General features: G+C 41.5%; 1 long non-coding RNA gene across 1 annotated transcript; it reads right to left on the reverse strand.

Annotated features, from left to right (window-relative positions):
* Positions 1-2,243: 2,243 nt before the first annotated feature.
* Positions 2,244-40,051, reverse strand: LOC114451078 (uncharacterized). The gene is made up of 3 exons (XR_003672172.1): positions 40,028-40,051; positions 5,589-5,662; positions 2,244-2,347 (listed from the first exon to the last, which is right to left on the reverse strand). It is a non-coding gene; the product is annotated as an uncharacterized LOC114451078 (long non-coding RNA).
* Between the last annotated feature and the right edge of the window lie 32,038 nt (positions 40,052-72,089).

Consider the following 72,089-nt stretch of genomic DNA (forward strand, 5'->3'; position numbering starts at 1 on the left):
GCTTAGGAGAGATTCTCTGAGAAACGTGAGCTGCTATCTGGCATGAAACAGATTTGATCCATTTTCCAGAGCATATCTGTCGCTTTCAGACGGGCGCTTTTCAAAAGAAATATGTCAGCAGTCTGGGGATTATGCTTTTTTGCTAATCACTGTAGGACCCAACCTGCCCGACACTGCTTTGACAATGCAGCACACAGAGCAAATTTTTGTTTTTTTTCTTAATTAGATGCTTATCAGATGTATTAACTTCATGCTCCGCTGAATATCTTGTGTGAATGAAACAAAATTAAGAAGATAGACTAATTTTACATCCTTGTTCAAGTCATGTTGAGCAAATAGACTCATCATCATTCACACAGATTGGCTGTTCTGAAGTGAGCAGGGGAAAGCTGGCACTGCTTCCTCCGGTTAGGGGGATAAGCCATCTATCAAAGCCTCCTGGAGGTGAATATTCCAGTAAACATTTTCTCTCTGAGTCCTGCCTCCTGACACCACTTCCACACATAGAAGTCAAACACAGAAATACTGTACAGTGCAGTAGAGCTTTTCCTCAGCTGTCTTCCATCTTCAAGCTCACAGGCAGGTCTTTTTAGCTAACCGTCTGTTGCAGAGTCTCCTCAAGTGTAAGCACACCACATGTGGGATGAGTGTGATGGATTCCTGGTATCATCATCGTTATTTGTGGCGTGCTTATAACCACAACTCCCCAGCGGCAGTTTATTGCAGGGTGAAGCTTGAGCGAGATATACTTCGAGGCTGGCATGAAGCCACTGGACTTTGTAATAATTCATTGGCCAAAAAGCCCTCCATGTACTCACGCTGCAATATTTATGCCCTCGCTGAATGTATTTCCTCAGCTACATCGCTGCTTGGGTCAGAGATTTTCTCTTCTCAGAAGAGAGTTTCCAGACCACAGTTACAATCTGATTACTGCTCAGAATAATGTCCATGTCTTAAACTACGCCTTTAAATTATAATTATATAGCTCACAATAGTTTGATCTTGTATCCAACCTGCTAGCTCTCTTCTTCTGCAGACCCTCTCATCTAGTCTGATCTCTCTGTAGAGTTTATTTGTTCTTAATTAGTGCTTTCTTTGTCTTCATTTCATATTCCTCTTTGTCTGTCATCTTTGTTTGTGCTGTTGTATTACTAATTTATTTTCCCCTTCCTTAGAGAGGTTTCACATCAAATGCTTTAAGCTGATTTTAAAAAATGTGTCATGATGCAGAGGAGGCTTAATGAGCAACAGAAATGAAACTGTAATAAAACCTTAAATGTGTAAGGTCATCAATAAATAAGTGTAAGTGTGTGTGTGTGTGTGTGGGGGGGGGGGGGGGGGGGCACAAAGTAACACTTTATAACAGAAAACTTTATGTAACATTTAACTTTTTAAGATTTTACAAATGGAATTCATACTGATCCTTCAAGAACACCAGAAATTAGACCTATCCAAAAAGATAGCATTCCCTCTTTGTGACCTCTAGTGGCTGTTGTTGTTTCACGATCAGAGCAGAAGAGGTGACACTTCAGGAACTTGATTCAACCTGCACCTTTATGCATAGGAACCATCTTTGAGAAGGACTTAAATCTGTTTTTATTATGTCACCTTGTGAGTCTGGTAGATGCTACACCACAAAGGGGACAAGGCCAGTTTGTAGGCCGTTTCTCTTACCTACAGCAGTGAAGACTTTAGTATGAGAAATGCAAATCATGTCTGCCAACACAAATGCAGGCATTCAAGGTGAAATAATGAAGCTGTAAATGAACACAATGTGTTTATCAGAAGTTTCACAGATTAGCATCAATTGTTTAAAAAAGAGCAAGGCTTCTTATTACAGGTAGATAATTAGTGTAATTATTGAAGTCAGTCTGGATCCCTTTTTTCTTTTTTTTTTACTTCTACTAGCAAATAGTGATAATTAGATATTTAAAGGCAGTGAACAGCTTATAATCTGTGGAAATGGCCCCTTAAGGGAAATAGGCTTTTTGTCAAAATCACAAGCTTTATGAATTTAGGTTTTTTGAGTTTAAGCATAAAACAAACGTTTTTAATAACTTCACAACTCGAATGATGAGAGAAAGTGTTCTGCTTACTTAACAGTCAGAATTTATATATATATAAATATGCATATATATATATATATATATATATATATATATATATATATATATATATATATATATATATATATATGAAGATGTTTTATCCAACTCACCAAAAAATGAGGCTCCACTGTCGGGTTCATGCAGGTGCCAACATGCTGCCCGCTGCTGCTTTTCTTTGCCTTTTTTTTTTTAAACCTTCGCCGACACACCACTCAAATTATTGCCCCCTTTGCCCCCACCTAAGAGAGGAAGAGAAAGGTCAGATTTGTCTTTAAATATAAAAAATAAAACATGAGTTTCTAGACAAACATTATTGGACAATAAATAAATTTACTATGGCTCAAATATTTTTATTTCAATGTTGCAGAATAATATGGCCAAAGGGAGTCTGTCTACACAGACCAAAGCTACAAAACATGGAGCCATTTGTAAATATTAGATGCACTTATACATGCTTTACTTATTATACAAGTCTGAGCGTGCAGATGAACATATGCAGACGCATGTGATTAAAAACACCCTTGTGTGACTCTTAGGCTCCTAATAATCACCCAAGGTCAGTGTAAAAGACTTCACTTTGCATCTCTGTGCCGTCCCCCTTAGCATTATTAGAAAATACCCTCTGCGTTTTTCAGCTCATGAGGTCGTATTTGCATAGAATTAACCTCTCAAAAGACATATTGAAGACAGGCCTAGTGCCTTTGGAATATCTTGTGTGCATTTGCATAATGTTTGCCTCGTGTGCAGGTGATAAAGCAGCATTATGCTGGATTACGGTCTTTGATGTGCGTTTATGTGTAATGAATGTATACTTAGTTGTGTACCTGAATACGTGCTGGAAACGTGGAATGTGTTTTTAGCTGTTTTGGCATGCCTTCCCTTCGCCAGCAGGGCCACAGAGAACAGCGTGCTGTGCCTGACTGACATGTTACTCATGTGACCTCATGAAGGTACAAATCCCTTCAAGCAGTATAATAAATCATAGGAGCCAGGGCTGGCCCACTGCACATGCTTAGATGCACACACACGTACACACACTGTACTAGCCATAAAAATAATGTATCAAATGGGAGAAGTATGGAAGCACAATTGTGTCAGGTGCCCTGACCTTCTGGAGGTAGCAGGATGCACCAGTAGTCAGTCAGGTCATACCACACACTGCTATGGAAGAGCTACTGTTCACCACCATGCTAAAGCATCCTTGAACATGGCAATTAACCCTTAACCTTCATACATGGAGGGTTATTACCAGCTGACAGAATTGAGATTAAATGGAAATGTAACCCTAGACAATGTGATTGATAAGTCTGTGCTACTTGATATATGATTTTAGACTCAGCGCTGTTATTTAGCAGCACACGTTCCTGCTCTAGCAGCTGTGGAGCATGCAGCTCTGTCTCTTTACATGTGTGGCATCATATCTGGGGGATACCAAACTGCAGTCCCCAGGGCTGTGAAAGGAAGCCAATGCACAAATGTCAAAAACTGCACTTATGTCTTGGCTTCTAGGGGCTGGCTCTAAAAGTGAGTTAATTTGCATAGGCCTCTCATGTTAAAACACCCAACTTTGCAGAAGTTGTTAACAGTCTGGTGCAAAAACTGGCTTTGAAAAAAAAAAAATGACAGGGTTGCATAATTATGGGTTCAACCACTTTTAGGCATAGGCAGATTTCACGGTCACCTTAGATGCACTTGTGCTATGGCTCTGCCTGTATTTGGATTAACCGGGAAGTTAGGCAGACTGCGGCACTGATAACATGGCAACAGGAACTCAAGAGCTATTCAGACACCTAAGAGGACATAGTTATATCATATATGCATAGTTATATGCAGTCTGTGGGAGATTCACATTTCCTTTGTTGACACTGACAGGGTTCTTCTTCACCACATATGAATTCAGCAACCTATTTCTTCTCCATGCAGTGAAAAAAGGCAACCTCCACGAGTTACTCACCACAAACTTATAATTACTATGAGCTGAACTGCTTGTGCAGAGCTGTATAACTCATCTCTTATCTTAGACTCCTTTTTGCTTTGCTATAAAAGAGAGTGTTAATGGGTCATTTTACATTTACTGTAAGCAGTTTTACTAAGTAGACTTTGGAAAGTTTTTTTTTTTTTTGGCTGCCATTGCTATTTCTAAACCAGGTCACCTGCTACTGCTGTGAATCCTGCTTTATATAACACAACTCCATCTGACAGGTGTAGGACACCTATGTACCCACCATTCTCAGTATAAAAAAGCTATGCTTAAACAAGAATCTTTTAGCACTTTCTCCCTAAAAATAAACTGCAAATTAATTTAAATTTAATGCCTTAATGGTTCTCAAACAAGATGTTCAAATGTCCTCCAACGCACCAGGTGATAGTGACATTCTGTTGCTATCATTTACAATACTTCAGGGCACAAAGTACTTAACTGTGTTCTTGTCCTGCCTTCTCACTGTAGCTACATTTGTCATTGAAATCACTCTACCACTACAAATATTGATACAATATACTATTGCGTGTGTAAAAAAGCTTCTACTGTCACAAATGTAACACACTCTGGAATATTTTAGAAGCTACAGTAAGAGTGAGTTAGATGCAGGACACACTTTCCCTGTGAGTGTTTTTGATGGTTTTATTGGAAAGAAAAACATTCTGGTGTTGCCTATGGTCAGGTAGAAAAACATTCTGGTGTTGCCTTCAGCAGAGCTCAGGCAACACAACTCGCCGCAACACAAACGCTCCAATTACAGCCTGCATCTTCAAGTCCTCCGGGGCAAACCGCAGCACTGCTCATTGATCTGAAAACACCACTGTGATAGAGGGGAGCTTCACTTCACTTCCAAAGGACATGAACTCTACTTCTAATTACCCTAACTACAGTGTTATAATGAGGAATTCTGTGGTTTGTTGCAGGATGGTGGCCCCTTTGTGCACTGGTGAGTGCAGATTATAGCTCCTCAAAAGATTCAGTGTGTTTACATTTGGGTCAAAAATGCTAATTTTTCTCATCCCCGTGTGTTTGCATGTGTGCTAAAGCATCTCTAAGTCCTCTATCGGAGAGACGTGTGTGAGTTTCATCTACACAGGATTAATGTGACTTAACGCAGTGGAAGAGCAGCAGCAGTAGAGATCCCTGTACTCCAGAGGGCACCGTTAGCATGCTGTATATGTGTCATGCTACACCAGCATCTTTCCAGCTACAGTGCAGCTTAAAAAAAAAATCTGGCCAACAGAAGTATTATTTTTTATCAAATAATAAAAGTCAGACAGTCACTTTTCTATGACTGTACCATGGATCATGTCTAGACATTTATATACTTGAATCTATACTAACAACATCCACCTGTTTGACCCTTGATTTGATTTCTATTGCTTGACATTATTATTTAATACTTTGACATTTAAACACTGGAGCAAAAAAGGATTTTGGTCACGCATGTCATCAATTGATGCTTAATATGATTGTGGTGCACAAAATCTGTGTCTTACCCGTTTTGGAATAAATTCTGGCGATTGCTGCCTCGGACCAGAGTGATGAAAGAGCAGAACTCCTCAGAATTTCCCTGCAGGTTGAAAAAAAGAGAGAGAGAGAGAGAAAGAGGTCTTGATCATTGCATTGTTTGCAAATACAGACACAAGTCATACACAGCTGACTCTGTGTGGTGCTGAGTTATCAGCATCCTCCTGTTTGGTTTGTAAACAGGCTTCATGTATTTTGAGGGAGTGATTTTCCTGTGTGCATAATGAGAGCTGCTAAAAATAGACTCTTGCACTGACAGTGTCTCCACCTTAACTCTGAGGACAGGATAGCAGGATGTTTACTTATGTATGCTTGTAAGTCATCATTTCTGATTCTGCAGAAAAGTACGAATAAGTACACACACATACACACACACACACGCTCAGTGAGAACCATACATGGAACATTAATAGATTTTGGCAATCGCTGGAAAATAATAGGGTAGTAAGGGACACTGAATAACGCCCATGGTGTACACACTGGTGCTCATGAAACCACATACATATTAACATTACACACCCTGGTATATCATCAAACGTCACAGCAGCACTGATGATTGACAGGCCCTTGCTTATGTTTGTCTTGCATGGAAATGATAATTGGATGTTGGACCTCTCCTATCTGCTGCATCTTCAAAGCACTACAAATGTGAATCTAGCTTGACTTTTTGCATTCGACTTTTTTTTTTTTCTCCACCCACTGCACTTGATATGCAAAAATCATATGTTTACTTTGGAGATCAAAGTTTCTTCCTCCCACCACTTCTTAATTTTTCACCCCCCCATCTAAAAATGGACTCCTTTCATTATGCAAGCCAACAAAGAGCAGCGTCTGCTCATGCACCCCATTTCAAGCATACTGATTAATTAGCTTGTATAATTAGCTTAATGATTTAGAGAAACATGGCCATGGCCACCCAAGAAGCTATGCTAATGGACCCCTGTCTACTACAATTAAAATGCCCATAACTTAACAATGGCGGTTTAGAAGTCCATGGAATGGCTGTGGGGAAAAGTGGAGGTGCAATCGATGTAGCATCACACTCTGATCGCATTGTGAGAAGTCATGTGTTGAATAATACACTAATACAATGAGAGCTAATGAGGTGATCTCATTCCTCACTTTTAATTGTAGACCTTAAATGAAAGTTTGTCACAAGAGGCAAATTTATATTCTCTCTATATCAGGATGCTATTCTATATGATTTCTGCCTGGCAGTTGTTGTGTTAACCTCTTTGCTGTGTGAGCACACACTGTAAAGAGCATGAGTTAGGGTGGGCAGTTGTGGACTTTACAGTTTCCATTAAAGTGTGAGTCAAAGCAGACAGTATCACCGCTCTCCGACAGTAGCATCAGCATTCCTGCCCACACTTCAGCCATAAATCGCCCATTTATGACCTTCCCCTGAACAGTAACCAACAGAGACACCAGCTCCACTCATAAAACCTGCAGAACATTGAGATGGAGGGGAAGATATTGCTTATCTGAAAAACGCCAGTCAAGTGGGACCAGTTAGAAAAAATTTAAATCTTTATTTGTTTCTTTTTTTTTACTTTTATGATTGAAAGTTGGGAAGATCGCAGCCACAGCCGTAAATGACTGGTAATACACTGCACACTTTGCTGCTGACAAAGCAGAGAAATTATAGTGCCATCAAGCCCAGGAAATGGACTGGGTTACTTTAGTGTAAGACCTCTCTAAAAGCAGCCTCAAGCCCGTGGCAAAAGCTAGCAGTAAGACACTATGCTTTAGAAATGTCAACTAAAATACAGCCTGGTGCTGATTATAAAAAAGTAGTTCGGGATAATACTTCACTGACTGTTTTGACAGCCTGATCCCAGCAAAAAAACAACAGTAGTGGTTAAACATTTAAGGCGACCAGAGTTCCTAACAAAGACTCCGCAAAGCACATGAGAATAAAGTGTATGTCACTGATTAGGTTACACTAGGAAGCCTTAAAAGCTCTCTAAATTGTTATACAGAAGGGCGACACAACTTTACAAAAGTGAGGTACAAAGGTGAGGCCAAAACATCTCACTGTAGGGGCAAAAAAGATGCCCTCTTGGAACACGCCCAAACACTCACATACTTTCATATCAAGCACTCACCTCCCCCAACTCCAACCTTTTGGGAAAAATTACTGTACTTGTGGTTGGGTCCATGTCCCATTAACTAAAATGGAGGAGGCAGGGTTTATGACCTATACTGCAGCTAACCACCAGGGGCGATCAATGTGTTCTTGTCTCAATTTTAAGGAGCTGTCATGTCAGCCATATTTAGAGTCTATGGCTGTGTTTGAAATCACTCCCTAATCACTATATATGGCCCTATATAGGCTAGTGCCATTTTATAATGCTGTCCGAACTCTTAGTGAGAAAATATAGACCCACAATGCATCTTTAAATGTAGTGTCCATCCGATGGTCACTACTTTTAGCAATATGTACCGTCATGTATTGCGCAGACCAGCGAAAAGAACGGGAAAGGAAGTTACGTCACATGTCTTATAAATATAATGATGGTTTAAAGAATGTAGCATGACCAGTTGTGGTTGCTTTATTGATGTTTTGCCATTTTTGATGTTTATTGGGCTATAACGGCACAAATTATAACTTCTAACAACAGAGATTGTTTAGCCGGCAGAGAACGGCTCGTTTAATTTGCGACAGCAATGACTTCATTACCGGCGACAGAAAATGACGGAGGTTAGTGTCCGAAATGTCCAAAAATGCTTTCACAATGAGTTCACTATATGGTGCCCTACACTGAACTCTCCATATTGGGAGTAGGGAGTGTGAGTGATTTCGAACACAGCCAAAGATTACCTTAATAAAGGGCCTCAGGTCCCCCTGTTCATTCAGCCATCCTTTCAGCAGTATGTTGAAAGATGATGTAACATCCAAACAATGCCGCCCTTAGGAATCCCTCCATAATGTGACCCACTGCCTGTAAATGTTGCAGTTTTTACTCCTTTGACCAAACAGTTGTATGTGTGGTTTTGGAAGTTAGCCAACTTTGTCCTTCATGACAGACGAGACATGTTTGCTTTTGAAGTAGACCTGTTAATAAATAGGAACTTAATTCAAATTCCAATCATACAGTTGCTGCCTGATAAATAGGTATCTTGTTCTTGATGTTGTAACTATAAAGTTTTGCTCAAAAGCTGTATGAAACGGCTGTAAAACCAACACAATGAGCTGAAAGATGATAACATGCAGGCTCTAATAGATGGCAGCATCAAGGAAATACAGTCAAACAAACATTTAAAAAGAGGATACACTTTAAAATATCCTTAAAATTCAGCAGTGCTGACCTAGTATGGCCCAAAAAAACAGCAAGTCCCCCAACTGTTAAATAATTTATTAGAACAGGAGTGAACAAGTGAAACTCTGGCTCTGGTGTTATTTTTGCTCTCATTCTAAAATGCTTCCATATCCAAACTCTTTCAGCATCTGCAGTAGTTTTCAATCCACTGCATCCCTAAAATCCTCTATAATGGAACAATGTAAAGCAAATGAGTCATTAGGATTCACAGCGCTCCCAAACACACCCTAATTGCCTCACTGACTTGATAACAGTCTGTTTGTGTCTGCATGTTGCCAGCAGGTGCGATGCTCTGCACTTGTGCGAGCTGAACATCAGAGTCCCGAGTTTGACACCATTGTGTCAAAAACTCTGTGCTCAGCTCGTCAGCTCTGGTGCGCTGTGCCCAAACACGCCAGCTAAAAATGAGCATTTGGGAAGCGATCTGCCTTCCCGCTCTCTCTCTCTCTCTCTCTCTCTCTCTCTCCCTCCCTCCCTCCCTCTCTCTCTCACTGTGTACCCACAGCTGCCTCTGTGGCACAGGGTAGTGTCACTGTCGAACATAGAATTAGTTATATGGTGCATCATATGTCTATTCAGAATCTGTGTCATGCAAACTAAAAAAAGATGCACTTCGGGTGAGAGGAGGTTTGATATTTTTTAGACACATTTGCATAGGTTTGCAATTGTCAGGATGATGTTGACTGGAAGCTGTGACACATCCAAAATTACTTACGGAGCAGCAACTTTAACTGACGACTTATGTGTACATTTGGCACAAAATATGGACATGTGTTTGTGCTTTATTGCTAAAACTAGGGACTGGCACCCCTCCTGTTCTTGATGAAACTGCTAATCCTTTAATAAACTCTCATCCTCAATCACTTTTTTGTTCTCTGCACAACTGATTTCTCTCACAAAATGTTGAGGCGACAGCAGTGACGAAGAAGAAAAGGTGAGTACAGACGTCATCATCACACTCTCTCAAAGCCTCCTCCTTATCGGGAGAGTTTTCTATCATGCTGAAAACTTTCCATCACGCTGAAACTGCTCCTCCCCAAAGGCTATCATAATCTGCTCAGCATGCATAATGTTAATCGTTCAAGTATCTCATCAACACAACAGGATAAGCATGCTGTCAGCGCAGGGAGGGGAGTGAGATAGTGTGCGATAGACAGAAAGCGAGAGGAGGAAGAAGGAGAGGGGGCGAGGCGATGAAGAGGGTGAAGGGTGATGAAAGTGAGTATGAAACAGGAAGATGCTGAAAGAGGGAGAACACATTAAGGTTAAAGTGGGAGAATTCCATAAAGAGAAAAGGACAGAGGGGGTTTGGCTGCTGTCAGGAAACTCTATGCCACTATATTGCGTCCCTTTTTTTCCAGTCAGCTTAGGAGAAGATGATAGCATTGATCATCTTCTTAAAAGAGCGCTTTTCCTGTCACCGTATCACCTCACGTCATTAAGATGACTGGTTGAGTTGCCTTAAAAGGTTTCTCTTATGTCTGCAAGCTGTTAAGATCGCCTTCTACGTTTTGGCAGGACTGCTGACAAACCTAAGAAGTGTCCGTCATATTGATTTTCAGCAGTTTTTAGATCAGATTTATTGTATTGAATTGTGCTGCATTCAAGGGCAGTGGGCATATTCGCGTACGTTGATATTCTTTGTAATTGGAAACACATGTTCATCAATCACGGCTGGGTAATTCCATCACTTTCCTTGCTTCTGTGACAGATATTCTATTTCTATTGTCCTGATGCATTGCTCCTTTGATGCCTGCACCCTCAGGTTTCCTCTAAGGAGTTCCCATCTGAAATCTCATGAGCACCAAGAGGAAGAATAAAGTAAACAGATTTTGCTTTCACATTTCCTCCACTATAAATCCAGTTGTCGCTGCATAAATCTTTAGGAAGTTTAGGCCGACCTGTGCCTCTGCTTATTAGCCAACCAGGGATCAATTTATCACCTTTGAGGACAAAGAATGGAGGCGCTGGGGGATTCTTTCTATCCCTTTGATTTATGGAGTCGGAGAAGAGGCAGGGCATTTTTGGGTCATGCAAATTCGAGTGCCTCACTCCTCCTCCCGCCTCCTTCCTCTTTGTGTGGAATTAATTTCATTGGCAGTGAGAGGAAGAGAGTGGAGTCTGTAAGTAAATCAGGGATGAAAACTTTTTTAAGTTAGTGATGATGATGTGGCTGCTTGAATGCAATGATCATACTGTGTATCAACAGGAATTAGACCGGTCCAATAAAAGCTGAAAATCTGAGTTGTTGGATTTATCTGAAAGCAGCCCCCATTGGCGCTCCCCTGCAGTTTTGCGTTGCCACCACTAGTCTGTGCTATTGGTCTAGCAAATTCTCTCTCTTGCTCTTGTGACCCATTTTTTTTTTCCTTTGCTGTGATGTAGCTGCAGGAATGTGGCCACCCCGCCTCACCTGTGCTAAGTGGCTACCTCCTCTTGGCACAGGAAATGCAACACCATGCCCCTGCTACTCATTTGTAATAAAGGTGGGCTTGTGGGAAATGTATTTCTTAAGATGTGGTTGATGGAGGTTTTTGCGTAGTGGTTACAAGGCAGGTTTGAAACATTGCATCACATATTGTTTGGATCCAAGTGTGATTCAGCCTCTTATCATCACACACTATGAATAGCAGGGAGTGAAGAAGGCAGCTTTGTTTTGCGGTGGCAGAATGCAGTTTTAGTGTATTGTAAATAGTGCATGTTTGTTGGAACATCTGACGGAATACTGGCTAAAACACAGAGTGAGGGCTAACACACATCTTCTTGTTACATTGTGTTTGGCAGCTTTATAGATACTCTAATTAGAATTGTACAACACCTTATGTAGCAAATCATCCCTTTCCTTTTTTTGTGTGTGTGTGTGAATGCGTCTTAACTACACGCTCTGTGCCGGCTCCACTTCACAACTCACTCGCCACTGTCTTGGCTCTGATCCACAATCATCCGTCCTCATAACAAATGAGCCCGTACCGGCCAGCAGATTTCTCCAAACACTTACCACTACAGCCACATCTTTGTCATCTTCTCCCTGCCTTTTACTCTCCTGCCTTCACTTCCTTCCTTTTTTTCCCACCTTGTTTAGGGCACACTATAGCCTTTATTCGTGTGGCCGTTTGCTGAGTGGGCAGCAGGGAGCGGAGGAGGGAAGAAAAGAAATAGAAAGACTCAGAAGGAGGGAGGGAGAAACGGAGTTATCTAACTGGATTAAAGGAGAACAACGCACTTAAAATACTCACGACATGAGCCCTCTTGCAAAAAGGAGGGGATGAGTAACAATAGCTGAATCACTCTTGAGGTTCTCCACTCAATATGCTTGCTCTCTCTCTTGCTGTCTCTCTGTGTATATATATATCTTGCCACCTATGGCTCTCTTTGACTGTCCTTCCATCTTCCCCTTTCAGCCTCATTTTCACTTACTGGCCGGGGAATCTGATGGATCTCAGAGGAGCCATGATAATAATGAGCGAGAGACAGAAAGAGAGAGGGGTGGTTTTAATCAACCAATAGAAGGAAGAGAAGGTATCCAGTGCAGACGGACAGACAAGAGCTTCCACCAGCCTATAGTGTTCATTGTTAGATAGAGAGGGAGATGATAATCAGAAGAGAAAGAAGTTTGAACAAAGCAAGAGTGATTGAGTGGTACAAAAGGATAAAAGAAGATTCCCAGCAAGGCCGAAGCAATTCTTAGTTACTTATAGTGGTGTGTGTGTGTGTATTGAGATGTCGACAGCAAACAAGAACAAATACCCTTCCCCTCAACACCACCATATGGGGAATCAGAAAGGTGGAACAACATGACAAATTTCCTCGGGGCGGATCGAACTTCCGGGGAGAGAATAGCACTTCAAACGATCGGCGTGCCTCGCCAGCTCCCCTGCCCGTCTGACTCGCGAAGATAGCAGCTGCCTAGCAGCTCGGCCGCACACACACACACACACGCATATACACACACAGGCAGGTGTGGATTTTTGCATAAGTACACACACTTCTACTCATCTTCTCAAACATCCGATCCCACACCCAGAACACACACATCTTTCACCCTCTCCACACAGCCTTGACAACTTCCTTCTTTTTGAGTATATGTCTTAATGCTATGAACCAACGTGTTTATACTTGCTATAAAAAGCTTCCACTTGGTACATAATATCTGTGGATGAGGTCTCTGGAGTTGCCGCTGCCTCTCTTTTTATATCACATAACAAACATGTGATGGCAGTGGGAGAGAAACTCTTCAGCCTTTGTAAATAGGGCACCATTTGAATATTTCACACACGGCTTGTTGCTTATTGAGCATTCACTCCTTTTGAATCATTTGCTTTCACCAAGTAAATATAAAAATAAAGAAGGTTTCGGGCGTGTCTGCTTCTCAGCGAGAGGTATCGTGTCCTTGATGCTTATGTAAGGGATGAATTTTAATGATAATAAGATCATAGCGGTGTGCACAAAATAATGACGACTTGGACGCCTGGTAAATTGACTGAGAGATTTGGTGCTGACTCTCCAAAGAGAGGACTTAAGGAGCTGCTGGGATTTGAAAGTTGAAAGATAAAGGCTCTGTTACACAGGGGGGGATCTGTGAGTGCCTCAATTTTCAGCTCTGTGCCATGACAAGAATCATTAGTCTGGAGAGAAGAAAAAGTAGAAAAGAAAAAGAACATCCTGATGGAATAACTCTGAGCCATAATCAGTTGTTTACAGAGGCAGAGAAGAGTGGAAGAGAAAGATTTACAGATGATGGAGGGTTAAAAAAAAGAAAAAAAAGCTCAGTGGGCAGACGGCAGGCTGACATATTCTGAAACCTCCCTGCCACACTCCTGATGTGTGACAACCAGGGACAGATGGGAAAAGCAGAGGGAGAAAGACATGTAAAGGCAAAGGAGGGGAGTACATGTAGGAGGAAAAATCCTGCCCTTTTATCAAGACCCTGTTCCAATGAAGCTGCACAGCTCTCAGGTGTATAAGCCTTGCAACTGCTCCCTGAGGCCGCTCCTGTAAATAACAATGTGTTCTTAGTCAACATGTCTTCTCTGATAAAGGATTAAGCTTTAAAGAGTGAGAGCAGTGAAGTAAAGAAAGCAGTGGATTGTTTCAGCCCGAGAGAGGTAAGAGACCAGAATTTCACATCAGAGAAGGTCAAGGACGGCACGCCTGCCTGATTGCAGCTGATCTGAGACCTGTGACAGAGTGAAGCGCGTCACCTTAGACTCAGCAACTGACAGAATACTAAAGAGGGTCCTGTCAGTGGAAGGAAGAAGGAGAGAGAGGATGGACAGCAGAATATTAAAATGTTGGGTGAGAATGGAGCAGGACAGAAGAAGAGAAGAAGAAGAAGGGAAACAGTGTGAATGAATATTAGGGAAGGGGGCTATTCACCTGCTGTTGATATGGATGAAAGAGGGAGGGATGGGAGGGAGGAGACAGTCTTAAAGTGAGGAGAGTGTGCAGAAAAGAGATATGGGCTCTTACTCTCCTCTGGGAGCCTCTGAGGGGGAAAAAAACAAGGAAGACAGGTGAGATAGTGTGAATGGGAGAGAATGGCGAAGGCGAGTAAGGAGAAATGTGGGATGAAAGAAGAGAGCTGAAAGAAAAATTTTTGGACGGAGAGCAGAGATAAAAATAGGAAGGAGGAGACATTCCGAACAAGTCCAAACTATCGCTCCTGAACACACTTATCTCCCAAAGTGCAGACAGTACATTATCGCCACTGGCACTAAAAACAGCCTGAATCATCAATAAATGAAATCCAGGAGCAGGTAAACACGACGCAGTGTTTCAAGCACAGAGGTATCAGCGCTGACAAAGGAGAAACCTATGCAGACCATTTCTCATTATCTGCCTCACGTCAGTTATTAACGCTGTGACCATTCGAACATCTAATTAATGCAGATAGCCAAATGCCAAACCTGATGAAATACCGTGATGAGGGATTAGCTAGAATAACAAACGCTCTGACCGGCATAACTTTGTCTCGCTGATTAGGAGGCAGAGAGAGAGAGAGTGAGAGAGGAGGGGAGAAGCTTTTCTGGATCACTTAAGTCTCTCTTCCTCTCTCTTTCCCCCCCCCTCCTTCACTTTTCTCCTCCTACCTCCACTTCACTGTCCTTAATGAAGACTTTTTCCTTCTGCCATGTGCCCCCATTCTCCCAGCTTCCCTCCCCTCAGTCGCTGAGTGCTGTCCTAATTCCATTCTGATAGATGGAGAGGGGAAGAGGCTCATTAAAAATGGCTTTGCTGATTGTGCTGCTGCTGTTTTTTCAGTCAAGTGTTTTGTGTGTGTGTGTGTCTGGTCAAGTTTTTTTCCTGTCCTTTTAGGTAGGTGATTCAGCATGTGAAATTGTTATTTAGGATATTTTTTACTGCGTTGTTTTGCACATAAATGTTATACTATGTTCGAGAAAAAGGGAGCAGGTGAGAATACAGAGAGGCTCAGGGCTGAAGTCAGACTGCTAATGGTTGTGCTAATGAGACTTGAACAGATAATTTTAAGTGTGTCTTCTTTCAAAGAACAATAGGTGACATGAACCAGAACAGACTTCTCTATAGTAAATTACATTTGTTTCCTGGAGGTATAACCAAACGCCCCTCACACACACACACACACACACTATGGAAAGAATGGCACGGCTGAACAAAGAACAGTGTGTTCCAAGATGGCTAGAGTGTTAACACAAGAGTCATTAGGGACTTTGAGTCAAGTCTGTCGAGAAGGCATCTTAAAGAAAAACCAGCAAAAGGGATTATATTTGTGCAGTGAGCGATATTTACCTATATAGATATATGATGACATAACCTTAAAAAAATCTGGTATTTGGTTGAGAATATGAAGATATGCTGATCATGAGACGGTTAAAGCTGCAGAAGGCCATGTTAGGAAGTAACACCACCCCCCTGTGATGACCATGGTTGGTATAAAACAGATTCATAACATAACATTCCTTGGTCTGCTGCCATACAAAAGTAGTTTAGAAGCACTGAAATATCGACCTCATGTTACATTTCTTAGTGAAGACGAGATACATTTTGATCAATTTTGCTGATTTTTTTCAAGATGGTAATGCTAGCTTCCTTTTCTGCTGTTGGATAGGTCATATTTCTGTAGTATAATAGCATTTTAAAGCCTAGCGTCTGTTTTGTAGACGGTAGTCCTTTCTCTGAATACTGATTTTTTTTTTCTTTTACATTTATTTACATTATACACATATCTTGGATGCTTCCTTTTCTGCCACAATATGCACTCTTAGCTGCTGTAGCCATTATTCACCTTTTAAAAGCTTGTCATTTTCAGTTTCCATGTAAAATGCATTGCTATAGTTTCATTAGGAGGAAAAATCTGTAAAATACAACCACTAAGATTGAGCATTCTGTGAATTAATTGCAATGCAACAGACAAACAATTTCACTCATGTAGCTCCCTCTTAGTAACCAGGCAACCAAAAAGGTGATGCATGGCCCCCTGTGGTTCCTATACCTAAAGAAAGAGTACTTTCTATGCTCAATTCAGTGCAAAGTTCAAAATGCCGCCATTGACGTCATCGGGGAGCTGCACATTTCTCTGAACCATCTGTATTTTGAAATTCGCCAAACCTAATCTCTGCTTTGATTGCTGACATTTTGTAATTGCCGATTTGCAGTGTCACCGTCCATGAGCACAATGACAGGTATGGCTATAACCAACTCTGACACATTTTGAGGAAATGTGAGGAGAGACCTAATTCTAGCTAACAGGCATAAAACACTGAAGTTCGGCTAATCTCTATTTACAGACAGAGCTCTACATTTTATAATAATTCAAATTATCATTACTTTTAGTGCAGTGTTATAGCAGGAGATAGATCCTGGCTGGGAAAAATTAATATAAATCTGAATTAAAGGTTTAAATGTTCAATTTTAGTCTTTGTTGTAACACAAACAATGAAAAGATGTTTTTTTGTTAAAAAAAAAATCTTGTATATAGCATTCAAATTTTGATTTAAGACCAGATAAATACACCACAGTCAGGCTTCTAGCTGCAAACTATAAAGACAAATTGGGCAAAAATTTAAAAATGGCCAAACTGCTGCTGCCACAAAGATCTGACACAGAGATTTTAATGTGTGTTTCCAGTTCTTGCACATGAAAGTAGATCTCTGATGATCTTGACATCTGCTTATAAGTAGTAAGTGTTACTAAACCTAGCAAATGCTCCAAATGAGTGTATGAGGTCATTGAATGGCAGCACATCATTCCTGACTGATTCACACTTTTTCTCCTGTTATGCTGCAATATTCAAAGGTAACCCGTCCTTGCTGTGCACAAAATACAGTTCTGGAGCCTTTGTGATAACTTGAATTATCATATCAAAATATTTATTTGAACCAAAAAAAAAATCCCCAAAATTCCAATGAAATCAAACAAAGCTGAAGCCATTTATTTGTGTATTTATTGGACTCAAATTCACTCTTTTTTTCTTGTTTTCTTTCTTTTTTCTAGCTGGCATATCACTCAATCTTCCATACAGTATATCCCCTTCCACACCTCATTCACAGCTATAATCTGTATAAATAGCTTTCAGCCCCTGTGTCCTCCCACATGAGATCCAACACGCATAATACTCTTACACTTAAGGGCTCTGCAGCACAGACGTAATCTCACACATATCACTTCTGGGGACAGACATCCCTTTATGCAATCAACAGGCCGGGGAGCAGCATGCATCTCTTAAAATATATAAAAGTTTTGCAACCTACACCGCTCCACAAATGCACAGCTGTAACTTACACACGTGCGCCACCACAAGCCGTTTAAAATATTCATAAGCAATGTTTCTGATGTCATATTGTTGCTAAAATTACCATCCTCTTGTTGTAAAAGTGATTCAGCGCACCATTTAAATCCTCGCATCGATACATTTAAGCAAGACACACAGGAATTGTCTCTTCAGTGTCAGCTTGTCTTATTCAAAGTTTGTTTCACTCCCCCCACCCCACCCCTCCAGCACACACAATGCTGCCAATTAGTTAATGGTGGACAGTGAGGCGAGAAGCCAACCTTTTTTGCTTCAAATTTAATTCCTCACATTTAAAATTCAAAGCTGCTTAACAAGCCAGGCGCATATATGATTACAGCCAAGCATGTGACATGTGTGATGGTTAAATGTATGGCAGCTTGCACGTATATCGCTAACACATATGGGCAAATACATTGGATTCACCTGCGTTTGACAGCCAAGGCAGTGTGACTGTCAATGTGAGCAGCAAAAAGCTGCAGCCTATAGCTGTATTTAATTCCATCCTGCTTTGATGCTTTTTGTGGAGTTCACAGGGCCAAAACCCATTCAGAGGCGGAACATTCATTCCTCTTTACATTTTTTTCCACACACATCCACATAGAGAGTAAACACTTTCAGAATCAGTGTTTGCCTGCCTGGCTGCATTCACTGTTGCTGCTTTGTATGGAAGGCTTCATGATGACTGGATGTGGGTGGAGCTGTGTTGGGTTTGCACTTCATAGCCTCTACCACCGTGTCCGGTGCACATATTTATTGATGCCCCTTAACAAAACAGTGATAAATTTGCTGAGTGGGAATGATAGGACTGATAAAGAAGGTATACCACAGCTGGAGTGTGAGCTGTAATTGTAATAGCAAAGGGGGGCAAGAAGTGGTGCACATCGGTAGGGATGGATGGCAAATGGAGCCTGCAGAGTGAGCTGCATGCTTATTGCCTGGACTGGAGCCCTAGTTAACGGCGGTAATGTATTCTCGGGCATCAAAGGCTCAAAGTTGAGAGTTTTAAAGGAGCTCGTCACTATTGATTGTGAACCAAGAGCAGCTTCCTGGCTTCATTATATGGGAGCTCTCAGCCTTTACTTTAGGCAGTGAGGCCATCGCACAAACAACAGGGAGCTTGGGGTGAGCATCCCTTTGTTGTTTAGAACAAAAATTAGTTTGAATCATTTGCTGCTTTGCATTCAGTGGCTATAAAGTATAAGCCGTGCTTAATGAATAGTATCCGAATGACTTGAGCCCCGGGGGCTTCTTCACAATTAATACTGAGTATAACTGAGCACAGAAAAATGGGACCATTTGGTCCTGAGCAGCTAAAAAAGAAGGATGGGGGAGCTAAGATGTAATTGCTGTGCTTTTCTCTGACTTGCCTCTCAAGGAGAGGGTGTTTTTGTAGCCTTTGAGTCTACAGAATTGTCAAAACAGCTAAAAAATCATGCATTTTCATGTGTTTTGTTTGGGTGCAGTTTGTGCTGTGTCTGTATGTGTGTGTGTGAGAGAGGTGTCAAATTTAGTTGCACAAGCATGCCGTGGTTGAAGTCATTACAAATTATGCACATTCATTTAGTTATTTTAGGTTGTTTTGGTCCACTTTGTGCAGTGGGAGTATATGAAAGTATGAAAACTATGTAAAAATGTATTAATTATATGTGAGCTGCATTACAAATCCAAAACTTTCTCTTAATTCGTTTGAACATCAGATATAACTAAATTGCCCAGCAGAGCTAAGAATGTGCTTGAACAGATGGCTGATTGTTTATGGTGGGCTTGGAGAGTATTAGACAAGCAAAAGTGTAAACATCAGTGTGGGCAATCAATATCTCATTAGGGTGTCTGCTTTAGTACATGTTTTGTCCCTTTGCATTCACCACACACTCTTTATCGGAATCGGTAACTGCAGCCACTCGGTGGGAAGGGCAAAGCGATGCATGGCACAAAAATGGACCTCCACAAGGCGTCTGCTCCGAGTCCATCATCCTACGATATGATCAGCGGCTTGAAAAAAAACATCCGAGCTACGCTGCTTGTTCACACTCCTGAATTTCTAGCAATGCCATCATCCTTTTTAACATATTTTTAGATGGAGGGAATCAGGGACACGAGATAGCTAGTGGTGCTGGTACACTAGGAGATAATGCAGGATGAGCCTCAGGCAGAGGAGGGCTAGGAAACTCTTCTTGTCACTTTAGATAAGAGGAAGGAAATGGGACCGGTTGCTAAGGGACCGGCTAAGTGCTTGTCGCTGTCCCTTTAGCTTACCGGCAGCAGGCCGCTTTAGTGCATCTGGACAGGCAGATGCCCATCTTGCCACAATCAGCTGTGCATGGGGATCGCTCCCAAATGGGCCGTCGGAGAGCAACCTTGATGAAAATAGGTGTAAAGTTTGCAGCTGAATTGCGCTTCAACTGTCACACCTTGGAAATTTAATCTCATGGATGCGGCGGTGTGGAATAGTACTCTGAGAAAGTGTCTGTCAACCACATTAGCCAAATTGAAGCTTCTGCTCTTCTGAAGGGTCCTTGAGCAATGTGTAGCCAGTTCTTTTTACCAAAGCAGTCTGTGGCCCAACAATTATGATACACAAATTCAGATGAATCTCCACAAAGTGGTCTATAATGGCTCCAGATGATGTTATCTTGGCTTGGGACTGAAATTTACGTAATCGGTGAGATTTAAGTGCAGATTTAGAAGAAAAGGAAGGTCATATGACCTCAATGGGTATAAAGTCATGACATCAAAGGTGACTAAGATGCATTAATATCTGTTATTTTATTTTCTGAGCCAAATCTGAGAGTCTTGAAAGGAATCAAATGATCCAAACTGCGGGGTGGATCTGGCTGCAGTTCCCTTAGGGGTAACACCTAATAAGGGTTTACTCTTAAGTGTGCACTTTGGAGACTGGTCTTAAGTTTGTGATTAGAGCCAGTATATCAGCTGCTCTGGTTTATAGTTTATAAATATAGATATTTTTTGATCTAAACAGAGACAACTCTTGGATGCACTTCACTTTTGGGCCCTCAAGAAACTCTCCTCATTTTTAAAATGCTATCCTGCTGCCCTATTGTTGATTATTGATTTCTCTCACTGTGCTGCTCTTTTCAGAGATGTGTATGAGGAAGTCGCTCAGGGGATGTCTGTAAATCATCTGTAGTAGAAAACTTAAAAGGGAAGTAATGCTCATGTCTGGCTATGCTCGACTGCTTCGGTCTTCAAAGATGTAGTATTTACAGGCCACTGTGCTTTTCCCTATGGCAAGGACGTGGACTAGGTCACTGTTATTATGTATGTAAGGAATCATATCTGCTCTAATTACAACAGCTTAAGCTCAGAGTGATTACCGTCCATTCCATTATTTAATTTAGCACTTGTGATCTCATCACATCACTTTCATTTTAAGTGCTGTAATAATCTTCCCAGAGGGGATTTTAGTTTCGAGATGTAAAGGCTTTATGTTACTGTAAAACGGACTGAATGAGCCTCACCTCGAGTTAGATATTAAATTCATTAGGAAATAACTAGAGAAATGGTGGCACGTGAAATTACCCTGAACCGTGTTGGACATTAAAGGGCTCAAGAAACGGTCACTAACCAAGCTGAGCCACTTTCCTCATCTTCGACACTTTGTTTAGAATATGTTTTGTTTGATAAATAACAACAGGCGTGTACAAGTACCCACACACACACCTAACTTCCTTCATCAGAAGGTCAGCTGTTATCCAAAATGTGTTTATTTTGAGGGTAATTGCATTAGATTGAGCGGTGAAATACCGTCACCTCCTGTCGGTCCCTTGGAAGATTAGCACCAAGGCCATCAGCGAGATCGATCAATGCGCAGGCCCGTGGCTGCTTGAGGGATGGGAAGGTCAGCGGCGGTGATATTACTCACGTTGTGGGAGATCTGTTGTCAGAGGCTTTAATTTTAAAGAGGCTAAATAACAGGGATAGGTTATGGACAAGGAAGGAGTAGATTGACATCAGCGATAAGACAGAAAGATTAAGAGCTGAGAGGGTGAGTGCCAAGTTCTCTGTCACATATCCATCATTTTAGAATTCCTTTGCATTATGCGCCAGTGTTTTCATAAGCACTATGTGATTCTCAGCAAGCAGCTCACACAGAACAGGCCCCCACCCCTCCAACCTCCTCTTTCAACAGAGACTGTGCACATTTTGTGTTTCCTTCGGTGCAGTTTTTAATGCTGAGCACATCCTCTGGCAGACTCAGATCATCAGAGAGAAGGAGCTGACTAATCTCAATCCTTAAATTTATTCATGTTCAATAAAAGCTATTCATCAGCTTAAACCCGCCTGTAAGTTCAAACTAAATTTGAACCACCTGGGAGAAGTCTAAATGACTCCAAGGCAGCGTGGTTAAGGAGGCCCGAGTGGAAGGAGTGTGTGAAAAGGAGGGGCATGGGACGGCAGGAGAGAGGAAAGTGTCCCCCGAGTGTGAAGCTCTGCAAAGACAGCAGGCGAGAGGATGCACTGCTGAGTGCTTCTCTGCGTGTTTGATCAAGACTTGGCTACTGTCCAGTTGCTGTAAACAGTATTACAGGTGACTTGTCTTTGGCAGGCTATGCACATTGATTATTGATTGCATAGAATGATGTGAGTGGAAGTGTGAGAGGAAACAGAGAGAAGGGAGCTGAGTGAAACCATGCAATATACTCTAGATGAATGTGAATGTGATAGCTTAAAGATAATTATAGGAGAGCAGTTTTTCCACAGCTCCTAAAAAACTATGACATTTGCATGCGTGCATATTTTTCTTATGTGTAAAAAGGACTGTAATGTACTTTCTTGGTTGTCTTGGTTGCTAGCTTTCCTGCTAAGGCTGACAAGTTGCCAATTAATGTAGCACAATGCTATCATGAGTGGGTAATTCATCCAAACGTCCTGTGATTATCCATTAAAATGGCTAGCTTGCTTATTTTGCAAATGACTTTATGATAGCAACAAACTATCCTACTAGTTGTAACATAGATGTCTGGAGCAGCTGGTTGCTAGCATCAGAATCAGAATCAGAATTACTTTATTTATCCCTGAGGGGAAATTCTTTAAATGCAGCTAGCCTACAGCTGTGTGTAAATGAATGACAGAAATTCAGTTTCTGTTTATGTCTAAAGGTAGTTTTACTGGGTGCATTGCAGAGACTTACTAATAATTTATATTTAATGCAACTTGCCACCTATGAAAAAAAGACCACTTAAATAATAGATGTACTGTAAATAAATCCAGATTTGATAATATCTTGCTACACTACAAATACAAGTCGGTATATCTCCTAGTGTAACAGTCAAAACATTGGTCAGAACGATCACTATTAGACGGGCTCCTCAAATCATTGAGCCCTGAATAGAACAAAACAGATAAAGAAACACAGCAAGACTGAAAGCATGAAGACTCACTCTGGAGTCTGTGTCTACTGTGCAGTGGACCGAGAGACTGCACTCTCCACCTCAGTCACACCCTGCTGTTCTTCTCAGGTAAACACACAGCACAAACCCAACTGATGAAATGAAAACACACACACACCTTCACACACACACACACCTTTACACAAACACCTTTCAGGCTGTGTAGAGATCCTATGCACAAGCAGCATCTGAGAGAAGTGCACTTGTTTTTTAGCATTTGAGGAGTTTATATTATATTATATAACTAATAGCGGTTGCTGGATTTTAAGAGCTCATCAATTAAATCCAGCTTCAAGCCTGATAATTGCGGTTTTACCTCACAAATTTTAGCTGCAGAGGATGAGCCAAGGGGGTCTCTCTCTCTCTCTGTCTCCGTCTCTGTCTCTTCCCTCTTATTCCCTCTATCCCTTCTTATATTGCAGACAAATGGGAAATCAGAAACATCAATTATTCCAGTAAACAAGTTTGGCCATGTAGAACATTCAATTATACATTAAACATTAATAGCTGGGGCTTATTTCACACATCCATTAGATTGTGCTAAACATGGATACTCAATCTTATTAATAGAGCTTGAGTGACTTGAGTGTTTTTGTTTTTTTTTTTCTACACGCAATTTAATCAGGGAATAATAATGGTGTGATTGGCTGGCATTTTGTTATGCAGAAGTAGGGAATGGATGAAAGAGGCATGAAGAAAAACACATATATAGTGAGGAGTGAGGAATAAGAACAAAGAGAGCGCACTGCACCGCGAGCACACACCTTTTAAAGCGAGTGTTGGATGAGGACTATGGTAGTAAGCCCCATTTCTCTGTGAATAATACACCACTAAGACTCTACAGTCAGATCTTCACAAGCCTTAGACACACAGCACAGGGACTCAACACGCAGCGGTGGCTAAACAAGAGTGTGATATTCATGCTTGGGAGTCCACTGGCTCTCTTTGTTAACACAGTTAATAAGTGGATAATGATTTTCATTCAATTTTTTGGCATCTTTCTCATTAAAAGAATGTCCTGTGTAAGGAACAGGGATGTTCAAAATCATTTTCCAAGTCAAGTCTCATGTCTGAAATGACATTTTCTCATTAGCTTCAAATCATATACCATCCTCTATATATACAGTAATATCGCTCCCCAAATGCAAGAAGTGTATTTGTGAACGTATACGTTAGATAGCTTGCTAGCTTACAGCATCCTAGACTCCTATCAATGAATCAAAACAAATAAATGACTCATAATGAATCAAATAAAACTTTAAGGTCATATGGGGAAGAATACATCTGTAATCTGCATTTAGTCTGTATAGCCTACATCTGTGCTTTGATTAGTTTGCTAGCGGTTATCTGTCCATACGGACCAAGTTTCCCTTTAACCTAACCAAGTCATAGACTGACCTATCCTCGACTTTTCCAGGTGCCTGATGGAGCTGGACGTTGTCGAGCTGCCATCATTTATCCCTACGTCACACACTCTGCAGGTCGCCATTCGCTTGTTAGCCATCTGTTCAAAGGCGTCATGTCCCAATGTTCTCAGAAACGGCACAACTAAAGGAGACGCTGCAGTCGCCATGGTCTGTGTGGATTTGAAACCCGTGGCTGCACGCAACCACACATTATGGAAAATAATTCCATGAAATGAACGTTGTTCACGAGTCACAACACCCAAGTCCAAGTCAAGTCTCAAGTCATTGAGGGCTTTGTTTGTACGACTCGAGTGCATATGAGAGCCATAAACTCATGGTATATTTTATTAATCTGCAATAGTGTGCTGAGAAAGATTCAAAAGATCAGGGACAAATATGCTTAATGAATTCAAATAAACTCTAGCACTGTGGGTTTTGCACTTGAAAGTGAAATAAACAACTCATTTATGTGGGGATAAAAGCATTCTTACTATAATATTCTATTGGAAAGTACATCAAACACGCTGCCATTTTTTAAAAAATGGTTGCAGCTTATCTTGCTTGAAAAAAATAGAAAATATAGCATAAAATGGAGCAGGAGCTATACCTGAATGAGAACAGAGGCTGCTTTGAATATAGTTACTCATGCTTATGACATCAAGGACATACTGAGCTGTCTTTGACACAGATGAAATAATGATACCCTCAACTCCTTGTAGTAGACTATACAGTTCTTCATGCCTCCACATGCCTCCACGTGCCTCTATATCATTGTGTTAGCTTGAAAAGCAAGAAGAACATGGTGTAAAATATTAAAGAGAGAATAGTATTGACTGAGGCCAATAAATAAAGATGGACGACATAGCTCTGCTTCCACTCGTACCACAAAAGTGAAGCCAAAATATCTCACTTCTTGGGCGCTGGCGTAAAAAAGACACCAGTCAAGATGCATTATCAGCAGTCAACCTATGTACACACCCTACATCCCTCCTTCAACTTCTTTCTTCCCCCTTTTTTAGCCAATCATATTTAATTAAATACCAATGAGCCTTTAAACATGGGTTAGTTCAGTGGTTCTTAATTATTTGCTGTCATGCCCCCCCTCAGAGGACAAACATTTTTCACTGGGGTAAAGTGTGGAGGGTGTTTGACAGTCCATCTACTATCACAGAGCTGACATGACATTTACTGCAGCAAGTGGGGGTGTTTTAGCCTCACTTCTGTCTTCATATAGAGTCTATGGTAGACAGCACTAACCTGATCAGTCAGCCTGTTACACAGACTGTCTCTTTTGCTGAACTTATAAAATCCATTGTGATGAACGAAAAAGGGTTGTGTGTAAATGTGTAAATCTGATCTACAAACCATATTTAAATTGAATCAACCATTGTCTGTGTCCTCACAACATTATTTATCCAGCATCCAGCAAAAACAACAAATCTGCAAAGGTCAGACACTTAGGCCCGGTGAAGCAAACTTCAGTGTTTTTTGTGGAAGAACATAAGCAGCATATGGCATATCTTGAAGCTTAGGGATATGTGAGTGCCGGTACACAAGAGGTTTACACTTTCAGAAAGGTGCAGATCTTACAGGAGGCTTATTAAAAAAAAAAAATAAAATTTTCAGTCCTCCGCTCCACCCGCTCCACCCGCCACTGCATCAGCAAGGGGATGCAACGTGCAAAGAGGCAAGAAACGATGTGTTCTCAAGCTGACACGTTGTTAATTAGTGTTCATCACACGTTCAGGGGGCGTCATTCGCCATTCTAAATTTAAAGATGTTGCCATTGCTATTCTTGTGCAAGTGTTAGAAAAGTATTTTTCCTGTGACAAAAGTGGGAGAAGAAAAGTTCCTTCAGTATGTTGTGTAATCTATATGTTCTGGTCTCCCCTGTGTAATGTATTATTCAGTGTATCACTGGCACCAAAAGTGTGTGTTCTCCCTACGGCAAATTTTACACCTCATGTTGTTTTGTTGACAGCTGTAATATCTGCTTTTTTTTACCTCACTGAGACATACTCTGGAAAGGAGACAAAAATAAAAATGGTAACATTAACTTCGTACATCACAAAGTTCTTTTAACAACCTGGGAGCAGGATGTCAAAGCCACACGAGTCCTGTAACCTCTTTTAAGATATTAATGTGGAAATTGAAAAATGGAGAGAACGTTTTACAGCACCTCCTAGACAAACATTAAATTCACTGCTGAGAGTTATTGGTTTGGGCTCTGGTTCCTCTAACTTTACTAATGATTAACTGAGTGATTTGGAAGTATGCGACGTCCCCTCAAGGCGATTGACGCCTCTGTCAGTGGGACAGAGACACACGGAGGTTTCAGCCTCTCTGTCCTCCTCTCCCTGTGCTCACAAATAACATATAAGTGATGGTGGAGAGTTGGCTCCTTACAGTAACAGCTGCCCCGTGTCTGAGGCATCACATTAGATGATGTCAGTGATCTGACACTAATCATGTGTGTGGCTGTCTGCTAGCAGTCAACTCATCAGAACTATATGCCTCCAGCACCGTCGTGTTACTTCTGTGTCTACGGATTGTTCCGCAGCTGAGGGCTGGGGGTCTTCATCATCGACTAACACAGTGCTGTCTGTGTGTGTGTCAGACACTGAAGGCTATGTCAGCATGCTGCATCGTCACACTGCTAATGTTGTACTGCCATAGTGTTGGAAATTAGCATGCAAACAATTAGCAGTCATAGGTGATGTAATCACAAATCATTTTAATATATAAAAACTGTTTAATCACTTTTTGCTGACAAGGACTTGTGTCTCTTATATGCATCTCTCTCCTCCTTCCTGGGTTGCAGGAACATGAAACACTTGCACAAAACAACGTTTTGATATGTAGCCACAAAGACCTACATGTCCTCATAAAGAAATGTCACATACACCTGCCATGTACAGTATGTCTTAGGGTTACATTTCTTCTAACGGAACATACAGACATTTTTCCAACATACGACATTATATTATGTTTTGGTTAACAAAATATATGATCATATTGGCCGAAGTCATCTTAAGATTGGACAGCTAAAGCCACAAAAGTCTGACTACGTAGGAGGGTGCGGGATGGTGGACTACTCAGTCTGAGGTTCAAGTCCCCGAACACCACTAGCCATTCTATTTTTAGCTTCTGTTATTAATCACAGCTGGATTGGCATAAAACAAGTAGTTGTTAGGGTGACACATTAAAGTCCTGGGTAAATGGTTAAGTGAAGAAAAGTCATCATAAAACAAACATTTATAGCATTAAGCACCTTTTACAAGGAAAGCCGCTCCAGCATGGTCCCCATTTTTGGCAGCAGCTCACACGTTCCATTTCCAAGCCCTGACATATTGACCTCGTGTTACATTTACCTAGTGAGCAAAGACTGCATTTCACCCTGTAATGTCTTTTAAATGATTAATCTTCAGTTCTAATCTACAAATTAAGCGAAGCAGCTGCCTCTGATGGCGGTCTGCAAAGGTGCTGCACTGCATTGTTGTGCAGGATCATCCACATTTTTTTTCCCCCTTTTCTCTTTCTTCTGGCAGCGTCACACTTGGTACTAACACAGACCTTCACTGGCAGTCGGGTGTGCAGCCGGGGCTTGTGTGAGCTCAACCCTGACTGTCCCTCGCACACCCCGGGGCTTTGTGAAAAATGAGACCATGGAGAATGAGATAATAACATTGTGGAATGGGAGTGTGTGAATTTGCAGGCAGACTTGTGCGCATGGGAATCTCTCTCTATGTGTGTGTTAGTGTGCACATGTGAAACATAATTGTGTCCTCCCATGTGTAAAAACTATCAATCAGGTTCACTTAATGTTGTGTCATTATGCGTAGATTAAAATTCCACAGTGATCGATAGGGTATCGACTGTCATATTATGTGCGTGCATAATGAATAATCCTTTTTTAACTCATTTCATTCCCAATTCTTTCTGGATATTAACTTTTTGTTTGCGTGTCCAATGGGAAACGACAAGATGGGCAGACACTCAATATTTTTGAAAGCATAGCCAGATTACAAAATGGCAATGAGTTTGCTGTTCACACCTGAATTAGCATTGTGTGTTGACAGATAGCTTGATAAGGCAGTGAATGCTTCCCCTTGTGATTGCTGTCTTTGATTCTGCATGTTCGCCTATTCACACGTGCCAGAGCTGCCGAAGGTCTCCTCCAGCCAGGGCCGATAATTGTCATGAATCTGTGCAAATGAAAATGTGATGTTGGCACGAGGACACAGCAGACAAAACAAAGCAGGATGGGGCGTATTGTATTTTTAATAAACCTTTTCTGAATACTAATATTAAGACCCTACATGTGTTTAATACATGGCAACAGTCATGTTCTCACATAATGACTCACTTCTTCTTTTATGTTTCCACAGGCTCTTGGTTATAAATGCAAATCCTCGTGTTGGTCCTTTTGCCGGCTCTGCTTTATAATTTCTACTATGGCAACTTATAATTTATGGGGGACTTGAGCGCTGCTATTGATAACAGTGTGATTTTATTTTCAAAACTTCTATTTAGTAGCCTAATCGTGGTGTGTCAGCTGGTCCCAAAAGCCTCATAATGACGTGTTTGAAAATCCTTCCAGCTTGATTACAAAGTGCTATTCATTTGAAGAGAGGCAGGAAAAGAGAAACTGTGAGTGAAAGCGATGGTTTTCTTTGTTTCTGTGGGTTCCGCTCACATGACACATAGAGAAAGTGAGCGAGGCGGACAGATAATCTCTACCTGCCGTTCAACTCGTACGCTTGCTTGTAAGTGCTTCCTTATTTCTCATTAGGGACTTAGAGGGAGAGGAATTAGTGCCACTGAATGGAAGCTATGCCTGCTTTAATATTATTGCTGATCCAATTTTACATGACCGGATTATGTTAATATAATCATAATGCACCCAACTCAGCTGAGCCTCGCTGAACGTTCGCCTATAAATTACCTGTTCTTGCTCTGGTAATTAATATGATTCACACAGCGATGACTTCACCACGGCAGTCACACTAGTTTGCACAATGAGGGACTCCTGTAATTATGTTGCTCCTCTTCGTTGCATGTCCAAAAACCTTAACAGTTTTGGTGAAGAAGAGGTTAGTGATGGGATTAAATTGTCTATAGTCACAGTGCAGCAGATTGATGGTGGCTGTTATGAGTGTGAAAGGTCACTTACTATTGAGTAAACTCAGTGCTGTGTGGGATGTGTATTTGCGCTGTATGACAGTGTGTTTGAAACAATACAATACAAAAAAACACATGCTAAAAATAGATAAGGGACTGTTTGTGGTGGAAATCTATAGGGAGGGACTGATTATTCAGTCGCTGACAGTGCAGCGTCAGCTTGTTATTCTTGCATACACTATCTTGATTTCTTTTCGTCGCCTGCCGCCTTTCAGCCGAGGTGATTATCATGCCAAGTCAAAGAGGAAAGTTGGAGAGAATAAAAGAAGTGAAGAGGTGGTTGTAAGGTAACAAGATGGCAAATTAATGATGGGTGTAATGTTGCGGTGACACGTGTTACAGCCTCGCTGCATCGCAAAAAAAACAGCAAAACAGTAAGATGCGGTGATGCTGTGATTGACTCTTGCAGTCCCTGTTGCCTAATCTTATTCTAACAGTGCTGTGTAAACTAAAGACACTCTCATTATTTACAGGGAAATTGCAGAGATGAATGGTGTCGTCTCATTTTGGTGTTGAGAATGTGGTTTATTTAGCATAAACATGTTTTAACCTTGTGTTTGTCCACTTTGCTCGATCTGGATAAATGGAGTGGTTTGATATAAGTTAGCTCGTTAGCATCCTTTCTACAAAATCAATCATAGTCAATCATTTTTTTTACTTAAATTTTTACCCCTTGCCTGCCAGAATCTGGCCAATAAGGGCATTATTATTATGATTATTGGTCCAGTGACAATAATATTTTATTTTATAATAAATAATAATAAATAATATAATATTTTTAACTTCCCTTTTGCATTGTTACTCTTGCAACTGCAGGCTTTTCATGTGGGTGACTTTGCTGCTAATTTTTACAGGCTTCAAGTTGCCAGGTGTCCACAGATCTGCAGGATGTCTGCACAGTGCAAACTGATCAATATGGAGCAACACACAAAGTCCAATCAGTAGTTTTAGCTCCCCTAATTTCTCCATTTGTAATCTCAGTTGCAGTCCCATGGTCACTCTGCTGTGCGTACCCCAAAGGGTAACCCTTTAGCACAGCCTGTGGTTAACCAGGTGCCCTGAGCCAATACAAACCCTTCAGTAATTTCACGTTTTGACCTGCAGGAATGTCAGTGCACATGTCAGAGCAGGTGGGGGAAAAAAAACTAAATAAAACAGCCTGGCTGAAATTTCCCATCTGGCTTCAGGCCTTAATCCGTAACAGGGGACAGTTGAGGACACATCTTTTCCTGTATTTACAAACCTGGATTCTCAGCGTGGCAGGCCACAAAGGACTAATTAACAGAAGTTTCTATTTTAGTGTCGGTCAAGAAAGTGAGAGTAGTATTGCACTGGGACGTGGTGGAGCAGCTTTGTGTGTACATAGAGCTCTGCAGGGTAAATATGGTGAAGCCTCTGTAGAGCCATGCTTTGCTGCTCAAACTCGCGGTGCAGTGACACTTGCTCCACTCTGAAAGGTAATTAAAAAGGGGGAAAATAAAAAGAAAAGGACAAAAAAACTGCTGTATTTTGTAAAGAAACAAAAAGGCTGTGAAATATTTATATATTTAACAAATATTTATGTTAACAGATTTTTATACTGGTATCACAGCTAACCTGAGAATGATGGCTGATAATTCATGTCCTTGGCACTGCAATGGCAGTGTTTATATGGTAGGATTAATTAACCCTCGAACCAAATCCAACTTTGTCCCATTTTTGTTATTGATACAAGATGTTTATTGATAAATCAATATGATTAATAGTCCCTTTTTGCAATTAATCCACAGGTTCAGTAGCCCACCTCATAAAATTCAATAGATTAACAGCAGATTGGCTATGAAAGGGTTAATTACTGGATTACAAACAAGGTGCAGGGCTGCACATAGACCTGTGTTCAACTCAACAGGAAAGTTTTATGTTGGTTTACATTGTTGTTTGGCCATTTGCAGCTCTAAAGTACAATGATTGTGCGTTACTGCTGGTCAGTTTTATGCTACCACAGGAAGATTGGTTTGTTTTTATGCATGTATGTAGGTCTAGTGAGCTGACATGTAGCCTCCTGTTTGTACTGTACCAGATGAGAACTTGTGTGAAAGAGAACGGTTAATAAAAAAAAAAAAATATGGTTGGGGTGTCAAAACACAGTAAAAATCCCATTAGAACCCTGTATCCACAACAAAACTGTTTAAAATGCTGTAATATTCTTTAAAAAACAAATAAATTCCATCCCTTTGCGCCTGTAAAAACATTGTTAATCAAACCACGGATGATGACATCATCTGTGATGTAGATGTATACATCTGAGCAAGCAATCAACACAGCCTGTCTCTGCTTAGACTCCCACGAAACATGCTGCTCGATTAGCTACATCCATCCTGTACTGTATGTGGCAGTGCCAGACTGGCAGATGGGTTGGCCACCCAGCGACCTCTGACATTCAACCTTCAGAGAAGCGAGGCCGTGGATTCTGTCCAGTGGTCTTCATCATTCTCAAATGTTCTGCCAAAATGGAATCAGGATGCTTGAGCCAACTTGGGCCAGATGCTGTCTCAAAGGAGACCATATGACTTCAGCTGATATCCCAAAAGGCCTTTTTTGATAATACAGGATTTTGTTTATGTTGATGCTGGGACAAGTTTTTAAGGGAATAAATTAAGCAGATGCAGAATTTGCAGAAGCTGACTGAAAAAAACAGAGACTGCAGCAGCAACTCATCTGTATGGGTTGTGTCTTTGGCACAAATCATCTAGTCAACATGAGATAACGGTGATGTTGAATCATTTGTTACGGCTGCACCCTTAATCAGCTGAGCCTATTGTGTCAGTCGTTTGACTGCCTTTGTTCATTTAATGACCAAACCCTGAAGACACAATGGAAAATTATATTTTTTGAAGAGCAGGCTAATTAACGCTGCTTATTAGAGAGACATAACACGAGAATAACAATAGGAAAGGGAAGGCTCGAGGGGCTCGTGTGGGATGCATGCTGTGACATATCAGAGGTTTCATAGCTGAAAGTTAGCATAAAAAGGGGTGTCAAAACTGAGAGCGAGAAAGAAAGAGTAAATTTAAAAAGCACTGGAGGTGATTATTGCACAATATTAATTCATCCTGAAAAATAGTCACTCTAAAATAGGAACGAATGTCATCAGCATACAGAAATGACACCGACCTCCCGGCGATGCGTCACTAATACTAAGGTCTAGTACAATTCATCCAAAGCTACTGCTGAGAAATGACAGGGCACTGATGTGCACGATCAATTTCATATACCGTGTCGATGACAGAAACATGCTAATCTGAAACAATTTGCATGTGCCTCAGGAGAGAAGCTTTTAATCACCAGCCCTCCAGCACATGTACTTCTCCTGTCTCCACAAGGTGATTATCATTTTTGTGGAGCGGCCGGCATCATGTTAGAAGACGGAGCCACTTGCACAGACAAACAAGGCTTTGATTGACGTTCAGCTTAATGCAGGAATGCAACACATGGAGGATCTGGTAAACACACTCTCCTTCCAGCGTTGGAATGAGAGTGGCATTCTGGGGTGGTGAGGCTGGGGTGGCGATGCAGGTTGTTATTAGCACGAGAGAGAGAGAGGGAGGAAAAACAACACCCTCCTGACACAGACATGGTAGCTGATGCTGCCTTGTGAGTTTTCTCCAAATGGATGAAAACATGTTTTACCAAGGCTGGCAACACTCGTGTTTAACTCTTTTAATCTTCTTAACAGCAGACAAAAACAGGAAATAAGTAGCTAAATATTCATGATAGAGGTATCACAATATACAGATTATGCTATAATGTTTTTATTGTGTAAAAGGTCTGTGTTAAAGCTAACGTATCATGGTTTTGACTATATTCTCTGCTCTGGTCATTTGTTAATGTCAAAGAGAGCTAGCCTTGTAATGTTTTAGTTGCGTGTCAGCTCTGAGTTGTGTTACTGAAGCTGATTTACTGTGGTGTTTGAACATTTCTCTGTCAAAGAAGTGAGAGAGAGCTTGAGATTCAGGTCAGCTAAAGCTGTTTGAGTTACACAATAACCACACATAAAGATTAATTTAAGCATTTTTCCCCAAAAAAATTTTCTTACAATAACAGTGTAAGCACATCTTTTTGGCCATGATAATTGCACTGTGAAAATCTGATATTGTGACAAGCCTAGTCGGGGGTTAAATCTAACCCTTGGCATAAGAATTAATAAGTAAACAAATACTGCAGGGCTTTGAATAAACAGATCAAACTGAAAGAAAAGGATCTCAAAGTGAGAGCCCACTAACCCTCACACACACAAACACACACACACACACACACACACACACACACTGTCCTGTGAAGTGAGCATCTGATGCTTGGCTTCAGAACCACTCACAGAACAGGAAGGAAGGTGGAGAGAGAGAGAGAGAGGGAGGACACCTTAAAGTGCCTTCACCATATGCTGTTAGCTACTGATGGATGCAGCTACTGGAGTAACTTATTGCATTTGCTAGTGACACTGTCGCTGTTGATAAAGTTAAAGATAAGCCATCTGTTCGTTACAGCTTCACTTGCAGGAATAGGGGCGTCCAAGTGAACACAAATCTGCGTGGCGTGTCTGCTTAAATTACTGCTGCACGGTCTCCTTGGAGCATCTGTATGTGCTTAGTATGGGGGACTCACATGTGTAATCATCTGCCATGATGAGCGATTATTATGAAAATATTGAACAGTGCCTGTCAATATAAAAATAAAAAAAAAACATGAGGAAAAGAGTAACACGCTCTGCTAACATAATGCAATGTAAGCAAATTTATCAGAGGCGGCTGTAAAAGCGAACACTTGGCGGATCTGTCACTCCAGTCTAATTAGTATACAAAATCATGCTAACCAGCTATCAGTCACATTTCTTATTAACTACTCACCCAGCTGTTGTTGGTATAAGAGAGAGGGGGAACATGAAGACTTTAAAAGCACACAACAGTATGTTTGTCTAATTATATTGGGTCATTCTGTTCACAGGCTCTCCGTAAAATGACAATGCCCACAAATGAGGTAGTGTGTGTTATAATATTTTTATACTGGTTAAACTGCTCCATAAGTGAATAGCTTCACACAGAAGGTAGGCCGGTAATTTATCCAACACATCTGGGGGTACATGCAACACAACATACGTGCACTCAACAGTGTGGGGTTTGAGTCTCCCCGGCACCACAAGCTGTTTCATTTTTGCCTGTGATTAAGTTTAGTTTTTAACCACAGTTGAATTTAGGAGGTAAAGTTTATTTAGTTTTATAGGGAAACTATTACCTCCCCGATTTTTTGGCTACCATTTAGTCCTCAGAGGTAGAGATGCACCTGTAGAGCAAGCAATCACCCATGTCCCATTTTCAGTGACTGAAATATCGACCTCATGTCACATTTCCCTGGTTTCCAAAAGCCACAAGGTCATATTGCATCCCTGTTTCTCTCTCTCTCAGCTCTTGGCAATGAGCGTAAGCCATTTTCTTTTTCAGGCTTTGCTTGGTCACTTTCTTGCTGTTTTTTGTTTCATCAGGCAAAATCCTCTTTGGTTTAGGAATTAAGAATTACTTTATTAATCCCTGTAGAGAAATGAGGTTGTATTACCAGCAGCATACAGAAAAAACTCAAAACTACACACAGTTAATGTAACTGAGAAGTTTGAAGTGCATCTGAGATGATGCATTAGTCCAAGTTCATGTGCACAGCTCTGACAGTCACAGACGAATTATAGAGCCTGATGGCGGACGGCATGAATGATTTCCTGTTCTTTAGAGCAGCGGGGCAGCAGGAGTCTGTTGCTGAAGCTGCTTCACAGTTTGTCCACAGTGTTGTGGAGAGGGTGGGAAGGATTGTTCATGATTGACAGCAGTTTAGCCAGCACTCTGTCCCTCGCCACCTCCTCCAGGTTGGCAAGTTTAAACCAAACAGACCCCACCTTTTTAACAAGTTTGTCCAGTCTGTTGGCATCCTTTGCTTTAATGCCAGCTCCCCAGCAAACCACAGCAAAGAAGATGGTGCTCGCCATGACAGACTGATAAAACATGTGGAGCATTCTGCTGCAAACATTGAAGGACCTGAGTCTCTTAAGGAAGTAAAGTCTACTGATGCCCTTCTTGTAGACAGCCTCAGTGTTTGTTGACCACTCCAGTTGGACACCCAGGAACTTGTAAGATGTGACTATACCCACATCTTTGTTACTAATACAGACTGGGTAGGGTGGGGATTTACTTGAAGTCCACCACCAACTCCTTCATCTTGGCCACTTTCGGCTGCAGGTGATTCTCCCCACACCACCTGACAAAACACTCCACAAGGCCCCTGAACTCATCCTCCCATCCATTCTCCACACACCTGACTACGGCCATGCCTTCCGAATACTTCATACTTCACTTCTGAAGGTGACACAACTCAGAGTAGTACTGGAACTCAGCTGTGTAGGTAGTGAAGAGGAAGGGAGACAGCACAGTTCCTTGAGGAGCTCCAGTGTTGCTCATCAGGATGTCAGACACACAGCTCTGCAGTCTCACAAACTGTGGTCGGCCTGTCAGGTAGTCTATCACAAGACAAGGGGAGCATCCATCTGCATCCTTTCTAACTTAGTCCTCAACAGTCTCGGCTGGATGGTGTTTAAGGCAGAAGAGGAGTCAAAAAACATGACCTGCACATGACCTGTGGTGTCTGTCCAGGGAGGAGTAAGCCTTCTACAGCATCACTGCATCATCAACCCCAACCTTGGGCTGATATGCAAACTGCAGTGAGTCTTGGAATGAATTTGGAATAGATTCAAAACAGGCTCTGCTATAACACGCTACATAGCTCCATCATATACACTCTGACTCTACTTTTTTGTGAAGTGTAGTATAATGACTTTACAGGTCGTTTGTAGTTCTGAGTTGTTTGGTGTTTGTGCAGGCACTGTGGACCTGTTCAAACTACCACTGTGAAAAAAGTATGTTTTTACCCAAACTATAGCATTTTTCTTTGTTAAATCATCCTAATCAAGTAGTTTTTGGGACATAACCCTACCCAACCCGCAAATGGAAACTAAAGTAATAATCCAAATACAGGAACAGTTATAGTGCAGCACAAACCTTAGTCTCCTGGGTGAAAGTCTGTGTTAAGCAATCATACTGTATTTTGGTCTTGGTCATTGGCAATCAACCTCATGTACAATTTATGTGTGAGCATGTATTTTTTTCTCCATAGTTGGATCAGTAAGTTACAAACTATAAAGGCCCAGATGGAGGCTTTAAAGTGCTGCATTGTTCTTTTCCTCTGAGAGATAAAAAAAAAAAATAATAATACTAGAACCATTTCAGAAGAATCCACTGTGGAGTATTACAAAGCTAACAGTGCTTTGGATACTGTCCGGGCTGGCCTTTTATAATGTTTTTACCAAGCACAGATCTACTTTTAGACTTCAACGGCATAATGGTATTTGCTTAACTGAGCAGCCAGCGATCGTTCTCCTCTCTGCCAGTGTCATATCACTGATCAAGTGTGGCTCAGTTCCTGTCTGAAAGAAGGGCTGCCAGACATAATGCAATAATAACGGGTGCACAGCTTGTGTAAGAGAAGCCGAGGTCCTGTTTCACTGCTGACGATACTGGAATGAACTCTTTGTGCTCTTTCTTGCTCTCTCTCTCTCTCTCTCCAAAACCCTTGAGCTTCCAAGAGCATAATGAGCAAATGGTAATTCCTTGCCTATAGCTTTGTATTGAAGAGTGTATGGAGGAAAAAAAATGGACGTTTCTACTTCAAGTGAAAAGATAAGGCTTCGAGGATTATATAAGGAAGACACATGACAAAGACAGAAACATGTGTCTGTACTAGAAGTTAAGAGAAACCTTACATCCGAAGAAACTGATCTTTATCTCCATCCTCACGCCAACAGAATCTCTCTGCAAATTTAGTTAAATAATTGTGTTAATTAATAGCTCCTGAATGCCTTTGAATTGAAAAGCTACTAAACAGCACTTAGTGACTGTGTTAGCCATGGCCGCTACCATCATATAATAAACAACTTTGCAGCGTCCATTATTGAGGTATTTTTTTAAAGCTTTCACACTAACAGGTGGCTTTAAAGTAATGTGAATTGCTGACCTTGAAAGAAGGCAAATGCATCAACTCAACATGATATGTTAAAAATCTAACAGCTTTTAGTCTCGACAAAGAGCAGTCCTCTTATCCGACATGGTGGACGTGAACCTGCACTGCTCCCCCACAGATGCCTAGTGTGATGTTTGACAGATTTCTCCCTCTCCAGCTAGGCTCACAGTAAATGTCCATCTGGCAGCTTCCCATGGGTACTTATTATTCTCAGCTAGCCAGGGGTTTTCTGTTTCTGAGCAGTCAGCCAGCGCCTGCCTCAAAGAGTTGAGAGCCAGACCAGAACTGCTTGCAGATGCTGTGCCGAGTAGCCAAACTGTGCTAGTGTGGTGGCATGGCACTGAGTTTTCAATTACACAATAAGGTGGCCATCTCTCAAAGCTGTCCGAGTATGACAAGTCAAATGCATTGAGAAAAACTATGTATCTGAGGAAAAAAAAAAAATCACTAGTCAAGGTGTGCCTGTTTTCTCATTTGTCCAACCTTGGAGATGAGATGATTGATTTTCCCCATATGAGCAGATGCTCAGAGCCATGGGTACTGCTGAAAGGTCCCGCTGTCCTGTTTTGACGCCCTGCTATGGTGGATTCAGTCATGCAGTTGACCTCTATCGCACTCCTGCTGCCTGCTGAGTGTCTCTAAAAACAGTCTAACAAAACACAGGATGCTAGCTCATGTCTTGGCATCCAGTAGCCAGGGACACATTCACACATTCTCTCTATACGTATTTTGGCCTGCCTGGCTGTCAGCCTTTTAATTTTCACTGCTGTTACAGTCCATGGTTTGCATGCATAGTGCTTCCATCACGAAGTGCAGCTGTTTACCACCACTGAGAGGAAAAGTTACCAGTTTTAGATATGTGTGAAATGTATATGGAGAACACTCACACAGGCACTAATGAAGGGAACATCACCTGTTATGGTGATAGACCCCTGTCCAGATTATTATATAGATATCTCCTTTCTGCCTGTCTAACATTACATAATAATATAACAAATATGTCTAGACCATGTAATGCTTCCCATCCACCATCTATAGATGGCTCATCCAAGATAGGACAGCTACTAAAGAGATAACTGCTGGGTCCTTGGTTGCATTGAGATACCCCCTCTCAATGTCATAGGAGGGTGTCCCATAGGACAAGGGGTGACTCCCAATAGCTGGAAGATGGCTCATAGCTGGCTGGCAGCCAAAAGGCCTCCAGCTAGAAATGGCTAATCACAGTGTGTAGGGGTCCCATGTTGGCGAGACCTCATTTTCATTGAGTTAATGCAGGGGTGTTCAGTTTGACTGCGATTACCACTTTAAAAATAAAGATAGATTAGGAAATATTATATTATAAATTCATATTATAGATATGGGAATTTTGCTAGCTATAACTAGTTGTCATGTTGATCACTTTTTATCACATGTGGGCAAAAAGTGTTTTACAGTTGTCAGAGGATGTTAATCCAAAGCTCTTAGTCCATCAGTCATCTGTTATCATCATCTTGTGGCATGTCAATCAAAATTCCAAGGCTGTGAAATGGTGCAATGACCAGCATTTACATAGCTAGAACCCTCTTGTGGTCCTGTGAATAGGTGACAAGGCAAACTGGTTGCCATGGTAACCAGGAAAAGGCTAAAGAAGCTTTTGGCTGAAAGTTAGGAAATGAAAGTTTCAAATCTAAAAATCTAGGGCTTTAAAAGTGCTGCTAGTATGTGAAAAAAGATGAACTCTTTCGATGAGAGGCTGATAAAGTTATCTACAAGAAATCCAAGGTTGTCCACACTACCAGAGGTTTCATGTTGACATGTGGAGTTGGGGGTTCAGAGCTTAACATATGATATATTTCCACACACTCTCCACAGTTGCGGAAACAAACACGATCCGTTCTACGCTTGTTTAAGTCAACACTGCGGGCATATTCTTTGAACAATCTGAGCTATTTGATTCTCATTTGAATAAAATTCAAATTGAAGGCACAGAGCACACAATCTGCTTGCCAGAAAAAAGCTACCATTGTGTATTCTCATGCACACATGTGGGAAAATGGGATGGGTGAGGATTGCAGAGCATTGCATACCTTACTGAGCAAACAGCAGCATCTTGATACTGCTTCTCCTCCCCTCCCCTCTTATACTTCTTTATAGTTATGCATTCACATCAGCCACAAATACACATGACAACTCAAACATGGCTCTCACTCCTAAGAACAGTGTGATGGAAAATAAAATGAGACTCACCTAGTGTGGAATAGTTGGTCACATCTGTAAGCAGGCCATTGGGGAAACGAGGCAGCAGAGGAAGGAGGAAGAGAAAAGAGAGAAAAAAAAAAGAAACGTCAGCAAATTACAATGTACAGCAAGCTAAACTTCAATGCAGGCAGAAGCTGTCACCAGCTCCAGTGAAAAATGATGGTCTCCCAGCATTGAACAGACTTAGGGTTAAGAATAGTCCCTGTCAAGAGGGGAACATCATTTATTAATCGAGGGACATGAAATGTCTAAGATAGAGTCCCCTGAGGTTGCCAAGTTTGCACAACTTGCATTAATATTTGTCTGTGTTTCAAAAATTTGAGGGTGGAGGCAGAGAGGATGTAAGCAGAAACCTAATCTGTTACCGACAAGTTATTTTTTTTTTTCGTTGCACCAGTGTAAAATAACCACTGAACAAACAAATGTGCACACACAAATATACACCCAAGTGTTTCCCGCTCTCCATATGTCTCTGAGGTAATTCAGTGGCCCCTCGGTTATCGCTCACCCCGTGTGCTTGGACCTTTGCTACATTTCCCAAAGCTTGTTATTTTGACAGCGAACATACAAGGTTCCAAGGTGCCATAAAAAAAATCGCAAGTCCTGTGCTCGCCAGAGAAGACCTTAGGCCGCCAAGACACAAACAATAAACCAGTAGGCAAAAAAAGGCAACATTTTGACCAGGTCTTCACTGAGTCATCTGACATCTGTCTCCCTAAAGATGAATAGGAAAGGTTACTGTAAGACTTATTGTAAGACTCTTACTTTGCTTGTCTGGCATTCTCAGAAATATGTACTGGATTTCTATTAGAGCATGCTTTTTTAACAATAAAGTGGTCCCCCTACGAATGTAGTCTTCTAAAGTACAATTTTGCTTTCTTGCTAATGTGCAATAAAACAGGAGAATGGAGTGAAGTGACAATAACTGGGTGCAGTTTGAGGAGGGGAAATGGCAGGCTCAGGACTAATTCTGGGCTGCCATTGCTTACAGTGCAGTCTGGATGTGTTGTTAAGCAGAATTTGCCGGTAATATGATTTATCATCGATGATGTCTACACCCCCCCCCCCCCTTCTGCATTCATTTACATTTTTGGTGTGCATGCAACAAATCCCCAAGGGAGATCAACGGCGAGTGAATGTGATTACAATATCTGCTTTTTTGTTCTGTTTTTTTAGGACAAATCTATTTACAGGCAGAGAAGCAGGAAGACCGGGGTTCAATCTCTGGGACGCTCATTACCATTCTGTCTGACACACATTCACACACACTGCCACTGTTGTTGCTAAACAGAGAGCTCAGCTGAGGACCTTGAAGCTTCATGTCGAGAAAATTGGACCCAGGGGAGGGGGATAGCAGGGACTGATGTCAGACTTCAAGAACCACTAGAAGCACCTGGGGTTTCAATGACATTAGTATCAGTGTTGTTCGGTAGGGAAAAAGAGTGAGGGACAGAGACACTTGAAGGGATGTCGGTGAAAGACAACAATAAATATGTAAAGGAGTGGCATGTGGTGATATTTGAATGTGATACATTGGAGCATAAATACCACAGTACCCTGGAGCATGTGAAATTAAAAGCCTGGAGAAGCAGACCACAAATAATTCGAACACAAATCAAAAGCTGCTGGTGAATTTCTCTGCAAGTGAGCAAACCACTCATGCCACAAAGAACCTGCTCTCGACCATTCCAGATCACACTTTGTGTTTTTAATAGAAGGACTCTTTGTCATGCAGTGAGGTTTATTGATTTTTCCTGAGTCCTATGGTCGAAATTTGGATGCCTGGCCAATCAAAACCAGTAGAGGTAGCGTGGGCCTAAGTGGATTAGACTAGTGGGTATGGTGGAAGGAAGGATTCTGCAGAGAGAAACCAAAGCTCTGGTGGCTTCAATAAACCCACTCTGTGAACCAGGAAATGGGTGGAAGACGGAGACACTTTTTTCACCCTCTCTCGCCCTCCTGTTTTAAGCAGATAAGCTGCTTCCAGGGTCTTAGTTATGCTGTGTGGAAACCACAACGCGATATGGAAACTTTTGACAAGGCAAAGAAAGGAAAAGGAAGCTGAGAAGTCTGTTGCTCATGTTGTCTTTTCTATATTGACAAGAGGGATTTGGGGGATGTCTGGAGTGGTCAGTGCTGAGGGGGGGAATTACCAAAAGCCTTTGTGATGTGACATGGTAAGCATGTCAGTGCTCACACACAGGTGTAGTGTGAACTTTTTGCCTGGACTAGCCATTACAGTAAGGCTGAAATGACATGGCTGCCATGATGAGTTACCAGCAACCCTGCCATGAACCCCTTCAGGTTTTCCTCCAGATTCAAAAGTTTCTTTTCTGCATGTGATAGTGATGATATTTTTTATTAGGTAGTTATAGCCATAACTCACTATGACATTACTGGCACAGTGGCACGTGCCAATGAGACCCACAACAACATATGTGATTGTTAACGAGTCTGTAGGCAGTAAGGGAGCACAAGGAGCAACACAGTCCACTTTTGGAGGAGGACGAGTGGACAGTCACATAAATCAAACCCTGGACTTTTACCCAGGAGACATGTGTTCCTGTCCTGTCCTGTCCAGACTGTTGTTGTTTAAAGTGGGTTATGTTCTGTGACTCTCTTTTTTAAGTAGTTGACTTGTTATTCCTGTGTCCATTATCATTATTAATATTCACACAGTTTGGGTAGGCTTTGGAAAATAAACTGCTTAGATAAGTTTAGAAGCTCACTCAAAAAAAATGTAGGTGGACACATTGGACATTCCAATTGTCTTTTAATCCCAAATTACACACAAACTACAGTGACACAGTACACAGTAAAGTAAAGCAAAGTGACCATAAAAACTGCCAAAGTGCAAAGAAAACATCACAACAGAGATTGCACTGGATTACATTTGAAAAGACGTCATGTGCCCTTGGTGGGGTATTTGGGCTGGGGTGCTGCATAGTAAGTCCTCTGAGACTTAGCAGCTCTTGAACAAGGACGTCACTTTCCTCCAGGGAGATTCTTTTTGACACAGCTGGTCTTGACTTTCCTCATTTATCACATAGCAGTCAGCAGACTTCAGCGAGGACACCACTGCATTTTAAGGATTTCAGATGAGCTGCAACAATTTACTTATTAAACTAGTAAAATTATGGGATAGGGACGTATTATCACCCCCACTGTTAGCTTAGAAATAATCCTTCACCATTGGTTCTTGCCCTATGTGTCCATAAAACTTTTATCAACCCTCACCACAGCACAAATCACTGTTGTAAATCAGGTAGTTAAGCTACAGGAAATCCTGTCAAAACCTTTATTACCCATACTCTGTTTTAGACCACTCTTACCCACCCGTCCAATTTCCAGCTCTTCAGAGATAGAGCAGTGAAGGTGATCAGTCTGTCTCAGTAAGGGGGTAAAGAAAGCTGTGTTGTGATAAGTATCTCTTATCCTACCTTTCATTCTCAATATCACTTTCTCTTATTATCCTAAACGATCTCTTTGCCTGGCACTTCTCTGTTTTAAAGGGGAAATGTAGTGTAAAATTGGTGTATTGTCCTCAGCATGCACTGTTAAACATTTGTTTTATGAGTGCACTTAAAGCCCCCATGCAGTATATAGCTATTCAATGCCTCTGTGCAATATTTATAAATGTTTGAATTGGGATATTTTTCTACCAAAGCTGTAATACTCTCTTGTAGTTCTATCTCTCTTAGGAATTGCTAGATCGGCTATATTTCAGTGCAGCATGTGCATGCTCACACACGTGGACAGAAAGAGAGAGTCACAGCAATAGAAGACAGCGAGACAGAGAGAGAGCTCACTCTCCAAAACGGCTGCAAGATGGAGTGGCCACTAATTGGAAATCAAAAGCAATGGAGCTGGAAGGCAGCCGAGAAGGAACACTGGAAACTCAAGCGCCTGTTGTCGGTCAATTTATACCGTGACAAAAAAAAAGGCCCTGTTCCTCGTGTCACCATTTAACCTATTCACCAGTGTGGAATGGGAGCAGCTGTTTTTTTACAGTACCACATAATGGGACATAATGGCTCTGGCTGGCCGAGCTCCAGCTAGCTGCAAAAAGGCTGGATGTAGAGAGAAAAGGGGAAGAGAAGGTGCGAAGCAGACAATGCAGGATGCTCCTGCTATGTTATCAATGGTACTGGGAGAGCTCACACCCTTCCATCTCCATCTGAGCTGAAATAAACATGAACACTGCAACAAAGCATTAGCCATGACAGAGGCTGCAGATGGCCTTAGCTCACACAGACTGCAGAAGTATCTCGAAGTTTACACAAGTCAGACGAGAAGCCAGATCGGCTCTGATGCGAAGGCTGTTCTTTGATGGGAAAAAAAAATATATATATATATATTGCTCACTTGTTCTTCAAGTTGAGGTGTGAATAAGTACTGTGCGAGTGACAGCCTGATGAGCGCAGTTCTAGAAACTCCAAGCTTCATCAGGCAGTCGTCAGGCTCAGGGCTGTCCGGTTTAAAGGCTGCTCAGGCATGACTGTACGGGAGTGAGGTATGCTTATGTTAGCAGTGCAGCAGATGTTCTGCTCCTCTTGCAGCTGTCTCCTGTTTGAAAACAGAAGCGCTGTGCTGTGCTCTGTACATCTCAATCCCCAGGTCTTTATTACCTTTATCCTTTCATTTTTCTCTTCCCTCGGGTCAAACTAGAGTTACAGTAGGCACTGAAACACAGATGGGTAGGACTTTGTATATAAACAAGTGATGTGAAATGTCACATTGTTTATTTAAATATTTAATGTGGCCAATGAAACAACCAGTCTGGCTAAAGGTGGAGTTTCATGGAGGATGTACGGAAGCTGACATTCACTTCAGATGTGTAGTGTATCGTTTGAAAACTGTGTCAATGCTAACACAAAAACTTCAGTTGTGATGTGATTAGTCATAGCTAAATGGAGCGATTCATTGTTTCAATCAGGTCAATTCACAGCCATAATATGAAAAAATTAATAATTGTACACCATTGTCCTAAGCAGTTGCAGTCATGTTTGTCAGACAGTTTAAACAGATGCCAATACTAATAAAAAGGGATAACATAATTATGCCCTATTGCCATCTGCTATGGTATTAAAGTACAATGGAAAAATTAAAAAGAAAGAAGAGAGCTAAATCAAATGCAGCCCTGGTCTGATGTGTCTTCCCAGGAGCCTTTCCTACCCTCTTGTGTAAAAAAAAAAAAAAAAAAACCTCAGCACAGACGGGATTTAGGGGACTTTTTCAAATGGAGCTTTTTTAAAAAAAAATCAGCCTGGCAGTCCTTGATGAGTGATCAGAAGTCGGGAGATCAGAGACCCATGGGCTGTGTGGTGAGTTTTGACCCTGAGTTCAGCTACATAGAGGTGGGACAAAGACACACTTGCCTGGGGAGAAGCAGAGGGAAGGATGGCATAGAAAGAAAGAAATAAAAGAAGGGAGAGGCAAATAGCCTTGATGCCTCTGGCTGCGCAGCACTGGTTTGGCCCTTCATATCAGTTACTTGTTAAGACGGACGGGAGATAGAGGAGGACCCTACAGGCAGTCGTATGTTGGCAGGCACGATCAAGGCCGGCTGAAAAAAAGCCTGGCTTGTATCTTCAGGTGTGAGTTGGAGAAGCAAAAACACATCACACATCAGGGCCCTTACGCATTAGCTTCTTACTACGAGAAAACCATTAACATAGGTCACAATGTCACCCCTGACAATTGACTGCATTTCCAATAGAAATTTATCGGGTCCAAGATCATAGTCATTTATGGCTTGGTTGCACAGTAAACGCTCCTGCTGCCTGTCTACAAAAGCTTGTACAGAGGAGTTCTTTAAATCTCTGACTCAAATAGATAATTAGACATAATGAGTAAACAATGTGGCCTCAAGATGTGAGCACGCTTATTGCTTTTTAATTGTGTTTCTCCCCATGCACTGAGCCTAGTTCTCAGAGCTGCGATACCTGTGTGCGTTGGCCCGAGTGAGGCCAGGTGCAGTCATTACCACGGGACAGATGGATCAGCAGAAGTGCTGCTCGTTTCCCTTGCAAGGCAACACGGTGGCTGCCATATGTAAGCTCATCATTAAAATTGACCTTTGACCCTGCAGCGGGTGCCCGTCATTCTAATGGAGTTAATTAAGAATGGTCCACCAGTGTGTAGGCTGTGGTATTTTTCTCCTTCTGTTTGTGGATGTTATTGGAAAGTAATATTAATGTCTGTGTGTGACATGCGTATTATAAAGAGCCTTTCTTTTTAATGCCCCTGCGTCACCGCCGCGTGACTCCAGTGTCAGACGTGTTTAAGTTTGGGAGCTTCTTTTAATATTGCCAATGCAGCTCCTTTGAAAATTTATTAAAGTGCTTCGACCCCACTGCCATCTGTGCGAGCGGGAGGGTAGAGCGGTGTGCGGGGGGAAGCAGCTGGGGAGAACGAGGGGTGGGGGGGAGATGAAAATTCTGACACGGGCAAAAAGCATGTGGGCAAGCCCCTGGACACAGAATGAAGAGCCACTGATATGCCAGCTTTGAACTGATATTTATTTATTCCTAGACCTTATCTAAAGGTTGGATTCAAATTTAGACTCACATTAAAGGCGGCTGGCTGAGATCATATCTTGCTCTGGACGAAATTTGAAAGACAAATGGCAAGTGTTACGTAACCGTGATGCTAATAAAATTAAAAAAAAAAAATCCCTTAGAGGTCTAAATAAAAATGCTACACAGATTGCTTGGTGTCAAACTAAAATGTAATTAACTCCATAGCTTTATACGGAGAACAATGCTGCATGATTACAGTGATGAATCTCTATTGTTGGTGTAAATTGCACGTACAAATAAACACTGCCAGATCATCATCATCATCATCACATACTGGGATTTAATGTGCGTTTGGAGCCTCCATGTCCGAACCTGAATTAAATTTCCCAGCAAAACCCGTTATCCGTGTGACTCCCAAATAACTTCCGACAGTGAAGCACTTGATTAGCATCGCTGCTGTCACACTTGTGTTGCCTTTCTTCATCCACTGCCATCTTCGTGCCAGTTACTTTTCACAATAAAGCAATATCAGTTGCAGTGTTTATGCCCTGTAATCACTTTCTCCTACACCTGATCTCCTCTTCATAAACTCAGCGCGCCAACATTATTGCTGTTATAGTCGGAAATATGGAGCTATGTATTATGCATTAACGATCATCTCCCGGAGGGAAGGCAGGCACACACACACACACGCACACACACACACACTCTTTGATGCTAAGACGAATGTCTGTAGGAATACTGTATGCAAAAATAAGCACACATAGACACACACTTTTCCTTGCTTTTGTCTTTTTTCTCACATCACACATGTGTCAACACACACACGTACTTCAACATATGCCTCAAAGCTTTGGGGGTGTAATAGAGGCTGCCTGCACTTTGCCTTGTCTCTCCTTCTCTGACACTAATCAACACCTCTTCTGCTATTAAAAATTCCTCTCCATGCCTTTTGATCTGCTAACTATCTCATTTACATGACTGGCGCTCAGCAAACCGGCCTGGTGTTGGGGAGGTGTTATGAGGTGAGGTGGGGCAGGAAGAAGGGGCTGCCGGAGGTGAGAAGAAAGAAAGGAGCTGAGAGAAACTGGTTTATGACAAAGCACACATGAATACATGTTTAAAGTGCTGTAAGATTTTATATTGTGACCCAAAATAAGGCAGCTAAAATTAACAACAAAAAAAAAAGATTTATCTTTTCTCCGCTTCTTCTTCTTCTTCTTTTTCCCCATCCTCCCTCCTCCCTTTCTCCTCTTGGCTGACTTTGTGTAGCGCCGTGGGGCTTCCAGTGAGCCTGAGCCTCTTTGGCAAGAACTGTGAGACTGGATGGCATTGAGATGCATCCAGACGATGGGTATAGTTGGGCGGGAACGGGGAGGTTGAAGAGAGAAGTGGTGGACCAGTGAGGGGAGAGAGCCAGGGAAGTTGTGGGAACCATTGTAGGTGGTTTCAATCATTCTGATGCCATCTGTTCCACTCCATTTTTCGCACTGACAGTGGATATTTTCCCTGGTGAGACGTGAGGAGTCTGTGTGCAAGTGTGTGTATGTACGGTGAGAGGTAAGGAAGGACAGAAGAGTATAAGCACATATTCATATTTTACCCATTTAAGAAAGTGTCTGAACATTTTCAATATATCTGCTACTTATTTTCAGGATCAATCAGTGCCAAAGGTCAACGTCTGTACCAACCTCATTGACAGTTCATCCAGAAGCAATATTTCAGTCTGGGTATTTTTCCCCCTGCAGGCTAGCGTGTCTAAAAACGGTAAATGTTAAGAACTAATTTTAGCATTTAGCCCACCTACGCTCACGTATTGCACTTAGTGTTATCTCCCTCTGGACGGGCACTGCTAGCCTCATCCTCTGGGCATTTAACTCATGTTACTTCTCTGCTTAAACATGCATGAAGTTATTACAGTGCTCCCTTCCACCTTCCAGCTCTGTCTCTCTAATTTGCTCTTTCACCTGAATCTTTTTTTTTTGTCACATTTATCTCTTTATGATCTCATCCCACCTCCTCCTCCTCATCTTCTCCTCCCCTCTCTCCTCCCTTCATTACCTATCCTGCATCACTTTGCCTTTCCCCTTTTATACACCTCTGCTTCTCTTTCTCTGGATGAAAGCCAGCACTGAAACCCCTCTCTCTATGTCAGCCCGGTTGCTTATATAAAAGTCCAACTCTTCAAGATAAAAGGCTACAGAAAATAATACCAGCATTAGGGTTTCCTATTTCACAGCGTTTCAGTTCTGAGGGGTCAGTGAATCTGCGTGATGTGGAATATTGAATATGAAGATGGGGAAGCGCCATAGTGTTTTTTCAGCATGTTTGCTCAGTAAACGCAGTGTTATTGGATCTACAAGCCTAGCCATAGTGGTTTAGGGAAAAGGCCACCTCCGGCTTACACTGCACCTCCAAAAGAAATTGGGGGGAAATAATGGAGCAAAAAATTTGAGGGGGATGTAAAAAAAAAAAAAAAAAAAAAATGTGCTGAATAAAAGAATAGACAACAAAGGTCGGACACTCAAAAACTGAAAGATGTCAGCACAAACATGAATATATGAATATAAATGATGCATTTATTGGGATTATCATATTGGTGTTGTCTGTTTTACCAATAATAATGTTCTGTCACTACAGTGATGTTCTCCAAATAAGTATATATATATATATATATATATATATATATATATATATATATATATATATATATATATATATATATGATAAACATGGCAGAAAAGAGTTATTTTAATCCATTCTAAGTGTTACAGTCATGCTAGTACTATGTGGAATGGTAGCTCTAAAGGAAAATCAGACTATCATTGGTACAAATAGGCACTTTAAAACGGGGGGGGGGGTATAAGAACTGATTTATAATTGTCATTCTTTAGACTTCAAGGTATTTTCTTCCTAAGACTGAGAAAGTTCTTGAGTGATGTAATGGGGTCAAACAGTGTCGTAATTTATTGAGTTATGTTTCCAAATTGTGTTTTGTGACATCACCATGACCTTTGAGTTTTCATCACAATAATGTAATGAAGTGACTTCACCACTCGACTTCTACCACAGCAGATTGTGGTTTAGGGATGACAACATGGCAGTGTCCATAAGCGAAGACAGAACTGACAATGTCAATGTCAATCAATGTGTACAGTCAGTGGTTCATATTCAAGCAAAATCACAGTGACCTTTGACAACAATGATCTAATCTGATAAGCTTTCACTCCAAGGGAACATTTCTACGAAATTCCATCAAGGTGGACAATCCAGATAAATTGTTTCTTACAATCAATGTCTTCACCTGATGCTAACTGTGAAACAAACACAAACAGATAAACTGGCCAGAAGGTAGGAAGCTTCTGTACAACAGAAACATGTTGTACACATCACATCTAATAAGAGGGCATGTTTTTGACCTCCTAGTGACACTATATAAAAATTCAGGAAGTCCCCCAAAGTCCTGATGATTTATCCTTAAATCCGGAACAAAATTGCATGGCAATCCATCCATTGCAGAGATATTACCACACCCTAAGCATTGCTGCTAGCATGGCCAAAAACATACTTTAAAAATATGCCAGCTGTAATCATGTTAACAGCAGCTATGAACACTGAATCAGAAATAGCCTGTGTGAAAATCTAACCAAACAACATCAATAGTTACAGTACTCCAACATCCCTACATGCACTTTCAGCAATCAGGAAGGCAAACAATAAGGCTGCTTGAGGCTCGAAGTACTCTGCTGGGACCCAATCACACCTAATAGTCTAATTAAAGCCATTGATTGCTTATATAAGCACACATAAGCAGTGGACATTTCCCACTAACAACCACCCACAGGACTAGTAATTAGCACAAATACTGAGTTATGCTTAACTCACTCACAGTTTCTCCGACCTCATTTGCCGGGCAGCAGTATTGTTTTGTTTATTACTTGCGTGACCTTTTTGTGTTCCTCTTCTTCACTCTCTCTGTCCCCAGCGTAGCACTCCAGAGCGTCTGTGTTCAATCAGCGTTCAAATCTCTGTCCTTTTTTCCCCTCCCCTCAATGCTTCAGATGATTTTTGGTTGGGCTAGCCGGGATGCTTTGCTGAATACCTTTGTGAGAGCTGTCTGGATTTGATGGCCTCCAGCGACATCCATTGTCAAGATCACAAAAAAGGCAGACATTTTACCTCTTTGGGCTCTCTTAGTCATGATTTTATATCCTCCTGTTTGTGAGTTGTGACTCTTGAACCCACCGAAGGGGAACTGTATTTAATGAATACTGGTTGTCCCGAGAAGGCGAATAGATTTTTTGTTTTTGAAGTGAATTATGTGATATAAATAGTGTGTGCTTCGGCTGAGGACAGCACCTGTCTTATGGCAAAATATGTCATACATATGAGGAATACAATTCTATCTTCTAGAATTCATAAAATATAGTTGATGACATGTGCTTTGGAGAAATATAAAATATTAACAATAAAATATCTTGTAGCTTGTTGTTTAAAGTGTCATAATCCAGTAAGGGTACACATGTGGACTGAACCAGGCACTCATCAGTAAACAGGAGCGCCTGAGCAGGCTAAGCAGGAACAATAAGAAGGTTTAACCTTCTCAAAAATAACAAAATTAATAAAAAAGTAGATAAGAATATAAATTTTAGTGATTTTCATTGCAGACTATGACATTTAGCATCAGAGGTCAAGAGGATTGTGGATGTCGAATCACAGCGCTGTCATTGAATTTCACAGACAAGGACCAGTTTTCATAGACTGCAGAATAAAAAGCGGAGTGATTTATAACACAAGAAAGAAGAAGTGGTGTCTTACGGTCTTTGCTAGGGTCACACGGAGCTGTAGAGCTATAGCTGGTTAAAAGATCATAGAATATGCACTCAGCACTAACCTGCTGCATTGAAAACTAACTGTGTCTGTGAGGTATCCTCAGCTATGTTTCATCATTTGGCAGCTGACATTTTCTTTCTGCTTGGCTATGAACAGGTTGAGTGCTGAATGTAGTTTGATTGTGCATAATGTTACCCACTGTAGACCAACAGTGGACCTGCACAATGCCTAATCACTTGTGTGCACCGTGTGTGAGAGAGAGAGAAAGGTGTGTATCTGAGGGAGAGAGAAAGGTGTGTGTGTGTGTGAAGGGGGTTAGTTTGTATATACTGGCAGTGAAAAGACCTGTATTATAGCTGAGCTGGGCGCTAAGCTGCGTCCAGGTGTTCGGCACTTTCCAGGTGGCCATGTAATACTCTTGCCGACCCAGATCATGGCAATCATGGAGCTGGCAGAGATGGCTCGATGCCGACACCAGTGTAGCGCCTGGGTAATGTGCCAAGTTGGCAGCGATATGCCTGAAAAGCAGGCAGGCACGCAGGCATAGAGTCTCTAATGTTCTTGGAGTGGAAAGATGGTGGAGAACCTTTTATTTTCAGAATTCATGAAAATGGCAGTCTGCATGGCACAAAGCCTGTGTGAGTCTGTCACTTGTCAGGCGTCATAATCTGAGCTCTGTGTATCAATTAAGAAGCATTTTATGGATTCATTTAGTATAATTTATTGGCATGTGCTGGCTTCATGGATGTTAATGAATTGTTGTTTTTTATGTATTACGACCTATAACATCTGTTACCATGTTACACCATGTTCATTCAAAGTCCTCATGTGATCATTTATTAGCGTAGGGAACCAGTGTTATACAGTATGCATCCCCACTCTGGCCTATAGTGTCTGAGCTCTGTGGGCCCGACAGTGTAAGTAGCTTGGCTGGCAGGCAGCCACAGATGAGCGCTGTGTTTCTGCTTGCCATCCTCTCATTTGACTGCATGGTAATTACCGTCTCAATGCGGCAAGAAAAAGCAGCTTTTGGTAGGAGGATTGAGAGAGAAAAGGGGGGGGGTATGAGGGTGTGTGGCTTAGCGGCTTAATGAACATGTCAGATGTATTTAAACAAATGGATTACCACATCTGTACACACTCGGCTGGATCATGCCTGCTGCTGAACACTTACCAGCCTGTGGCAGCACTGTGAATGAGGAAAACATATAGCAGAGAAGTCCTGAAAATGGCATCGGGGAACATTACACTCCTGCATTTAAAGTAAATGAAACCTTTGGAAGCTAAATCAATTCTGGTTGTCACTCTACTTTAACGCTCTGCTGTGTACAGTATATGTTATACTACATATAATTTCCTGCTCTTCAGAGTGTGTGCATTTAAAATGGCATACATTAAAACTGATGGTCAGAAATTTTTCTTTTGCCAAGTTAACTGATATTTTTCATTTTGATCCATTGCTTGTCTGTTCCCAGATTCCGTTTTTTTAAAGCTTTTATTTATTTATTTATTTTTTTATGCTGGCTCAACTCTGATACTTAACACAGCCTTCCATATCAATACATTGGCTAAATTAATAATGGATGCTTTTTTCTTCTATCCTTGTGCCAATGCGTCCTCTCAGTTTCAGATAGATTTATATGCTAGTAAAATTTTGAAAATGTCCCTCGTAAAAGAGGCTTTATATAGATCTCATTTTTCCAGTTACTTGTATTTATAAAGTGATGTGTAAGGTGTACACCAGGACACTTGACACTTGCTCACATAGGCCGTAGGCATGTGTCTCAGGCTTTGTTTGTAGCCTTGAGCGATGTTTGTAAAGATGCATTATTTCCTGATGGCTGTCATAAAATAATCCCTTGTGTGCTAGTTTGGAAGTGATGCATCTGAAAACTTAAGAACAGCATTTTTTACATTTGCTAAATTTCTCAAATTTTCTTATTTAACTTATCAAAATGTAAAATCTCATCACCGTGGTAACCAGGAAACGGGCCCATGTCAGAATGAATTATTCCATCCTTGTCTTATCACACCCGGCGCTGACGTCTGTGCACGTGTTACTGTGCAGCTCATATTGTCGTGCTGTGATTCTGATGGACGTGACTCACTTGTGTTAGACACGTTAGAGCCTGATGGTCCTGACTAATCCTCACATCAAGGAGCGTTCGGAGTGCCAGCTCCATGCACGAGGCACGGTACCCTTTTACACAGAAGAGATAGCCCGGTCAAGCTCAACCGATTGGAATTGAGTGAGGCCGGTGGTGTACCTGTTGTGGAGGGTAGGAAATGCCACTTCTACTCATTGCTCATTCTGGACGATGCAAGGCCCATTATTCTAGCCGTCATTACTAAGCAAAATGTCAATAGCTTATTAGAGAGAGAGAGAGAGAGAGAGAGAGAGAGAGATGGATGAAGGAGTGAGAAGGTGAGAAGGAGGTACTGTATGGACTCAAAACAAACATCCATGCAAGATTCCAGTGTACATGTGCCAACACTGGATGCAAACTTCCGTGATTTTGCCTTCATTCATTTTTAATCCGCTGTCAATGTGTCTTTCTGAGCTTCTTCCACATTCATCTCTCTCTCTCTCACACAAACTTGAGCACTCAGCTGAAAATCTGGCTCGTGAAACATCTCATCATGTCCAGTTGCATGAACATTAAAAAAAAAAAAATGCATGTGAATGCAGTGAAAAGACTGCCTCTAATTCTTCCTCCCTCCCTTCTTTCTTTCTTTCCTTCCTTCCCCTTTTCTTTTGCTCCTCTGTCTCTGTGTTTCTCTCCCAGCATTGTACAAATGTTTCTCTTGTCTAAGGAACCGTTCCATATGTTTGCAATCACTCTGACTCCCTTGCCTGCACGGATCATTTAGCAGGCTCCCTCATACATTTCAATTAGGCCCACCTAGCGCAGCCATAGACACGGGAAAGCAATATTGATTTCTTGATATCCTGTGCGTGGGTCGGCCCAAATTAACGCTTGTACGGGGGGAATATGATAGATCCATAACAATTCACTTGTGTTTACTACCAGATGTGAGATGTGCTGTTAGTATACAGAGGGATGCATAGTATTTAGCTAATTAAAAAGCACACGGATGACAGCTGTCCCTGCAGTGTAATTAATGGACATGGTTTAAAAATAATGCAAAGCTGTCAAACACTAATTTACAACACAAAAAAAGTGTATTTTGCTTTGTTGCAAATGATGCCTGGTAAGAATTTATGTGCATCGGAATCTACCTAGCCTGCATCTTTCTTATTATTATTCAATTATTGCCTGCTTTTAGAGATGGGCTGTCTGCAGATGCTGAGCTCCTGAGAGGAGCAGCTTTTGCCTGTTAGCTGTCAGTCAGTCTCTGCCACCTCATCCATTGTCTTGACACTCTGCTGAGGCCCAGAGAGAGCGATCAGTCAAAGTTCAGAAGACAGGGATGTTCCATCAAAAGGCCTGATGAGACTTTGGAAGCTTAGAACAGAGTTGTGCATGGTTGAATTTGACATGAATTAAACTCACACTCACATTAAATATGTATACAGTGGGTACTAACAATGTAATAATGTAAAAAATATACACATTTCCTGGTTATATTTTTAAGATTTGAAAGCAGGACTCATTGTTATATACCAACAACCACTGTTGTCTCACTTTTTTTTTTTTTTTTTTTAACCTTAGTTATGTAGTTTTGATGCTCACATCTTTTGTTGTACAGCATATAGTAAATGAACCCAACTCTCTTGGGTGACAGGTGGGCCTTGTGTTAAATGCTTCCATCTAGACACTACCAGGCACTACAAACTGTTAAGTAATAATAACACAAGGCTGTGTATTTGTGGGCAATATAATACATATGATAATGGGGTTGCAACCCTAACCCTCTGTTGATACAGTGGTGTGTTAAACTGAAAATAATTATGATCTATCACATCATTGTATACTTAAAATGAGAGTTACAAAATACATAATTTGCATAAATTGAAAATCAATGTGTTTATGAGAATGAATACAATATCTCCACGCTCTTTTATATCAATATTTTAGCACTCCTAATTAAAACTTTTTTGTATCCTTACACCATCTGTTATCCAAAACTTCAAAGTAGCTGTCTCTGAAGTATGACTTTTAAAGCTATATATATTCTAATTAAATTTGAATGTATATCCACCAAAAATACCCTCCAGTCTACATCACATAAAACCATCTCTGGGCTTCATGCACTCACTTTGAATGTCAATAATATCGGAGTGTAAGCATGTAAACCTACAATTAATTATCAGCATAATCTTCATAAATAATCCAAATACATTTGATTAATTCCCCCATATCCACTTAGTAAGTGCAGTGATTGGTTCGTGAACATGGGTGATTTAGAGTAAATCAACAGAATATAATTCTGTCATGGAGGCCATCTGTGGCTAATGTTGACTAATTGTTCCAGTTAAGTAGATACTGTGGCACTGCCCTCTGATAAAGATACATGTCCAGCTTTGTGGGTTGGGTCTATGGGAAAAGGGCAGCACACATCTGAGTCTGACATTTCTCGTAATTATCTTTATAAAGATGGGAGGCCCCTCAATTAGAGTGCCGCTTGATTAAAACTAATGGTGCTCTCTGTCTCTGGCCGACTGACAGGCATAGCATCAGGTCCCCTTTTAGCTGGTTTGGAGTTAGTATCAGTTTGAAGTAAAAGTTGATATACTGCACATGAAAGATGGTCTACATCATATTGAGTATTGCATTAAATATAAAGGGGACTGTTGTCATTTACACAACCATAATTACAAGTAAAAGCTCTTCTTTCTCTTCCTTTCACAAGACACACTCACTTTGAGGTTGTGTCATGCCTCCCTGTGTAATGACAGTCTTAATGGAAAACAAAACTGGCTCTCTGGGGAGTGTGATGGTCAGGCTGCCCATTACAGAGTCACTCAATAGCAGCTGATTGACTCGCTCCCCTGCTCCGTTATAAGCCTGTTAAGCTGCTGCTCAGCGCCAGAGCAGTGCTCTGGGCACTCGCAGTATCGCTGGTCCTTGCTGTTACGGGCCACTGGGTAAAGTGCTTACCCTGATTTAGTAAACCTCGGTGTGGTAGACGGCCTCATTTGTGATAGGTGGGGATACATAATAAATCAGAGGAGAGGAGTTCTGAGGAGAGTTGTTGCAAATGGAAACAATAACTTATAATGTTGAGCCTATTTTTGGTGGCTGAGCTACACAAACTTTAGTATTTGATATGTCTTTTTGCCTCCAGAGCTGCATGTTTGTAGGCTTACATTATGATGCTAATGTGAAATAATCATGCAGTTACCACAGATGCTAAATTATGCATCCAACATGCTTATTGAGTGGAGTTTTAGGCACCATGGAAGCTGAAGTCAATGTCATGTCCCTGTACATGGAAGAGTGCTTCGTCACATGGTGCGTAATTGTACTGGAAGTACAGCGTGTGACCATGAAGGAGTGCGCCCTGACACAGACAATGGTTAGGTACACTGCAGCTTTACAATGATCCTCAATTTGTATTCAAGGGGCCAGATACGTGCCAAGGAAACACTCCTTACTTTGTTATATCAGTGTTGTTTGTCAAAAGCAAGGAAAATTATCATTATTAGCTGCTGTTTGTTTTTACTTGTAATAATAATTATTATTATTGACATTTTTGCTAGGTTTACGCAACAAATATAATTGGTTAAGTTTAGAAAAATGATCTTGTTGATATAAAACTAGACATTTGAGAGGAATTTATCAATTTATTTGGTTACCATGGTTACCATTTTGGGTACCATGATCCTCACAAGAGGTTTCTTACTTTACCTTGGCACCATCAGGTCTACTACTGGGGGGATGCCCGCGAGCCGTAATCACAGGACTGATGTGTAGCATTTCTGTTATCCTAAATGATTGTCTCCGTGACAAGCTAACCAGCTGTTTTGCTGTTGTTGTACCACAGCATCATGCGATAATCAAGACAAAAGGTTTACCGACTTTCTACACTGTATGCACATCATCAAATAACTCCCTTTTTCATACAAATATGTAGATTAACACAAGAAACTGCTCAAATGTGATTTAGTGAAAAGTAATAGCTCTAATGTGTAACCAAGACACAAACATGTGTACGCACACACACCAAACCAGACACACATTCCATCACTCCGTTCTCCATTTCCCTTGTTCCTTCTACCTCAGGGAATCTGATCACCTCCTGATGTGAGGCTTAGAAACAGTAATGCAATAGACAGTCAACTTATATTTCCCCAGCGAGACACAGCCAGAGCCAAAACTTCATATTCTACAGCGACCACACAGCTGAAGGAGGAGATGGCTGCAGGACATCTCAGATAGAGAGATGGATGGATGGATGGATGGATATATACATATAGTCACATACATAGACCTGCCATTCTTCAATATTTCAGACTGAATTCACTGACAGGAGGATGGTATTTGAAGATTGAGGCTGAGTGCTCTAAAGCAGAGGCAAGCAATACAGTCAGCATCTCTTATGTGCTGAGTATTGGGCTGGCCTGGAAGACTCAACAAGGTAATGGGACCTAATCATATCAGTTGGACCACACCACTGAGAATCCTTAAAAGGGTGCATCATATGAGTGTATGCAGAAAAAAAGAGGAAAAGAACAGGCAATCATACCTAAATGCAATGCAGATAATAAGACAGATGAATAAAAGAGTAGATTCCAGTGTAGACAATGCTTCTAATGGCCACTTGTTGACTTATAGAATTAGGAAGCTGCTTTGTCCTATTTCTGAAACAGCATCTATTTATGTAATTACCGGTAGGTAGGTTTAATTTAACGGTGGAAATGCTGTTTTCAGAAGTGTCTCACCAAAAACATAAGCAGAAAACTGTACAAAACGATTTAACCTGAAAAACAACCTGGGAACAGACAGTTCGAGTAGTGGTTGAAAAGTATGAGGCCTGAGAAGCAAAAATTAAGTCTTTCTCAGAAAATAGGACTCAATTTGGCAGACTACTACCTTGTCCCCAAGATAAAAACAAAATGGAGCTCAAAGGGCACTATTTTGAATGTGATGATGATATAATTGCTGCTGTAAAGCACTTTTTGGAGCTAAATAAGAGAAGGGAGCCAAATGATCCACACATGGCTTTCAAATGGCCTGAGATTGCAGTTTATTTTAAAGATTGAAAACATCATGGCAGCATTTTCCATAAACCTTAAAAAAAGTAGCTTTTTAGTAGTTCCAAGGTCCACCTGGGAGTCAGCGCTGTGGTTCGATTGGTTTAAGCGTCTCTAGATATGGGGTTATTTGCACTCAATACCACTTCATCATTTCTGTACTGACTCAGACACAACAACAACAGCACATCCACACACTTGGTAGTTGTGTCCATGCACACAGTGTGAGTGTGCATGCAAAGACACATGCAAACTGAAACAAGAATGACAACTCAATCTCAGTCACAATAAATTGCTTCATAGTTTGAGCAAGCACAGAAACTAAATAAAAGAGCTCAGATTATCTGATGAGGAGAAACCTGAAAGAGCGTGCGCGTGTGAGGTTCAACAAAAAGCCTGGTAGTGAGAAGGAGACGAGAAGAGAAATGGCATCCAGCAAGAAGCGTGGGAGGCAAGGCATCACATAATACTTGAGGAAATGCATCGGCAACAAAGAGGAACCAGGTGTAATACACTCATGAATAAATATGCTGAGGGCTGGGATTGATCATTAGTGCTGTCTGGGGGAGGTAAAAAAACAAGGATGAATAGAGGCCCTGCAATTTGATGAGTGGTATGAAGCAAGGAATGATCCTTGAGAGATGCTTTCTATTGTTGGTGATAGTTTTGTAGTTTTTGCCTATGCATTGTAATTACTGCCTTTTTGTGCTCTGTTTAAGTCTACTACATAACTGCCTGCAGCTTTACAGTGAATTATAATTTATTTTAATGACACAGTTGGTGTAAAGCCTTCACCTTCAGAACACTGTACCAAAACTGAGCTGGACATTAAATGCTCCTGGGGCTCTTGTCTCAAAGAGTGTGATGTAAGGCCCGGGAACAAAAGGTTGTCTTCCCTGCCTCTGCTGAGGAGTGGAGCAGCATGGTTCTTAATTGGCGCTCTGATCAGAGAGGGATCTGGGCTGCTGGACCCACAGCTCCCAGCAACACCGTCATCCCGGGGACACAGGGGTGTTGCTCCTGTCTGTCTTGATTAATGACCTCTCCCTTTGACCCCCTCCCATGAGTCCTGACAGGCACCGCGCTGGAGCAAGCACAAATACAAGTGCATACACTTATAAAAAGCACGCAGATCCACACACACACACACACACACACACACATCTGGGTCTGCATGTTTGGTATGTTCCATGAAGAAGAAGGGCAGCAGCTCTAATTGAAGAGAGGGGCGACTTAACTGGCTGACGGCAAACACGTGCACCCCAGTTTACATTCATCATCCCTGCAACGGCTGCTCAGATGAAATATAGACGACCTGAAGTGCACCTGTTAAGCATTTGTGGGAAAGTGAAACAAGCACTGTGCTGCATATTCCCCGTGCAGCCTTGTTTTGTCGCTGGTCAGCACCATTTCTGTGTGCTGTTATTTAATCTCAGGCTCCAGTAATAAATCGGATTCCTGTACGATGTGCTTTGGGCGTGGTGAGCACGAGAGCTCTCTTTGAGGCAATCAAGGGCCTATGAAGCAGTGACACTGGTATTCAGTTTACTTTATTCTGCACTGTATCTCTATAGAGATTTAGTTTGATTTTATTCCACCTTAAATATACCTTCCATTGTATGCATGCAGACTAGTCTGCCTTTCCCACGAATACAGCTGAGTATTGTAAAGCAGTATGACCATCTGTGTTCCCATTTTGTGTGTGCGTGTGCGCGCGCGCGAGAGAGACACCACAAGGTTACCTGTATCTACCCACACACACATAAGCAAGGATCATATCATTGTGATCCTCCAAGCTGCTTCGCTCTTTTAAGACAGCATATGTTTGCATTGTTTATATTCCAAAGATGGTTGTGCTGTTGGGACAAACAAGAAAGAGGATAGAGTTGATATGCTGATGTTGACCGTGTTGGGGAATAATCAGTTACAGGTAACAAAGCTGTGTGGGGAAAGGCTCATATATTTAGCATAGCTTTGCATTGCACCATATCTTGTCTGCCAAATGAGCTCTGGCTGTTTTCTATACAAATCCTAATAAGTTCAGCATTGGACGACACCCAACATCCTCAGCTAAAAACGTTCTCAGCTAAAAACGCCATCAGCGCGTTGCTTTTTTCACTTGATAGTAGTCCAACTTGATGCAGTGTTTATCGATATGCTTTAGAACCAATCAAAAACCAAAATTGTCACCATGAAACTGACACATTGGTGGTTTTCTTGCATCTGCTTTCTTGTGCATTTCATCTTTACAGCTGCCTCTTTTGCCAGGATTATTTTTGCATATATTTAGCTAGCATTTGCATTAAACTATAAGGGCTTGATGGTTAATACAGGACTGTGGAGGAGGACGCACTTTGTAACCTAGCAACAGTAAGCACTTGAGGAAGGGGTCTGAGACTGATCGCTAGCTTTAGCTAACACATTTGCATACAAAATTATCTGATGTAAAACATAATAAGTTCTAATATTTTCCAAACATATCATCAATGCGCCGAAACACACACAATATGCAATTCATTACACAATCATCAGCACAAATGTGAGATCTTTGCAGACACAAGGGTTCAAATGTAGCATTCAGATCATGTCGAAGTCACTGTATTTGCTTTGAGACATTAACATGCCACACACCTATTAAACACAACCTCCATCAGGCTAAAGGTAAAGAGACTTCATCTGTAACAGCATACGCCAGCCCCTCCACCTCCTCCCTTCAATCCCCTCTTTGCCAATTATCCAGAAGATGGATTACATCATGGGATCTAATAGAGAGAAGCACCATTACACAAAACCACCCCCAAACACACACACACTGCTCAATCGCCTTGACAAAATCACTCAGCCAGTCTGCCTATTTAGTTCCACATTCTTACTAACAAAACAGGGAGGAGTCACACAGTATCCTCACATGAATAACATCAGTCAGAATTGGGTAAAATATACTGCATAGGACCAACAGATTCAAAGCAGTTCAAATAGAAAGAGGTGTATGTATAAGATATAAGGATATAGGATGTAACCTTTGAAACATCTACCACATATCTCTCTCTAGAGTAAAAGCTGAATTAAACATAAAAAAATGTGGCCTGGAGTCTTGTTTCTTCAGAGAAGTGAAATTGCACTATTGTTGGCACTGCTCCTGCCATCACCACTTCAATACCGCTCTTCACACTAATCTGGTTATTTGAAAATTACCAGAACACTGCAGGAGAAAAAAAAATGGAGGAGGGTTAAAAGAAAAGAAAAAAAAAGGTGCAAAGGGAGGATCCAAGAACTTGTCTGTGAATGTTGGCAACTCTTAAAAAGCTTTTTTTTTCTTTTTTTAAGCTGCATCCTTAACTCCTGTTGCCATGGCAACTACAAAAATGGCGAGAAGGGGGGGAAATCAACATACAAAATCCTCATTTGAATTTGTGATGTTGGAAAACTCACTATCATTAAACTGAGTTTTTTTTTTCTTTCTTATTTTGATGCCCCCAGGACCAAAATGGCATGATTGACAGTTGATAGTCAGACTTCTTTAACACTTCCAAGGCAAGGGAGAATGTATAATGTATGGTGTTTGCACTGTGTGGTTGTTAATTCATGTTGTAACTATAGCTCTCAAACTAAAAAAAAGAAAAAACAAATCCTCTTGGGGGGAAGTAGTCAAAGCTAAGCTGCGTGCTGGGAGTCTGCACGACTGAAGATACAGCCTGTATGTGGAAGTGCTCACTGAGATCACTGCACTTTGCCATATCTTACATTCTTTTACTCATCTCTTATATCTGAGTTTCTCTCAGTCTTTGTATTCCTACTTCTATTACTCTCTCCCCTTCACTGCCTCTCCGTCCTCTCTATCCCACTAATCCCCTCCTCCCTCCCTCTCCTCCCAGATGAGGTGGTCTGGCCCTGGCCTGGCTATTTCATTCCCCTCTAATCTCTGTCTCCTTCCTCCTCCCCACCCTCCCCCCACCTCCCCTGTCACCTGATTTGCACTTCATGAACTGGAACGTCTCGATGGCTGGTATTCCCCTCAGCGTTTGCGCTCGCTGCGCCGTCCCCGAATACTCGTGGCACCTTGAACACATCATCAGCGTCAATGACCGTGACGACAGGAGGCATATGCATGTGCGCGCGAACTGGCAAGCTCAAAATAATAATGCCCCGCTTGTTCTCACAGCGTTGTCTCACCTTTCCTTCCTCACAAAAGAGCGATCACAGGGTTGCTTGTCTGACTTGCCACAAGCTCAGTCACACTTGCGTGTCCATCCTGTCAGGGGGACTGGATGTAACTCTGAAGCTTGATGATGATCATTGAAACAGTAAGAGATGTCTACCTATGTTTGTGGAAAGCTTAGTTGTCACTGCATGTGTAGCAAACATCTTTGGACCTCAATTCATCGAAGAACGCTGAGAGGAAAATCACATAGATGTGGGAAAGAACTTATGTACATATCATCATAGAATTTTCCTCAGTGTGCAGTCCAACCAGTGACCTCTGGTTCTAATTCACCAGAAAGCTGTTCACCAAGGACAACAGCCCCCAGTGGGCTTAGTGCAGGACGCCTGCTTGTGTTTCTGTCACAGCAGGGAGGTCTGAGTCATTGTTCACTTGGCCTAAGCCTGTTTTGGCCAGGGAGAGTCAGGGTGATAGGATGCACTGGAGAATGCTGCCTGTCTCATGATCCAAGGGTTGGCCTAATTTGTAATTACCTTCTGCAGTGTTCTGGAAGACTGCAGTTTGCGCTTGTCCAGGATGTGGATTATCTAGTGTACTGAGATGGCAGGGTTCATGCACATGCACGTGCACGACCCGCACTCGCACTCTAGCTCCCTTTGCAAGTTGCTGATGAGTTTCCACAGCCCGAACACTTGATTGACTGAAGCAGCCATGTTCCTAATTCGATTTTCCTGTCATGGTATTGTTAAATTTTTAATCAAACCTCGGTGCGCTACCTGCATTCCCTACGCTGGATTACATTTAATTGTGTAAATTGAATTCGGGGCTAAGAAGGAGTGAAAAGTAAACTCAGATCTAGGCAAGGTTACCATCTCGGCTGAGGTCTTTGAAGTACACAATCACTCTGTAATCCAACAGATGCTTTTTTTTTCAGTTTTCATTTAAAGGAGATGAGTAAAGTGTATGGTATGAATTGAATCAAACTGTTCAGCAGACTGTCTATTCTATCCATATGGCTATTAAGCTGAATAGCACTGCTAAAGTCAGTTTTTGAGTCATAAGACACTCTACCCTATTATGCGTGTGTGTGTGAAGGGGAACTGTTATGGAGGAATGAGGCTAGGGATTAAATATGGATAAAGAAGTGGTTGTGTTAAGTAAAAATGAGAGTGGAAAAGAGGCGCTCTGGATTGATCTTTGATTTTTAGTGTCAGAAAAAATAAATGGCAGCATTTTACAAATTTTAAAGGCAAAAAAAAGCATTCATAATTGAATGATTTCATGTAAGAGCGAGCCATTTTTTCACTGATAATAAAAGTATGGAGACAAAAACAACCCTTTTCCCTCAGTGAGGAGAATTTTCAGCACTTGTACATCTGCAAGATGTTGAAAATAGCTCTGACTAAGTGTGCTGCAGTCATCCTGCGTTACTTAAGGAGACTTCTGCCTAATTGTGTTCAGTTTTAGATGAACAACCACCTCGCAGGTGCACAAAAAAGAAGGAAGGCAGTGACTCTGCAGCCTCCAGTGGCCTTACAGTGAGAGCAAATATTGCCAGAGAGAACAAAATAACAGAGGAGGAAAAGAGCATTCCTTCCTGGCGGGGTTGACTACACACATATAAGAAGGTGTGTGTTACTTTTCTGGCTCTGACCCACATCGGGACAGCACTACGTCTGACCCGCCCACAACAATAGACATGTACGCTAGATGTGGCCATGTCAGAAAGAAGTAGGATGAAAGAGGTGAACCACCAGGCCATGCAGAAACCTAGGGCGCTTCCACTGAGGGGAAGGACCCTGCCAACTTGCTTCCTCGCTCCCGCTGAGAGGGCTTTGTGACACAAAGTGTGACACATGAAGCCCAATCAGCTGTGCCACAGCGGGAGAGCAAGTAAGACCCAGATATAGGAAGGCAGTGATTAAAGCAAAGTGTCAAAAACAAGGTGCACTGTTTTCAGGAGCGATCGGCTTCTGCTTATGAATTTAGCCTTGGATATGAGTATCTGTTAACAAGGACAACATTTGAAGCACTGAAGTAATTCTGTTTCCCATCTGGTGTCAACAAGATTTTTAATGAGCGAAACCTGACTGAGCACAGTGTGGAAACCTTTGATAAAGGATGTGAGTGCAATGTTTCCCCTGATATTTGCAGAAAGATTCTAAACTGATTCACAAAAGGCCGATGGGCTGTTAGTTGCATACAAATTTCAAACAGGCACCTCGATTCTTTTTGACAACTGGTAGAACTGGAGTAAGCATTAGCATAGGTGAACCAGTTAGCCAATTAGAGCTAAAGCAGTGTCTGTGTCTCAGCCCATGGTATATGAGCTAAGCTAACCTAGCTAAGGTAAGCCAATCCTAAGAGAGCAGCTAAGAGAAAAAGAAGGCATTAGTCCATTAGTGACAGAACAAAAAACAGTGCTAACTACACACAGATCCAGACTTGCAAAGCTGGTAGAGTTAAGTATTCACTGTTGTTCTCCAAACCGCTTAGTCCACCATGGTCACAGTAGTAACATGGAGAGCTGAAACACTCAGAGCAGACTTCCCTCTCTTGGGCAACTTCCTCCATGGGGTCCCCCAGCCACTCCCAGGCCAGCTGGGAGATATAATCCCTCCAGCACATCCTAAGCCAGCCCTGTGGTCGCCACCTAGATGGATTTGCCTGGTAAACCTCCAAAAAAAGGAGGCTCCCAGGGGTATCCTGGCCAGATTTACTTGCGCAGGACGGTCGTCACAGACACTGTGGTGCTCCAAAGACATGTATCTGGCACAGAAACAATTAATAATGTAATCTAAACAGTATCATTTTCAGTATCATAGCCCACGATAAACTGAATGTGCTGCTCTCACTGGTATTTAAAACCATCATCACTTTCCATTTAGCAAATCAAAATATACCAAAAATTGACATTTTTCCATGGAGCTAATAGACATTTAAATTATGTTATGTTGTGCATTGTATTTATTCACATGTTAATTAGACTGGGTTGATCACTCAATCATTCCTGTGAACAAGCCTTAATGAATACAAATGTTTGGATCCCTCAAAAACTGCTAATAATACCACTCAAGGGCATAATTCAATTGGATGGCATAATTGGCACTCAGAGAACAGAGACACTGGGGAGTGGGCTCCCCACAGTCCACACTGGAATGATAGTGTGACAGAGCTGGCAGCGACTTGGCCTTTCACTAAAGCTGTTTTGCCAAGATCCTGTCTAAGCTACGTGGACCCTGATGGCACTGCTGTCATAACACATACTTAGGTATTTTTATATTTTTAAAAGATTAAAAAGACCTAGAAGTCATTGCTGAGGGGGCAAGCACATGTGTTAAAAGCAAAAAAAAACACCAAGGCATGTGTAGTGCTAAAAACAAAGTCAAGTGAGAAGCGGTGTGAGTAGAAAGAAAACAAAATAATTTTTCGCCTCATCTAGACCGACTGCTTGGCATTCACAGTGTCTCGTTATGCCAGAGCTAGACATGCAATTATACAATGTAATCTTTTTCAGACTGCACACGCCATGGCATTAGGATTAATTCGCAGTAGACAATGCAAGGGTGCGCTTCCATTCAACAACAGCAAAATGATGTCAACTTGAGAAGTATCCAATCTGTTGGCATCCTCTTCTAACCTCACAATTATGTAAAGGTTGCTCGTGCCTCTCAAGAGCACAGGGGTGACTTTGGACACGGGGAGGTTACAATGAGAGGTAATTGCCAAAAATCCACGGCGGAATAGCATGATCTCTCTCTGACACCGATGGGAGGGAAAAGACAAAGAGCCTTATGAATATTTAAATTGCAATTTTCTTCATTTTCTTCAATTGACCCTTTTTTTTGGTGGGAGTAGGGCGGGGTTCGCAGAAGGGAATTCTGGGCAGACAAGGGTGTCCAAACTACAGTTTGTGGCTCAAGGCAGATTGAACCGTCAAAGAGGCAGGGATTCTCTGTGTGTAAACTGGATTAGGCCCTTGATGCAGCAGATGAGCACTGACAAAACTCTGAAATTGAATGGAAAAAAGTCTCTTATTGTTTTAGCTGATGGAGTTAGCATTCACATGGAACATGTAACGTGCTATATTAGCGATGCTGCTAACCAGCTATTGATGAGATTAACTATGTAGATAGAATGTATGTATTGGCGTTGTTGGAGTCATATCTCTGTATCATCTTTGATCAAATGAACAACACAACTTCCAAAAACAGTATTTCTTTTTTTTTAAACTATAAAGAATGACAATATCAGTGAGCTTTATAATTATAAAAAATGTTAGCACTTCAAAAAAAAAGTAAGGTCTGTGATTATCTGGTCAAAACACTTCTATTGTTATAATTGGGTAATTGGGTAATGTAGGGGCTAAAATAAAGCACAATGACTTGCAGATGAACTATTGATCCTGCCGCTGCTAATCCCTGTTTGCAGCACTGTAAATCTAAATGAAATTTCCTGATTAACAACATGTTTAAAAGCATGATCCAGAAGATTCAGGACGCCACTAATTTGTGCGATTACTAATTATATCTTCTTCATCCGTCGTTAATTATAACACATACAAGTCAGGGCAAACTGATAAGAAAAGGGGATTAAGGCGAGCATGCTGAGAGTTTTGAACGTGCTGAGCTTGGTCCATTGAGACCAATATAAAACAATTCATGGAGTCAGACTGTGTCAAAATATGCAGGGCATAAAACCTTCAACTTTTTCACTTATTTAGGAGAGATAAACCATCTCAACAGTGCAACAAATACAATCCTAGAAGTTTGTGTAGAAGCTGGAACACAGTCAACCCCTGTCTATAGTCACAGTTCGCAGAGACTTCTCAAGTCCCCTGCTGGTTCTGACGGCCAACCTGTCAGACAGCTCCGCTGCCTTCTGTTTGACCTAACAAGAGTCACAAACAGGCCCAGCATGACCTGATGTGGTAAGAAACACAACCTCTTTGTCTCAATGTCACACCTTCCCCATTCAGCTTCTATAACCCGAGGCGATACAGCATGCTCCCACCAAGTAATGACCACATCAGGCCATTCTGATACACGCTACCTCTGGCTCTGCACATCCCGGCTTATTTAGATTGGAGAAACGGGCTCATTTGCAAATGTGTCGGAATCTTTACGCTCTGCAGAGAGGGCTTCGCCCCGGGCGGCATTTACGGATCGGCAGCCGGAGCGGAATAGATAAGGAGGGTTTCATTCACAAAATCCAAACTCACTCAGGGGAGAGTGCTGGTACCACAGCGTTATATCGGCATGGCCCTGCAACCCCTGTTCAATTCCTCATGCTTCTCTGCGAAATCTCTTTCCTGACTTGCATTTCTGTGTGTAAGCCATGAATATAAAAAACCAACAGTAACAGGCTTCATATGAAAATCTCATAAATGAAACATAGGTTGGAGAAATAAACTCTATTTGGTTTCTATTAACCCCACATCCCTCACTGGCCAGGATAACGCAGTATTGTTATTCACCTTAAGACAATTATTTGCCTTCCACAGCTGTTTTGTGGAAGCGCATTGCCAATAATCCTCACAGGCGTAGAGGCCTCCCTGTGCCGTTAACCCAGCGCAGACTCGCATAATAAAGGACTGCAAATGCCGCAGGTAAATCTGAGAAGTACCCCCCCCTCCCCAACACCTCCACTCTTCTACGGCATTACACAATCACATCTGACACCAGCACACCTTCCCCAAGTGTCTGATTCCAGTGTCAACAAGCTGTAGAAGTAATTGCTTCCTTTTTTTTCCATCTTACAGTTGCGATGTGTGGTCATACTTGTCCCCTGTAAGGCTGGATTCAAAGCTACAGGGTCAATATCTCAACAGGCATATTCATATTGGAGTGAGGGCTCCTCACACAATGTGTTTGGCTCCTTCCTTTGTCTTCCCCCCAGATTGTTGTTTGTACTCTTGTTAGTGCTCTTCTTTTTCCACCTCAGTCACTGCAGAGTGAGATTTTGCATTTTAAGCATGCTGTTTGGATCATGCCAGTGAGCGCATCATTGAGGCATCTCAACATCTTTCATGTATTGCACACTGATGGAGCCTGTGCAATTTTTTGCCCCCCGCAGGTTTTAACAATCTTGCCAACTTCCAACTGCTTTTCCAACATGCCAATAAATTATCTGCCACAATGCACACCCAGGGAATAGATCTGGGCATTGATGAAGACAACTTGCAAGAGCAATTGTCATTTAAAGTGCTTCAACCAAGGCTAAACATGGCTTATACAAGCATCCTACCTTTAATTAGAAGGGACAGGAATCAGCTCCTAGCTCCTAAAAATACATGTCTGCACACAGCTGCTCTCCATGCACATGTGGCTATCAATTTAGCAGATCATTTGTAGCAACATAATTCATTGTGTGATTTTTTTAAAAGACAAGAATGGGATGGTGGTGAGGTGAGGTGCAGCAGCATCAGTGGAAGCAGGGCTGGCAGTATATAATGCAGGAATCCTTAATAATCCAGATTGGTGTGGAGGAAAGGGATCGATAAAGCTGATCCCTCTCAGTTGATCTTAAGAGAGCTGAGGTGCCAGGTGAAAAATGATCCATTAGAGGGATGTGAAGCAGCCTCAGCGGAGTGCATTAAGTCACTGTTCAAGGCTTTGCTGCTGTCCAGTACAGCATGTATGCGTTTAACCGTTTCAGTGCTCGCACAGCATGTCAGAAGGTCACACTCCTACAACTCTAAAGCAAGTAATCCAGATTGTTTGTGATTCTAATACTTATTAGTCTTAATGAATTCCATAATGTTGTATAAACACTATTTGTACTATTTGTCAGTCCACTTTAGTGGTGTTTACTTTAAGTTAAAATATTACATGATGACATGTTAATACACTTATGGTAGTCATTTGGTACCTCCTAAATCCTTGCTTTGTAGTTTAAGCCTGGGAACTGATTCTTGTGCATACAACAGATTTTTTAAAAAAGGCTTCTCTATTTGACAAAACAGCCTATGACACTGTTTCCTGGGGTGACCAGATTTAGAAAGAGCAGAGAACGTGAGCACTCATTCATCTATCTGCTAGCACCTACAACACATGACTTAACACGCCACAACATCTGCCCTAGTGTGCAATCACCTCGTAAGGACATTTCCTGGACATTAATCTGAGATTACAGTGGAAATCTGCGGCAGGACGAGCAGGGATTACTGTCTCCTCTTGTCAGTGTTGCTTGGCAAGAACACGGTATGATCACACCTCAGGTATTATCATGCTTCTCGCCCACTGTACCGCATCACTGCATGTGGCACTCATGTATTGTAGGTTGGTGTTTTTTTCGAAGAAAAAGGTGACTGCTACGACCGTGCATGACACATTACTTGCCACTAAGATTAAAGCGGTGACAATAATCTGTGATTTTATGGTATCAATAGCACACATTGTTTGAACATTGTCTCTAAACAGCAATTTTTGTATGGCTTGCAATTTCATTTAAGAAGTATTTTTTAACTTTAGTTACTGTGTTTACCTGATTTTTGTCCAAAATAAATTAATAAATAAATGTTTCAGGACCTGAATTGTCAGGAAAAACAAACAAGCTAATTATGCTTTGTCTGTGGATGCTCTCATTATTATGCTTTGTTACGTTTCTGATTTCCTACATAAGAGCAGACTGTCAAGAGCACAAAATTTGACAAAAACAAAACAAAAGATGAATGAAAACAGGCGTGCAGGTCCCTAAAAGCATACTTAAGAGCCGATAGCTGGCTCTCTCTGTGCTCACAGATTGGCGGCTTACAGGCAAGAGTGGGAAAAAAAAACCACACGTGTGGAAAAGTGTGAAAATTATTTCGAAAATTCCAAAGCCAAGACTAAAGGATTAACAAAGACACAAAACCAAAACAAACAGCACCACACTTGTTCCGGCCAGTTAGAGCCATTATATCTCTTACAAAACACTGAGTCTAATCTGCTGAATAAAAATAAAATCCCTCTTGATGTAATGCATTTGTCTTTTCACCCTTGTGTTGTACATAGTTGTTCTGCTGAGGGAAAACAACATGGTTTGTAGTGAATCATATATACGTTCACCAGTTTTAGCCAGACAGTGTGATTTTAGTCATCACTTCAGATAAGAGGTTCACCCTGCCTTGACCTGTGGAAATGAAAATACTCACACAAACTGACAAAACGGACCGCGTTTGTTTTTACCATCTGCTTCTTTACTTAATTGAATGTGGCAATAAATCTTTACTAAACGCTCCCACATCTTTTAGAACCCCATTTCAGCCCGGTTTAGTTAATTACTGCGCATTGTTTATAGATCAAGCAAAGCAAAGTGTAAGGCTATGTTTTACAAAGAATAGGTGAGTGAGTATTGATTGAACCTGCTATTGAACGTGTGCAGGGTGAAGACTGCCTGTGGTCCCTGCACTTCCAGCGAATGCCCTTTCAGTACAGGAAATGGCCCTTGCCCCCCCCCCTGCAGTCATCACACAAAGTGATCACACTTGATGAAGATACGCATTGCGGGTAATAGCAGCGATTTAGGCGCTAAGTATAGCAACAATCAATGCAACTTCCAACATACGACACACACTGTATGAATGAGACGCTGTAAAATGACCATTCAGTCACTGGCTGTGCTTACTGCATGAATGCCCAATCACTGTGTGTGCCGTGCCAATAACTATTTTCAGCTTAAGTATACAAGTTATATTAAATAAGCTGCACTGTCTGACAGTGAAATGGGGCATCCACACCTGCTTTATTTGCCTGATTAATTTAGAGGTCATCAAGATGGCAAATTCTACAGAGATTGGATCCATATGTGCAAACACCACTGGTGCATGTGTGTAACTGTGTAACAGGAACAAGGTTATTTATTTTTTTTTAAACATCTGCTCTATCATCTGCGAGTAGGCCACAAACTTATCAATCACCCCTGGTACATCCCCTTGACATTAAGCCTGTGAGCCTGCAGAAGGGCACCCTTTCTTGAAACATGCGCCTCCTCCTCCTTATAGGAGTCACCCAGCTGTCAGGGAGAAGGGCACTCACTGTATAACTGCATATAAACGGAACACAAACTGCCAAGTGTGATAAGAATGGGAAGGAGGCTTCAACACCAATTTCGACAGAAGACAAATGACTGCTTGTGGACTTATCATTGTTGATTCGTGTAGCTGGAAAAGGCTTTTGTTTTTCTTTTTTCTCCTCCTACTGCAAGACCGGTATTTATAGTCTGAGCACTCACAGGCTCATTTAAGAAAAAAAAAAGATGAGTAAGGGAGTGAATGTCATTAAATGTTAATCAGTGCCACATCATACATTCAGAGACAATGCTTTGCTAATCATATATACAGTAAGGCTTTTTTTAAAATATGTCATTGCAACACAATAATACACAACCAGAACA

Source organism: Parambassis ranga, chromosome 18 (genome assembly GCF_900634625.1).
Source record: "Parambassis ranga chromosome 18, fParRan2.1, whole genome shotgun sequence".
Lineage (NCBI taxonomy): Eukaryota > Metazoa > Chordata > Actinopteri > Ambassidae > Parambassis > Parambassis ranga.